This window comes from Perca flavescens, chromosome 15 (genome assembly GCF_004354835.1).
Source record: "Perca flavescens isolate YP-PL-M2 chromosome 15, PFLA_1.0, whole genome shotgun sequence".
NCBI classification, from domain to species: Eukaryota; Metazoa; Chordata; class Actinopteri; order Perciformes; family Percidae; genus Perca; species Perca flavescens.
The window spans coordinates 5,157,386-5,229,474 of record NC_041345.1 but is presented as its reverse complement, the minus strand read 5'-3'; the positions used below and the strand labels follow the sequence as shown (position 1 = coordinate 5,229,474).

The window sequence follows — 72,089 nt, the reverse complement described above, 5'->3', positions numbered from 1 at the left end:
AATTTAATCAATTATATATTTTTTTCTTCATGGACCCTTGTGTCCACTTTCTGGGCGTGTTAGATTAGATAGATCACTCTATCATTGTAGTAATTTCCATTTAAGGCTTCCTTTTTTTTAAATGGGGAAGTGCCAAGAATAAGAGGCCTGCAAAAGCATAAATCGATTAATTGCTTAATTGAATAAAACCGGTCTAACAATGAATTCGGATCGTGACAACTTTCACATGACAAGAGTAATGTTAGAAAGGCTGATTGCGAAATGACAAATCATCCACCCTTAGAAAAGGTGTGGCTTTCAGGAAATTGAGCATCAGTCAGGAGCTTGTGACCCATTCATGAGTCAACATAGGAGTTAATTATGGAACTTAATTATATTTACCGCTAGTGTTTTTTTTTTTTTTTAAAAGGTTGCCAGTTTATGAAAAATGTTAACTTGATAGTAATGACGTATGCAGTCCTAGCCATATGCAATGAATGAAGCTGCGGAGTATGACGCAGTGATATTGAAGGGAGATTTTTTTTGGTAGTTATTAAACTACGATTGAGCAACAATGGGAGGGGACAGCGGGTAAAGTAATTGTAATGAAGGGGGGGGTGGGGGGAGGAGAGTGGTCGCGCGGCCCGGGTCTGATGGCGAATGTTCCCTTATTTTTTTTTCTTGCTGTGTCGCTCTGGCCGCGCGCCATGGCGCTGGTAGCTGCAAAGCTGCTCAAAACCGAGCCATGTCCTTATATGGTAATAACAGAATGCAGCGCCACTTCCTTTTTGTCTGGCGTGGTCGGAATGTGGGGCACGAGCTCCCCCCAGCGACTCAGCTAGTGAACTGCAGCAAGTTGTTTAACAGGAAGTGAGGTTTTTAGATTGGCGGTTTGGGGATGTGGAGCTTTGCGTTTTTAACGTAGTTTCTTTACTCCGCAGTTCAGCCATGGAAGATGAAATTGCCGCACTGGTTGTTGACAACGGATCCGGTATGTGCAAAGCCGGTTTCGCCGGAGATGACGCCCCTCGTGCTGTCTTCCCCTCCATCGTCGGTCGCCCCAGACATCAGGTGAGTGATTGACAACCGAATAAAGCCAAATTCCTGATTTAAATAATATTTTGCCAAATATAAAATGCATTTATAAATTTTATTGCGCATGTTCAACGTCCCAGTTGAGTTAATTTTGAAATTCTAAGCCATTAATTTCTTGGAAAGCCAGCTGAAAATGGGTCCAGTTTAGCTTAAATGCAATGCACTCTAATGGGATTTTACACCATCTAGACAACCTTTTATACAGTAATTATGAAATTGGTGAAAGTAGTGTACCATTTTACACTTTTATATTTCTTACCAAAAAGTACAGAGTCAAGAAGTTTGCCTGTAACTAGACTTTGAAGGCCCTACGTGTATTGGTGCAGATTTATGAATGTTAACAATCGGTCTTATCTCTTGTTCAGGGAGTGATGGTTGGTATGGGCCAGAAGGACAGCTACGTTGGTGACGAAGCCCAGAGCAAGAGGGGTATCCTGACCCTGAAGTACCCCATTGAGCACGGTATTGTGACCAACTGGGATGACATGGAGAAGATCTGGCATCACACCTTCTACAACGAGCTGAGAGTTGCCCCTGAGGAGCACCCCGTCCTGCTCACAGAGGCCCCCCTGAACCCCAAAGCCAACAGGGAGAAGATGACCCAGGTACACACCCTGAACTTCTACAAATGTAGATTAGCCTGACAGTACAGTTGCCTCATTTCCTCCTCAGTTTCCCCCTCTATTCCATTCTCATTTGCTCCTTCGTCCCCCTCTCCTCCAGGACTTCTCTCCTATAAGATGATCTATCATCAACAGGTCTCTCTTGACTGTGTGCCTTATCTGCACTTCTGTCTGTTTAGCTGTCAGTAGATCAGCACCTAATAGACATCTGACATGCACAAGTGTGAAGGAATGTTGACTTTCTGCACCTTTTTTCTCTACTAACTTCAATCTTAGCCTCACACTAATGCATGTAGTGAGTGCAGTGGCCACAGAAGCTTAAGACTTCACTGTGATTTGAAAGGTTAAAACGTTTGTTTCTCATCTTACAGATCATGTTCGAGACCTTCAACACCCCTGCCATGTACGTTGCCATCCAGGCCGTGCTGTCCCTGTATGCCTCTGGTCGTACCACTGGTATCGTCATGGACTCCGGTGATGGTGTGACCCACACAGTGCCCATCTATGAGGGCTATGCCCTGCCCCACGCCATCCTGCGTCTGGACTTGGCTGGCCGTGACCTCACAGACTACCTCATGAAGATCCTGACAGAGCGTGGGTACTCATTCACCACCACAGCTGAGAGGGAAATCGTGCGTGACATCAAGGAGAAGCTGTGCTATGTCGCCCTGGACTTCGAGCAGGAGATGGGCACTGCTGCCTCCTCTTCCTCCCTGGAGAAGAGCTACGAGCTGCCCGACGGACAGGTCATCACCATCGGCAATGAGAGGTTCCGTTGCCCAGAGGCCCTCTTCCAGCCTTCCTTCCTCGGTAGGTTTCCCACTTGAGCCTAACCTGCACTATGTACTGAACATAACCTAACTAAACCTGTATGGTTACCCTGCACTTCAACTTGCTGACAAGTGTTTTGTATCTGCTCTCAGGTATGGAGTCCTGCGGAATCCATGAGACCACCTACAACAGCATTATGAAGTGTGATGTCGACATCCGTAAGGACCTGTACGCCAACACCGTGCTGTCTGGAGGTACCACCATGTACCCCGGCATTGCCGACAGGATGCAGAAGGAGATCACAGCCCTGGCCCCATCCACCATGAAAATCAAGGTGAGCTGACTTGCTACAGAGCCAGCAGGGTGACATTTTGTTGCTGCTTGCATGGGGTCTCATTAATGCAGAAAAATGCTTTGGTATCCTAAAGGTTTTTTGGGTCTGTCTCCCTGCAGATTATTGCCCCACCAGAGCGTAAATACTCTGTCTGGATCGGAGGCTCCATCCTGGCCTCTCTGTCCACCTTCCAGCAGATGTGGATCAGCAAGCAGGAGTACGATGAGTCCGGCCCCTCCATCGTCCACCGTAAATGCTTCTAAACAGACTGTTCCTCCTCTCCCCCCCCTCCCCAACCAACGCCCAACAACTTCAGCTCTGTGCAAAACAACCACACACACCACATTTCTCATACACACTCAGGCGCAGAGCCTAGACAACCAACTCATTGGCATGGCTTCAGTTATTTTTGGCGCTTGACTCAGGATTTAAAAAAAACTGGAACGATGAAGGAGAACGTAATGTTTTGGCTAGGTTATAAAAACAAAAGCACCCCAGCATTTTGCAGTTGCATCTGGGGACCTAAAAATGTACATTTTGTTTTCTTTTGAGTCATTCCAAATGTTTGTTAACTGCATTGTTCAGACACATGATTCCAAATGTTAACTGCATTGTTCAGACACGTATTCGCCTCTATGAAGGCTGCCCAGTGGTTGGCGCATACTTAAACATGGTTGTAGTATCGCTTGTATGTAAATTATGTCTGGGTTTTTTGTACTTTCAGCCTTAAAAATATCTTGGTCCTGTTTAATTTTTTTGTTTTTGTTATGCAAAACCCAATCGTGACCTCTTCTTCCCCCTATTGGAGGTTTCCATCCCCTGGGTGGTGGGGCAAGGGGTCTCAAAGTGATGGGGTAACATGGGGTGCCAGACCGGTGGGGCCAACCTGTACACTGACTAAACAATCCCAATAAAGTGCACATGTGTTCCGACATGATGTCTGCCTCTGTCTTCAATTTTGAGTTTATGTATTTGAATGCCACTTACACTGTTAAGCAATTCAAAAGCTGACAACTCTTTATGCCAAAACACTACCAGAATGTAGATAACATGGTTTATGTAGGACAATAGGTTTCCTTCAGATACATGCACCATATCTGTAGATTACATGAGTTTAAATCCTAGGATTTATTATAGCATTTATGCATGTTAATTTACACTGGAGCTTTGTGCTTCTGTATTGAAACCTGGATTTAGTATTTATATGTAATCTAATTTAATATCTTAAGTCTTGAGGAAATCTGAACTCAAGATGTCAATGGTACTGCAATTTAAATACCTGGTCCTAAACTACTTTCAATTTTATAAACCAATTCATTCTGGCATTTCTCAGCTCCTATGTGAGCCCTAGAGGCTTTCCTGCCTCTGTAATGTTAGCCAATCGCCAGCATTATTAGCTCTTGGTAGAACCATGCTTATTGGCTCACTGAGATTTACTCCTTAGGTATTTAAATTATGAACTGAATAAGGTGTCTTTCGATACTTTTAGACAACTCTGTCAGTGCTTAAGTAGTGACTTTAGTACCCAGTCCTCTGATGTCAAGTCTCTTTGGGATCTGAGCTGTGGTGGTCTACTTTACCTTCTTGACATACAAACATGAATTTCACAGCCCATTAGTTACTTCATATTGCAGAGTGCTAAAAAATGTAATCTTTTACAAGTGTGAACCCAGTGTCTGAGAAATGTCTCACAATAGAACTAGAATCAGGAGTATGTTTTCTAAACCAATGTAGACCCTATTCAAGCAATAATCTGGGTTGATTTGACAAACCTGCAGTAAACAAGACAGCTGAGTCTGAGCCTGCAGCGCTTGTCTCGAGTCCTGTTACAGTCCCGGCAGTGAAGGGATGTTGGATTTTTACCAGAAATAGACATGACATAACCTCCAGTTTTAAGTTGAGTTTAGTTTGTAAGAAGTCATAACTTAAAGGTGTTCTTGCTAAACCTGGGACAACTTTAAACATCCTGTATTTAGTAACCAATTCAACTGTTCTTACTAATGGCAGCAGTATCCAACTCCTGGATGATATGAGCTCAAATGTAGGCTTTTCAGAAATGTGTAGCAAGATGCAAAAGTTTACTGATGGACAAATGCCTTTTGACTGACCAGGATCTGTTTTTTATTCCTTGGGTGTGACGATGCCACATTCAGGACTATTAAAACACCATGATTAGTATCTCACAATATAATAAATACACTGTGTGTGTGTGTGTGTGTGTGGCTCAATCCCATTAGAACAGTTCATTATTGTCATCAATGCACGTCGTTATCACCCAGTAGTGCTACAGATAATGCTACAGCTTTTCTCATTTACTTGTACAATAGTGCATTTTATGAAGATCTCATTTAGTCATTTCAATAAATATGTGAACATATATAAAATACAGGCAGCGGAAACTTTAAAAGGACAGTACACATTCCATCACTAGGTCTTATTTGATTAGATGTATCAGTACCGCTGTATTCTATGCTTCTGGGTTCATGCTGACCTTATTGCAGCAGTGTTACCTGGCTCAGCTGACCGGATGTGGAATTGTGAATTCAAAGGTCAGGGCAGGCTCAAAGATCACGCCCCGCATGATGAGTCACTTATAGTCACACAGAAGGTTTTTTTCCTCTGTCCTCAGGCATCTCGTCATTACATCATTTGCGATCATGCTCTCCTTCATGGGATCATGAGTTTGGTTATTAGCCATAAATTCTACGAGGATGAGTACCTGAGGATGTTGGCAAACTAGAAAATGTGTTTGCTCACTTAAGGATCACAGAGACTTTGATAGCAATGTATCTCCACTTTCCATTATTTTATGTGGCTTAGGCTCTTTATAGCCACATTAGAGAACATTTACCAAATGATTGACTTTTGTTCAGACTCTCCCCTGTAATCGTAACCTGATTGTGAATTTACAGCAGTTGCACAGTTTAGACAGCAGATGGCAGCCAAGGTCCATTTTTATTTGTATCCAAAAAAAAGTGAGGCGTGACTGTGCTGTATGTTGCTGCATGATCCGAAACACTGTAACTCATATTAAAGCTTATGCACAGAGCTGCATCTGAACCCGTGTGGTTTTTTTTGCAGCTGGTTTATGTAATGGGTGTGAATATCCATCTTTAATAATTTAGTTACATTTGATGTGATTTAATGGGAGGTGAGGTATTATTGGGCTGCTGTTATGCAGAGAATGGCACTGAATATGGAAATGGGGGAGTGCAAGAGACAGAGTGTGTGTTCAATACAGCAGTAAAAAAAAAAAAAAAAAAGAAAAAGGGTGGATAAAAGATGTGTACCATAAAAGTAATTGAGCTTGTATATGTTTTAAACCAGCTTTCCTAGAACCCAGTGCTGACACGGGCACATTTCCTGTCCACATCTAAAAATGGATTTGCATATTGCAGAGAGGAAAGGAGGATAAGATGGATGGTGGATGGTGCGGCCCCACCCTCATGTTCTATGCATCATATATATATATATATATATATATATATATATATATATATATATATATATATATATATCCTGTTTCTGTGTATGACTCCACAAATCCAGCACTATAGCCACATTAGTCAGGCTGTCCCAGTTCCATACAGTCTTCTGGGCTGCTGGAGGAACCTGAGGATATATGATGGGCCTGGAGGGCTGCTTGAGGGAACATGGATGGCCTGTGCACGTGCACATAGAAAGTGTTTGCATTGATATATGCATACATTAAGTCAGGGTGCATACAGACTGCCTGCTGCATGCTCATACACATTGAAGATCAAGTGGGTTTGGTATTGGAAATGTATTCCATCTCGCTGCGGCCCACCCGCATGGGATTCTGCTGAGACTGCTTCCCTCTGATATCCTTTTATTGCCACGCCAGCAAAACACTCACTGGCAGGGAAGCAGTGCTTTGCTTGTGTGTCTGTGTGTGTGTGTTGTGTGTGTGTATGTGCAACCATACTCCATTTTTCTGTGCTTGTTGAGGTTATTGTGTGTTGCCTGCACAGGTGTCAGCACTGCAGCTGTGTGTGAATAAGGCACTCCAGAGACGACACATAGGGGGCTCAATTTGTCAGAAAACGAGGCTTGCTGTGTTCCTCCATTTACTACAGCTGTGCAGCTTTACAGAAACTCCATTGGTCGGGTCACTGATCCACCACGCATGCAGTTCTCATCCTCCTCCAACAGATGGGGGCGCTGAGCTGCATGGGCCTGTCTGGCACAAAAACTGGGTGAAAGGCAAACTAGAAGGCTACTACTGCTGACAGAAGGAGGCCAGCAGAGAATAATTGATCGTATTCAAATACAGTAGCCCCTGTTTTTGTGTGCCTCAGAGCGGTTTGCATTTTACCGAGGGTGACATGACCGCTGAAGGTAACGCAGCCCCCCTCTGCACTGTTCTGGTGAAGTTTGATTGACTGACAGCAGTAGTGTTTCTGTCAGTGAGCTGCTGACTAACAGCAGGCTCTAAAATCTGGTCAACTTGGCTCATTTTTAATCAGTTGTTTTCTCTCTGTGTTTTTCATACCTCAGTCACATCAAATACTGTATATCCTGTTCCCTCCTTCCACAATCCTGAATAGGAATAAAGGCTTTGTAATTGGAGCAGACACAAGAGACGAGAGAGAAATACAGCGTCAGGGTTGAAAAGATGCGTCGAGGCCCTCGCAGGCATTTTCTGTTTTTTTTCTTGAGCTTTCGGCGGCCCTGACGCATCACCAGTGTACATTTACTCAGCAGGATATTTGTGTGTTGCATCAATGTTTCCTTACAGATGTGGCGAAGGCTGGGTGTTTTTTCTCGAGAATAAAACCCCACGATTTCTCAGAGCTCTGACCGCACAACTGCAGGCACAGGAACAGGCACCAAAAATACACAACCCCTGTGCAATGCAGGCTTGCTCAAGCACCCTGCATGCACACTTGACAACTCCCCCCTCCACCCCCACCCCTCACACAACCCCCCTTACCCCACCCCCAAGCTTGGTTTGAAGCAGTGGCAGCTGGGAATCACATTGCTGTGACTCCCATGCGTGTCCTTGTCTTGGTACCATTTTCCAGAAATGAGGGCGTTTATTTTGATTTGATTCAAACAGAATTCAAACTGCAGGCTCTTGGCTGTGTTTTAATGACTTCTTGGACAGCACACAGCAATTTGCACAAACATAGTAGATGTTGTGCATTCTAAATTCAGGTCTCGAACTTGGCTTTTTAACTTGTACGTGTTCTATTTGCAGTGCTGCATGTGTGGACTGTGGGTGGCTTAGTCCTGCTTAATTGATAAACTGCTACACGTTATGGGGAAGTACACACATGACCACGCGTCTACCTATTTTTGCACACCTCTTTTCGCATCGTCTAAAATACGGCAAACTTTATTGAACATCCAATTACAAAATCATGAAAATTATATTTGTGGCGACAGATAATCATGTGAGAGCCAATAGCGTGTATATTTCTTTGGGCATCCATGTCATCTGACTACCTCAACACATTGAGTTAGTTGTGTGTAGGGCTGTGTGCATGTGGCCAGCTGTTTGTCCTCCAGCAGAGAAGCAGGGAGCTCCTCAAACACACACACACACACACACACACACACACACACACACCCCCCAAGAGCTTTGCAAACCCTGCAAGGCCCTGTCTGATGATTGGCAGGTGCCCCATGAGAGCTGTATGTGTGATCTTCAAGTGGGGGTCGTGTGTAGTGATGTCAGTCATCGCAGACTCTCTCATCGGCATATTTATTGCACACATCCCGTCTCTGTATGTTTGTTTCATTCCATCAGAAAACATGACACTGCAATTAGCCTTCCCCCCCATCCTATAGCGGATTTGTGTTGCTGCAGTGCAGCTGCAGTCGCTTCAATAACAATACAGTACTTGTGTAGAGCACGAGACAAGGCATGATGAATGATTTAGCACTTTGGACATGCAGGCGCTCTGTGTGTGTGTGTGTGTGTGTGTGTGTGTGTACTGGTGTGTGAGAGTGGATTAGGAGGGGTCCCATCAAAATATATGAACTGTTGTTTATTTATTCCTGATTCTTATTTTCTTCCATTTACAGAATGTTGTATGAAATATGTTTAATTTAGAATTGATCATAAATAAAGACTTTATTAGCACCTCCAGTCCAGTCCAAGTTAGATTCGCTTACTGAAGTGCTGTCATTGAAAGGTGGATGCTTATGCAGGGGGGACATCTTTCTGTGTTCATTTATTTATGTATTTCTTTTCCAGAGAGGACTGAGCCCCCCCAGCTGAATTAATCAATGCTGTCTCTGTGCTGCGTCCCCTGTGGGTTAATGCAGCCACACGCCTGGAGGAAAATCTGATAAAATAAAATCATTTACCTGATCCTTCAATTGATATGACAGAATTAACCCAAACCCCAACAATGGTCTTTGGACAGCCACACGGCTGGAGGTGGATGTCAGAGATGGTGCTCAGGGAAAGATAAGAGTCAAACAACAAAGGGAAGAAAGAAAAACACAATAAGCCTAAAACAAGGGATAAGGGATAACAAATGTTGTCGTTCTGTAATCTTGGGTCAGCAAAATAGCACGTTACTGGAATGAAAAACTCAGTTGTGGTATTATATTGACTCAGCAGCGTTTCAGGCCATAAATCATGGTGTTCAGTACTTTTCCACTGCAGCCCCACATAAAGGACAATATTGAAGTTTTAATCTGTACCATCCTCAAAGAACTCAGTTGGTGTATAGGCTATAAAAAGACATAATCTACCCAAATGGTCCCATCTGCTCCTGCAGCAAGCATCCCTGGGATAAGCCTAACCTAGAAATAAAGATGTGTTATAATGAGGAAGGTGAGAAGCTGCACATAAACCACACATTGTTCTACTATAGGTGGAGAGGGCAATAAAGAATAATGAATAGGCCTACATTTTTCATACTTTTTTTTTTATTGGATTTTCTGGCTAATTAATGGACTAATTTCAGCACCATGCCAGGCTATAATAATTTAGGGCGGACACTGTGTCATAAAAGATATCAGCCTGCAGTTAATTAAGATAAATTAAGAGTAGGCTATATCTTTAAATTGGAGTTATTGTTGAATACTGTTGAATTAAACCCGTGCGTAAAAATGTGGACAGGAAACATAGCCTAGTGTGCTTCTTTTTTTTTATCTGAAGGAAACATAACTAAGCTGTTTGATTAAAAAAAAGATGTATGAATAGGTTACCACCACGACGCTTCAAAGCCCATACAGCAGCCAAACCCAACTCAGTGGAGATAACCCCCCGCCCCACGAACGCCGCGGCATTTGACAAGAAAAACAACAAGGAGATGATGAAACCTGCCTCCTGCTTGCGGGGCTGAAAAGACAGCAACAATAGGGTCCTAATCTAAAGCCATTGTCTGCGTTCCCAGTCGGAGCGATTTGGAGAACAAAGGCTGGCTCGGTCCCCTCGGACAGCCCGGGACGGGACATCGCTCTGATCTCCGCCTGGTAATTCCCTCTCCGGGTCCCGTCAGTGGAGGGGCGGGGACAAGCTATAGGCGCTGCGGCGATCAAGACGGGTCCGGCCTGTCGCTGAGCGGCCTCTTCCAGTGCTCAGCTCGGCGGTAGCCTAGGCTACGGCTGTTTTGCGACTGGCCAAAACAAGAAAAAAAAACTCGAGGTGTGACCATGCACCGAAGGCGTCGCGAGTTCAGTTCACTGGAACACCGGACAACTATAGGCCTACACAGCGGGCTCATTGATCCGCCGCCGCCGTTAGCATGAGCCCGTAAGCTGTTGTTCCGATGCGCCTCCGCTGACCTCTTTCTCTCCTCTCCCTCGGTGGTTTAGTGTCTGCTGTAGCGCTGCCTTTCCCCCTACCGGAGGGTCGCCTTGAAACCGGCACACTGCGAGGAGGAGGGGCTGGAGAAGTGTGTGTGTGTGTGTGTGTGTGGGGGGGTGATATGGGCAGCTTGAAACCGCCTCAGATTTTTTAAATCAACATTTTTTGCAACTATGTAACGCGGAGCGGTTTACCTCAAAGGAAATGTATTGATGATCGAAGAAAAAAAAAATCCCCGCGATTGTAAGACTGTGCACGAGGGTGGGGGGGTGGATAGGTCATATATTTAGAGCCCGACTTCACACCAGAGGTCTGAATTCTAGCATAGCAACTTAATGGGTACACCACTTGTTCTCCTCTTCTAATGCAAATCCCCCCCGCTAAGACTCGACTATACACCGGTTACACACAAGGAGACATCAAGCGTTGCTTCAACTATGGCCTGTTATGCGCATTTGCGTATCCAAAGCCGGACATTATTCCTGGGTGAGAAATGGTGTAGGGTATCACAAATATAGTGGCCACGAAGGCGACATGTGGACCAACACTAATCAATACATAAAATAGCATCTGATGGAATAAAGATGTGGCATTAAGTACAATACCTCTTCATCCCACCTCTCTCCTAGTCCATAGTCTCCATTTGTGCGTAACGAACTTTGTGGTTTTTTGGTGCATTTCTTTTTTAAATTATTGTTATTGTATGGACTTTTTTTTCAGCCTTCATGGGAGTCTCGGACGTGCCACAACAGGCCTAATGTTTGTGTCTCATCTATGTTATTACTAGCTCATAACACGTTCACTTTCCTTTTCCACATAACCATATATGCAAAATGACTGGCCTTTTATGAGTTGTCTCGGGTTTGCCAATGGGGAAAACAACGCCCAAATTGTGGTCGCCCGGATTAAATTAAATAATTCAATTAGACTGAATGAAGGAGCTTTACTTGAGATTGTTTGTTGTGTTTGATGATTCCATTCAGACACATTTATTTTAGAGCAGGGGTAATGGAAAAGTAATTTACTGACTAAGGTAATTATCCACTGCTTCTTAGTGAGAAAAAGTAAACTAGGGACCACACTTTATTAAAAACGAGTGCAATAGTTATAAGACCAACAACGCCCCCATACTTTCCGCTTCCCAATCTTTGAGCGTCTATTATAATTAGCGTGGAAATGGGTGGAGGGGGGTGGGTCGCCTTAAAACTGGCCCCCACCACTGAAGAAAAAGTAACCCACTGCTTGTTTTTGATCACTGAAGGGAGAGGGGACCTTGAAACGGCTCAACCTCTTTGCTCCATAATTGGTTTTATAGTGCTGGCGAGAGGCCAGGATGTTTTTTTTTTTCAGTGGGGACTTTGATTGGCATCTTGTGCAACCAATAAGGCAGTAGCTGTGTAAAACGTACTGGGCTGGTCGGGGGTTGGGTGGTGGCGAGGGAGATGGGCGGGGCTTGTAAAAACAATGCTGTGTTTCATTGCTGAGGAGTTTACGGACGCGTCAGGGGCTCTCTCTCCCCCCCTAGTTTACCTTCGGACTAGCCTGTTATGGACTACTCCAGTTCTCCCAGCAACCTGGACGGATTTTGAGAAACATTTGCATTTTTAGCTCCTTTCCCCAAAATTTTCCACATACAAGTAAGCGGTCGGCATGCTTTTTTTCCTTGTTTGTTTTTTCTTTTTCCAGCTAGTGTCCGAGTTCTCGGTGTTTTAAAAGCTAATTCGGGCTGTAAATGCGAGTAAAAAAGGGCGCGGAGGTTTTTATATACGACATTTTGGATTTTAAGAAACTGTTGTCGGTGTGAAAATCCCACTTTCTAGACGTTTCCGCCGAGAAAGTTTTGTTTCGTAAATGGAACCGTGAAAAGTTTGAAACGTGGCTGAAATGCCGTGCTCCTCCGTACGGCAGACGTACCGCATGGATAACAAGGACAAGGATACAAACTAACTCCCGTGTGTCTTCCAGAGGGCTTAAAGGCAACGTTTGTGGTTGTTGGTGTATTTCTCTCAAGGAAAAAAAGGTTTATTGTGATTTCTGAACGAGCCATTCTTCAGATCCCTCCCGCCTGGATATCACGAGTCGTTGCTGTAATGTTTGCTTGCAGCCTTTGAAGGTTAACTCGACTTTCGCCTTGTTTTTCACTTAAATTCACACAACTCTCAGTGTTTGACTAGTGTTTATTTTCGTCTATTAAAAAAAAATATTTCACAAGCCACACATTTTTTTTTTTATCTCCCTTGTTGCCTTCGGATAAAGTCGCAGTTGGTGGTGGTTGTTCTCCGTGAAGTAACTTTTATTATATTTTAGTCTTTTTAATATCACACGTAGCCTACATATGTCTGCGAAGATTGTGTTGTCGGCCTATCTTCTGTTTTGCAAAAAATATTAAAATCGACGTTTTAACAGATACAAGACGCATTGCTCTGGTCAATGCTGATTAAACGGAATATCCGTGGATTTATCATTTAAATCACAGTAGTTTATCTTAATACTATTTTAAACTAAGGTCCGGAAGGTGAACCGCGTCGATAAGGTGGATATAAAATGAGGTTTTTAGTTTTTTTTAAACAGCGGGACCGAAGTGTTTACGGGTTGGGTTTTGAGGTCTTTCGTCGGCCAGCACCCATGTCCAAATGCGAAGTAGCCCGGACTAAATTCGCATCTCTGGGCAACAAAACACCACTAACCCTGCTGATTAATGATGCAGGCTTTTGCAACCCTATTTATTTTTAACCCGTTTGAAATTTATATTTGATGCGCCTCCAGTATTTATGGTGTAGGCTAGCCTATTGGTTTACAGGGCGACTCGGCCCATAGCCTACGTTGCTGGTTTACGGTTTAGGAAACAGCTGGGTAATCGGAAAAGGTTGAATAGGTTGTTAAAATTTGACCGTACGCGTTTCCATCGCATAATCGCTTGAGTGTTTTCATGGCCGGGGCAGAGCAGCTGGCCGCCCCTCTCCTGGTTGTTTCCCTGGGAAGCGGAGCCCCGGAGCGGCTGCCTGCTCGCTGTGTAGTGGGGGCGGAGTGCTGCTAGTCCGCTCAAATAGATCATAATATTGTCGATATAAGTTAAATCTGCATTAAGACTTGCAGTTGAGATACACCAGGAGCAACTCATGCGGTCACAGCCTACTGTCGACCAGCTTAATCAACGTTTAGTTTTTGAAGTGGATTTCCAAACTGCGTCATTGCACATATGGACCGCCTGTTCGCTGGAAAGAGGATAAATCATAAACTCTCAATTCTCAACAGTTTGTTCAGTGTGCCCACAGATTATATATCAAGCGAATGTTCTTCTTGTTGTATTTTATAGGTCAGCAGCATGGCTGAAAAGGAGCCCGAATCGCCTGGAAAACTAAAGGCATTATTATAGCCAGAATTGGCTTTTTCGGAATAGGGGGCCTATCCGAACGGACTATTTCTTTTCACAACTTTCCCCTCTGTGGATAATGGATGGCAGAGATTTTGGACCTCCCCGATCCGTCCACGTACCACCTCCGTTGTTGGCGGGGCTCGCAATGGAGTCTCACCGACTCGGAGCAGCAGCAGCAGCCAGGAGGATCCCTCCCTCGCCCGGTCACTTGGGTGCGAGTCATCCGCCGCCTCTCCACTCCGGGAAATTCTTGCCATCGGCCATTAACCTACATCCACACCACAGTAAGTACATGTTGTTAACACTGCTTGAATTCTGTAATGTGACTGCCCCAAAAATGCACAACCCTCAAATGTTTAAATAGCTTATTAACTTGAAATAACGCTGCGCATAAATGCGCACAGCTTGTGGCTGCCCGTGGCATCATGTGCGGTCATCACTTGAATATCGCTTCGGTGTTCCGTGGGAAATGTACCTATATGTTGATTTCATAAGGAGGTGTGGCTGTGGCAAGTTTCAAATGTGAAAGTCTGGGATCGTGTCAAAGATTCGGCCCTTGCGATGTGCAGCGTATTAGCGGAAAATTACTTTGCAGTTTGCAACACACAGCGGTAGATGGTAAGGCACAAACAGGGTTCACTGTTGAGGGTGGTGGTGTGGGTGTTGTTGCAGCAGTATGCAGGTCAGGGTGCAGTGGTCTTGGATTGCATGTGGACCATTACCATCATTGCTGTGAAAGCAGATTGTGTGTGAGTGTGAGAGAGAGAGAGAGAGAGAGAGAGATTTAGGAATGGCTGTGGGTTAGTGTCCTGTATTTGGTGTAAAAGCCACTCTCCTAGAAGACTTGGCAAATGTCTGATGCTGCTTTTACATGCATTTGTACCATTGTGTTGGACATCCCTGCCGCTGCCCTAAGGTACTTTGGGGTGTGTGTGTGTGTGTGTGTGTGTGTGTGTTCGAAATCGGGTTGAGTCATTTTTGTTATGGAAAAAAAGTAAAAATAATCTGAGTCCAGCTTCTTAAATGTGAATATTTTCTAGTTTCTTAAGTCCTTTTTATGGCGGTGAACTGAATATATTTGAGTTGTGGACAGAACCAAAACTTTTCAGGACGTCATTTTGGGCTTTGGGAAACAGACATTTTCCCCCCCATTTTTATAAACTCAATGTATGGATTGATCATCGATAATCGTTAGTTGTGTGTGTGAGTGAGTGTTAAGGCTGCACAATTTTATCGAAATCGCAATATGGATTATAGTGCAATATCCAAATCAGGGTGGGCGCAATATTTGTCAAACCATTCCGAATTAAGTATTGTGCTGCGGAGACGTCTCAGTCTACAAATCGTGTCTAACAGACTAAATCCCCGCAAAAATCAATATAATCATTTTAATTTTAATATTTTTCAATGAGAATAATGATACAAAAATGATCATTCCCTACAATATCGTTAATCATATCACAATATCAGTCAACATAATCACAATTAAATATTTGTGTGTGTGTGTTTTTTTTAATGAGCACATGTTGGGTGCAAACTGGATGGCTTTAATGTAATTGGCCATTAAAGTGTGGTATGAACCAGGCAGATGCTCTTTTAAAAGCAAACCTCCATATGTTTGTTTACATCATGTAGGGGTGTGTGTGTGTGTGTGTGTGTGTGTGTGTGTGTGTGTGTGTGTGTGTGTGTGTGTGTGTGTGTGTGTGTGTGTGTGGTATTACCTGCCTTTAGTCACTGGATTATCTGCAGTATATGTTATTCCCTGCTGCGCTGGTGATTTTAATTTCACTGCCCACACAGAGATGTCTGCTCCTGCTATTAGTAGTAGAAGCCTTGAAAAAGACAAGAAAGATTGTGGTCAGTCAAAGGGAAAGTCCAAGCGCTGTCATCTAGGTTCAAACCATATGTTGTGTGTGGGGGGAGCGATTGGTCTGCTGTGCCTTTTTTTAGAAAATGGAAAGGCTGAAAAATGCTCTCATTGAGTTACTTACATCCCCATGAAGTTATGTAGTTTCAGACAGATACAGTTTCTCTGGTTTCTTTTCAGAGGTAAACTCTGGAGATAATAATATTCCAGTTTTTAGTTGGGTTCCTCCTGTACTGATCGTTGAGCGTGGGGTTCAATGCAGTACTTGTCACATGGAGTGCGAGGTACTAGAGGTCTGGTAAAGTGCGGCAGTGCTCCCAGGGCAGGGCTCTGATGAATCTTTAATTTGACACACCGACAGAGCCCACACACTCAACTCGCACAAGCACATGAAACGCTGTCAGAGATGAAATCAACTCGCAGCAGGGAGCGTTAGGATGATTGATGGGTGTACCGTGGCAAAGAGATGTGCCAGAGCGCAGTTTATTGCAGCTAGTAGAGCCGATTTTTGTGGCTGTGGAATAGCACGGAAATATTTGCAGATGAAATGATCAGATGTGTCGATTTGCAGTAAACCGTGCAAATACCATTACTGGTTAAGATGTGTCTTTGGAGCAGAGGTGTGTTTCATTTGGGATGATGTTCCTCTATTTCCCCTCCTGTGGCTCCGAAACAAGCTGAAAATTGCTCGCGGTGAGTGTGCAGACTTGCTTGTGTGGAACGACTTGATGTGTAGCCACAGGAGGGGGGTTGTGAAGTGGAATTGACCCAACCACTGTTTCCAGCCCCGATTGGCAGTTTAAATGCTCCTTTTAAAACGGGATACATTTTATTCTGCCCACACACTGACCTTCCCACTCTCTGACTCTCATCTCCCCTACGCACACTCGCAGCCTCCACCCACTAAAACACACCACTGTACGATGCAGGTCATTTAGCTTTATGGCACTCCTTAATATCAAATCCCCACACATTACATTAACCAAACCTCAATTGAGATCTCAGTCCCATGCTTGTAATAACGCCATACAGACTTGTTACATGATAATTACCCGGTAATTGTAAATGTTCATAATGTTCCTGTTTAATTGCAATAAGCAGCGTGAATGCAGCGCTCAAGGACCTGGCGTGCAATCAGAAGGATCCAAGGTCGGCCCGCTGCTGTTTTTGTTTACACGTGTTTCGTGGAATTCAAGACATTTGTTTTGCATCGTTGTTTTTGGCTGACCTCTCGATAGCAGGGTTGACTTTTTATAGCTGCCAACACACCCCTATTTCCCAGGAGTCTCCCTTATTTTCTGTTTTAGTTCAGTTTTTAACAGGATTTCCACCTGACTTAACGGAGTAGAGTGTCTCCTTTATTTCGTGTGTGTGTGGGGGGGGGTGTGTGTGTGTGTGGCAGTGTGCTCCTCGTACAATCTGTAAAGAAGAAGAATATTCATTAGACAACCTACAGAAATACCTATTCATTCACACCGATTTCTATCTAAACACGATAAGGTGTGTTTCACTGTTTATAGATGTCAAATGGCTGTAAAGGGTCCTCTTGTCTAGAGGAGGTCTGCCGGAGCCTCCATCACCAGATTGAGGCCATCTGTCCTCTTTCCTCCCTCTGGCAGCAGACGGTAGGACCTGCTGAAATGTGACTGCACTGTGGAAACGCTGCCGCAGAGACTTTGCAATTACGGTTATCGCGTGCAGATTGTTTTATTGTGAAGGGCGTGTATAACATCATATGCTGCGTCCCAGACACAATTTTTGGCACTTCAAGTCACGACTTTGTTAGCGTTCCAGGCAAAGTCACGACAAAGTTAGCGTAGCGGCTACCTAAAGTTGACGTTAGCTAGCGCTAGCTGATACTAGCGATATCTAGTCTGCGATCTATTTTGGGCTTCATTTAATAAACGCAACCTGTAGTAGTACACAATCGTATGTGTATTGTTTTGATTATAATGTGCGGGATTACTTTACGTTGCCTAGTTATGTCCATTTATTTCTATTTCTCACCGGTAATCACCGGCGTCTGTACAGCATCAACAGGGGTCGCCATTGTTGTTTATGTGTGTGTGACGTCAAAAACTGTAACTGGGAGTACAACCATGTGGTACCAGTTCATGGGGAGTAAGTTAGGGGTTTGACTGCCGTTCCAGGATGCTTTCACGGGTAGAAGGTTGTGAAAACACGGGTTAGGGGTTGTCTGGAACTAGGGCCAATAGGGCACCGGTGCCGACTTAAACGGTAGTAACGAGACCGAATAATAACGAAAATTTCGGTGCCTGACTTTACACTACACTCGTCAGCAGGTAACGTTAGCCTACCTTTAGCTAGCAGCTGGATTAACAGACGTAACCGTCCGCAGTTGTCGGAATTTAACAACACAGACGGTGCGTTCACTTAAAACAGGTAGCCTCGTGGTGCATTCAAAGTTATTGAACTTTTCCCATCTGGTGGTTGTTTTTGTCGTTCAACAGCAATTTACTGGTGAAATAAGTTATTGTTATAAGTTATAGTTAGGGCTGGGTACCGAACGTCGATACTTTTATGATATCGAAAAAAATACTCCAATCCTACGAGTATCAAAAAATTCTTTATCTTTCGGTGCCAAATTTCGGTTCTAAAAGCATCTGAGCGCGTAAGCGCAAGCTTATCTGTCCTGAGCAGTTTTACCAGAATTTTTTAATTTTGATAACTGTTTTGATTCACATTTAAGGTGGAAAATAAAAGCTTTGTGTTTTTGTTGATGTTGAAATGAATTTTAAAACATTTGGTATCGAAAAAAGTATCGTTAGGAATCTGTATCGAAACTGGGGTATCGAAATTGGCAGATCGAAAGATTCTGAACGATACCAGCCCTAGTTATAGTTATTACATTATTATTAAATCTTTAATTTTGACCATATGGCCTAAGCAATAAACAAGCCGTTCTTTAATGCCGCCGCCTGTTTAGTACCCTTCTTTTTTTACTTTATTAAAAATTATCGGTTCAGGCACCGTTTAGTCACCAGCACAGTTTTAAAAGTATCGCTTTAGTACCGGTATCGAAAAAAACCCAAACGATACCCAACCCTACCTGGAACGCAGCAAAAGGTTTTGCACGTGATTGTGCTTTTGCACTTTCTATTTGTGCAACTTTTTTAATGCTAAGCGTTCTTTTGCACCGCATTTACCAGAGATAACTTGACAATCAAGCAACATGTGACCTCTTTTTTTTCTTGTTTTTTGACCAGTTTATTACTCAGTTCTTCTTCTAAATCAACAACACATTGTTGCTGCAGCTGTGGGAAACTTAAAACGCATCACTCTCTGTGCACCAGTTGCTTTTTTTTTCTTCCCTCTGGGTGTTGAGAGCGGTCAAAATTGTAGAAGCATGCAGAAACTGGGTGTAGGTTGATTCTCTGTTGTGTCACATCAACTAGCCATTGTTGTACATGATTACTTTAACAGTATGGAATGATCTTACACATGTAAGAGAACCGTCTGGAACAAGTGCATGTTTAATGAGGCAAAAATAGTGTTCAGGGCGGCGGCCCTCACCGGTTAGACTTAAGGGATAAGACATCTAAACCAGCAACTTCTCTGCTCTATTGTCTCACACACACATATATACTCACACACACACCCACAGTCATTTTTAGTGTTCACTAAAGAGTAGCAGAAGAGTGGAGTGAGACGCAGAGGCAAATGTAGGTGTTACAGTGAGTGCAGAGAAGGGAAGTCAATAGGTGAAAGATGAAAACAGCTCAAGACAAATGGAGAAGGAGAACTAAGTGGGAACAATCCCTAAGGTAGAAAGCTGTGTTTTGTTTTCAAGGGATAAGAGCTGAGGTTGTTGTTTGTGTGTGTGTGTGTGTGTGTGTGTGTGAGGGGAACAGTGAAGATGGGAGGATTGAGGTCTTGTGTATGGGAATGAGAGCATGTGATTGTGCTTAGTGCTGTTAGAGCTGGTGTTTCCCCTGGGACTCTCTGCAGAGAGAAAGGAAGAGATTTATCCTGACCACAACACATTCATACACGGTTAGATAAATGTGGTAGCCCTTCAAATGTTCTCCCTTTCAGACACACACACACACACACACACACACACACACACACACACACACACGAGTGTAAGCATAATTCATGCAGCTTGCGGGGCAGCGTGTCTCGGCCAATACCAATTTGTCTTCCACCTCGCTTGGTTAGTGTGTCTGTTTACGTTAAAATTAATGTGGTGAGTGTGTGTTTATATGTATTCAAGACACAGACCCCTACGTGTGGGTGCGTGCGTGCATGCTTGTGTGCGTGTGTGAGAAGATGTGGCTCGGACACGTCCCCCCCCCCCCTCAGATTAATTGAATCCTTCAGGAGAGAAAACGGGCCCCTTAAGAGAAAGCACAAGGCCCCGCTGCCCTGCTACAATAAACCTGTCGGAGGCAGACAAACGACATGCACGCACACACACACACACACGCACGTGACGCACACACACACACACACACATGTGACGCACACACACAGCTGTCAAACATAAGAGCGATAGGCTGGGGTGTGTGTGTGAGAAAACGAGCGTGCCCTGGCATGTCGAAATACCCAAAGCATTAGCTAAAGTCATACACTCCGCCTGAACCCTCCCTCTAACTCAAACAACAGCCTCCAACACACAAAGGTCACACACTGCGTTATGTCTGTCTGTTTGGCGTTTGGTGCGTTGAGTCTCTACGTGTCCCATTACATAAGGTTTATCATATTTCCCGCGCCAGCATACGCAGCTACGACACACACAGAGCAGGTTCGACGTTTGAGGAGAAGTCTAATTTGACTGTTTAACTGTGGTATGTGCTCTAGCCAGTTGAGCAACCAAGACAACCTGCACAATTTGACACCTGACTTTTGAAATTGGATGACTCGTTAGCCTCGAAAATTGAAGGAATGGCACACTCGCTCTGTCGTCGCTGTAGTTGTTACTCTGCACCAACATCACAGGAACAGTCACGAGTAACCTTATTTTTATCCAACACTGAGAAATGTCATTCAGCACCTCAGTAGTTCTGTGTTGATTTCACTTTAGTTTATGATAAATGTTAATCCAAAAGTCGACCAGTCCTGTGCTACAAGTGTACGTGGAGCTGGAATTTGTTCTTGAATGTATGTGTGTTTTTATTGCAACACGTGCATGCCACTCTGTCTGTGTGTGACACTTGCATGATTGTGTGCGTTTGTGTGTGTGCGCGGCTGTTGCGAGCGTGTTTCCATTTGTTGGTATCGAGGAGTGTGTCAAAATAACACCTGTCGTCTTTACAGGAGATTGCAACAGCGCGGCGCAGCGACACTCAAACGCACACGTGGTGTGTTTCCATCCGACTGTCAGAGCAACTTTTGCATGAAAAAAAACAACACTAACTTTGTGCCTTTTCTGGCAGACTGCTCTTGTTTTGGCTGGATATTCATTGAAATTGTTCCATTTAGCTGCTTCAGTTTCAGGGTCCCTGTATCGTGCATGCTGTCTCACTGTCATGGCTTACTGGGACATTTGATTAGAACAAAGCTACTGTTGATGTTATCAGTAAAACTTGTGCTTTTTCCTACTGTGACATGTCAAAATGTCTGCTGGGATAAAGGCTTATTGTAATTTCAGTCCATCAGTTTTTGAAAAGATTGTTATGCTAGCAGCTGGTTTACCATAGTTAGTCATACCCAATGATTTCTTAGCCGGACCATTATTGACTCAATGCTCTATTCTAGAGCTGCAAAGATTACTCAATTACTTGTCAACTTTTGAATTAATTGCAAACTCTTTTGATAATCGGTTTGAGTATTTTTGTTATGAAGAAAAAAAAGAAATTCAGGTTCTTAAATGTAAATATTTTCTAGTTTCTTCACTCCTCTTATATAATAGTCTTATATACCCTGATGTCGATTAGTGCAACGATATTGTAGGGTTGCCAACTGGTGCTTTCATAAAATATTTTCCCATTTAGATTTTAGATAACTAATCATCAATAATGTGGATATAATGGTAAGTCCAGAAAATGACAACACTTTACTTTTAATGCAGCTTTTAAAACCAGGAAAAGACAACCCTTTTTGAGGACGTCATCTTGGGCGTTGGGGATCCGTTTTCTGACATCAACTAATCAAAAAAATAATTGTCAGATTTATCTACTATGAAAATAATTGTTATGTTGCAGCCCTACTCTATTCCTATTTACACAATATGACACCATATAACAGACTATAGTTGTGTTTCCATCAACTTATTTTTATGCACATTTTGAAGTATCGCCTTAGAAAATGTTGATGGAAATGGCAAAATTCAAAAGATCTTCCTCATATTTGCAAAAGAAGTTTTTACGCTCGCTTGAGGTGGTTTTTGCCTTTTTCCCAAAAAAGTTCATGCTTAAAATGCTTGATGGAAACAGCTTTGCCGAATAAGTTGTGACGTAGCGCACGTGTAACTCGCACGACTATGATCCCGGTATCCATCGGACGGGGGAAGGATCGGGATACGGGTCCCATCCAGGGCGCCGTAGCCTGCGTAGTGGAGTTGCGGAGCGCTGTAGCCTGGGCCTCAGCCACGTCGGGTAAATTGACGAATTGGTTCAACAGCTTGAATCGTACGGCCCTGCACTCTCTCCAGTTAGCCAAAGAACTTAGCTTCTAAACTCTTTGATTTAGCAAGCCGGTTTGCAATCTACAACCATCGTGAAGAAACTACGCTTTGCCTAGTCTAGTTTATTCGCTTTAAACCAGTTGATGGAAACTCTTCTAATTCACATTTTCGGCAATTACATTTTACGAAAATATCTAATTGTGATTATTTTTGACTGATATTGCGATTTGTGATATGATTCACGATATTGGAGGGAATGATTGTTTTTGTATCATTTTCATTGGAAATTATTAACATTGAAAGAAATAAATGATTATAGTGTGATTTTTGCAAGGATCTGTTCCAAACAAAGATTTTTTTCTTTAGTCTGTAGGATACGATTTGTCGGCCGGCACGTCTCTGCAGCACCACAAGAATGGTTTGACACATATTTTTCCATTAACAAATATTGCGCCCCCTGTGATTTGGATATTGCACTAGTCCATATTGCGATTTCGATACAAATGCGATTAATTGTGCAGCCCTAACCCGTACCCTGGCGAGTTAAAACATAACCTTACCATAGTCCAGTGTCCAGCTTTAATACTGGATCAAAAATACACAAACATTTTAACGTCAGTAACTAAAGCACATATAGAACATACAATAACAACATAGGCAAGTTACCAAACTATGTGGTTTACTGTCTTTTACAATTACAAATGGTGAAATCTGCAAACACTGAAGACATTTGCTGATTTCACCATTTGTTATTGTGAAAACAAACTTTTGGATCGTTTTGGCTTAAGTTGGCACATTTCATATTTTTGTTCCAAGAAAAAAAATTGTTCTGCAACACTTACGTCATTACAGCAGTGATTTGCAGCTTGTTGTGCGACTTAAATATTTATTGCTAAGATATTTGCAACATTGGATCACAACAGTAACAAAAGACTGTTTGTTTGTGAAATTCAGTCCCATTTTTCTATTATTCATGAAGTCCTGTTGTTGTCTTGTGTAATGTCCACTTTTGTTTCAGTTGTGCTTCTTGTTTTCTCAAGATTTCAAGTCGCAAGTCTTGCATTATTAATCGCACTCTATTTTGTATGTTCTCATTTTAGTGTTGTCGTGACCTGGCTCGGGTGGTCATAACAAAGAGGGAGACAACACCATGTTGAATGTTTAGACAATACTTTATTGAGCCAAATTAGACCAAATTAACAATATACAGAATAGGACGTAGAAGGCAGTCGTGCAGGGTGTGCATGAGTGTGTGTGTTGGTGTCGTAAAGTGTAAACTCAGCAAAAGGCAAACCTAGGATAACATAACCTAACCAAGCCAAGTGTGCACGTGGAGACAGCAGGGAGGGAGGATGGGGGGGGGGGGAGACAGAGGATACTGCAGCTTAAGAGGCCTCAGCACACCAGACCCAGGTGAGCAAGTTCAAACACACCTCGTCAATGTAGACGGCAAAAACACTCAAATGACACCGAAGGGCATCACACTGTTGTATACCTCCTTTTATTATTTATTCTTTCACTTTCCATCTGTATTTCTGTCCTTCTCTGGACTTCTGCTGGGCATTAATAAAGGTTTATCTTATGATATGTCAGTTTTTCCTTGAACATTTCTTAAATAATTTCTAGTCGTTGGTCCTGTGTCAGGGGCACTACCTTCACCCAATTCCTCGTAACAGCTTTTTAACTTTGTATTAATATTATTATCAACCAGATATCTGTGGCTTCCCAGTCAGTCCTTCCAGAAAAAAAGGAGTTTATTTGTGATAGTTGCGGGCAAAAATCCTTGATTATGCGGCACGTTTTCTTAAAAAATGTGATGGAATATGTGGGATATTTATGCGATGAAATTGCGGGAACTTTCAAAAACTGCGGTTTGATGAAAAAGAGAAAAAAAGTGATTTCATAACGTTCCCATGGTAACAGGGCAAAATGGCTGTTCTTGTGTGAAGTAAACGCAACATTTTTCAACTTTCTGCTAAGATATAGGCTTTTGTGACTTTTTTTGCAACGAAAATGCGGGCATCATGAAATCATGCAACCCCGCATATTTTGCATGGAAATCAGCAATTTATGCGGCGAAAGTGCGGTGTATTGGAAAAATGATGGCTGATTATGAGTTGAATTGATTGAATGCGATCGCATAATTGCGTTTTTCTGGAGGGACTACCCAGTACACTTTCTTTAGAGACTTGACGGAGTACTATCTGACATCTGTGTAACTGAAACAGCAGTTGGTAATATACATTTGTACCAGATATGGTTTCGGTTTGTTTTGCAGATTGTTGAAAATGTATTGTGTAATTTCTTTGTCAAACAATAACGCATAAAGTATGACCACATCAGCTTTTAACACATTGTAGCGTGGCGTAACGTGAACTCTCCACCCAGCAGGGACAGTTTTGAGTGAAGTTGAGAAACTTTGTGTTCAGCTTGAGCTGAGAAACCACAAAAAATAGTTTCCTCTAAACAACTCCGAAGGCAAAATAAGCAGACTTGTACATTTTGAAATCATTAACAGACACTTTGTAGACCACATGCTCACAGCCTGGACACACACACACACACACACACACACACACACACACACACACACACACACACACACACACACACACACACAAATCAAACTTGAGAACAAGAGACTTGTTCACAAATCGGTCGAAGATGGAATCACAACAGAATCCAAAAACGACAATGCTGGATCGTGTACTACAGCCCAAAAAAATACGAGAGAAAATTCTCTGGTATAAATGTTCGCCACAAACAGACACACACACACACACACACACAAACAGACACACACAAACAGACACACACACACAAACAGACACACACAAACGGACACACACACACTGTGAACCCATCTGTTATCCATCAGTGGTACTCAGAGCAGGGTTAGCTGGGGGGGGAATCTCTATTGATCTCGGTTTTTTTATTCCCTGCAAGAAAAACATTAAAACGGTAAAATTCTGCTCGGCTGTCTGCCTCAGCTAACTGGCACACTGACACTGGTTACCATTAATCCTGACAGTAAGGCAGAGAAAGGTGCTACACACACACACACACACAATTAAGTTTTGGTAACACATATCTGTGTGTGTGTGTGTTTATAAGGAATGTGAAATGTCTGACATCCTACCAGAATGTGTTCATTGAGGTGGTGCATTTGGTTTTTTTCTTCCTTACACACACCAGGTAACAATTAGAAAATGGGTTATAGGTGAGAATCATTTGTTAGAACAACACTGTTGGCACGTATCCTGACACGCACTAGTGGGGATGGGGGGGAAAGGTGGCGGTGAAAATGGGTTTCTTAGCATTTTAAATGGTTGATTATAACTTGCATTATCAAATTACAGAGAAAAGTCATGAGTCGCTGGGGCTCGATAATTTTCTTTATCGCACGTTACGCTAGTAACAAATAGCAAATCACTTTTTACAGTCCCACTGAAAACTATGAGGATACTTAAAAAAACAGGACACATAATGTTCAGTTTAATAGTCAGTTAATGTCATGAGATATATGATTCTGGTATCAGACTTCCATTAAAAAAACACCCACACACACACAACACAGATTTTAATATAAACATGTTGGCACTGTCCTGTAAAAACCATATCACTTAAAGCTACTAAAAGATTTCATGAGCTAAGCTGAACGTCAGCTTTGCGACAATGATTTCTAGTTTTTTTTTTTTTTTTTTTTTTTTTTTTTAAATTAAAGCACATTTTTAATACTATTTATAATTTTTCTGCAATAGCCATTCAATATATAATTACCTCTCTATAGTCATTTTTATCGTTAATGGTGAAATCCATCATTCTCGCACTGGATTCAAATTAGATTGCGGATCGGCTGCATTTTTCTGTCTGAGCCCGGCCCACGTCTGACAGGGCAGTAACCGAACCTGACCCGAGCCCGACAGGCATTAAGATATTTGTGTCCGAGCCAGACACCATTAAAATCTTGTTTTTTTTTTTCTCTTAGTAATGACACATGTACGTTTGTTTGTGTGGAAAGGCCGTTTTGATTAAGCAACTGTAGGAAGGCCTTCGGAAATGCCAACCGATGAGCGCATCAGCACACATAGAGCAACCAGCGCACGTTAACACAGGCACGCACCTACATAATAAGCTGTTTTAAATTTAAAATCTTCATTGCCTTATCGCGAGCCCGACACAAACCCCAACATCATTTTTAAATATCCGTCCAAACCGGGTCCCGACGGCTCGGTTCAGGTATCCATGACAGGAAACTTTACATATATGTAACCCATTGTTATTGTTTTTATTTTTATGTCCTTAATAACCGCCTCAGTTTGCTCTCCTACAGCTATATCGGAGCTATAACCAAAGTTATTGCTGATGCAAACCAAACGCCTTCCGCTGCTTTTTGTGTTAAAAGCATGCCGCGAAATGCAGGGGGGACTTTATTATGAAGCAGTTGCAGGAAGCACAGGAGGTGTATGGCTGACTGCAATCAATAATCAGAAATGCATTTACAAAGCAAGATAACAGTCACTTTTGGCATGTTTTTGGCAGCAAATCTGTTTTGCAGAGAGTAACAGCGTCCCCCTATCCATTATCCAGGTCCCTAACACCTCCCCATCAAATATTATGTATGATAATTGCCCCGAATATTAATGATTATGCCCTAATATAGGCCTATTATTGTTGTTACTATTGTTATCAAAAATAATAAAAAAATCAAATAGAATGACAAAACAACACATGTATTAGTTTTCCAGGTATCAAAAAAGCCATTTGAATAGAAATTATATATTTACAGGTTTTTAAAAAAAATGCAACCATTTGACATTCAAATTAAATAACAGCAGCCAATCTAGCCAAGACTAGATAACATTCAAACTATAATCAGCTATTATCAAAAGGCCTGCTGCATGGTGTGAACCTCAGCACCTTTAGAAGATGACTATAATTTGAATGTCCTGTAATGAAATGCGCTTTAAATAAAATGTGTTGTTATTATTATTACAAACACTAACCGTAGCCAATCAGAAACAGCTAGCAATTTAACATTCAAATCTAGTTTTCATTCAAATCTTAAATTAAATTGTTCCAACGGAAAACAAGCTGGCACTTATCAAAGGGTAAAAGCAGAAGACGCACGCACACACGCACGCACACAGAAAAGTATTTTGGTGATGACAAACGACTTGAAGAACGACACCTACTGCCGAATGGAAATAAGTTTAAAACCTTGAAAGTGAGTGAGAGCCGTTTTTATAGGGTTAGAAGAGTCTAGGTTTGCTATCGCCTGTCTTGCGAGTAAATAGCAGAATTTTCTTTTGGAGAAAACGCAACCCCACATCGCGCTGTGTTTTGTGGAGGTGTGAGAGAGTTCCGTACAGTAAACGGTGACATCACTTCCTCTATCGCTTCCATAAGAAAGTTTTAAAACCCCAAACACAAGCCCTGAACTGCCCGGGAGTTTATGGAACAGCTAAATGTTTACCAAACAACAAAGCACAGTCGATCTCTCTCGCACGTCTCTTTTCTTTCTCTCTTTCTCCTTCAAATGAAGCTGCATTCAGGTACAGTAGGAAACATTGTGTTCTATAAACCATCTGACAAAAAACTGTTACTGTGAAATATAGTCACCTCGTGCTACATTGGGAAAGAATACAACAGGACGTCGCGCAATTGCTTTTTTCTTTTCTTATCTGAACGCAGCTTCACTAGTAGCTATCGAGCTCATTTAAGATGATGCTCTTACGTCCTGTTTCCATGAAGGCAGCACGAGCTGCGCCAAACAAAGCTGACAGAAGCACAGAAAAGTTAGGATACCCGTCCAGTCGCAGTGCTGTAAACTGGCAGCTTTTAATGTTGCAGACCACTTATTTTTTTAGTAGTTTAAGTGTAAACATGTATTATTGTGAATCTTTGGTTTAAACTAGCTTTCAAACAAACGCCCCCCCAAGTGCACCTCAACCCTCAACCCTTTACAAAATATTGCTTCCAACGCCCCCCATCATCTTCTGAACGCCCCCTGGGGGGGCGATACCGCCCCCGTTGAAAAACACTGTGTTAGATAAAGAGTGAAAGACTACTTTCACCTGGCGCTGCGTGAGTCGGATCCAATTGCTCAATAACATGAAAAAGATATGGAAAAAGAATAAATTATTGACTGACTTCTTTGTTAAAACAACCGTTTGGCTGCACCATAAATGGATGCACCGAGTAGCTGCTCAACGAGTGTTTGCTGTAGTATCCCGTAGTTATTTTATCACCAGTGACCCCCGGGTGTTGAATATTCTCAATGCATAAAAAGACACTTAATTCTTAGTTTTCAAAAACGTTAAATGTGGAGAGGCATGGTTTTCTTTGGACAACGACGATGTGAAGTACAGATGAACAGGAAAAAGTAATATAATCACTTCTGTGTATAAATAGGTCTCTGCTATGATGAATAATAGATTGTATTATTAAACTAATGTGTGTGTGTGTGTGTGTGTGTGTGTGTGAGAGAGATTGTGATTGTGTGTGTTGTGATTGCGTGGATGGTACGTGCATGCCTGTGTTAGATATGTATTTGTTCCTGTATGTGTGTTTGTAGCTCCTGCAGTGTCTCTGACTCCAAGGGCATTCACTGCAAACCCACACCAAACTGTTTGCACATGTCAGTGATCATACAGTGATGCAGTGCAGCCACTTAAGCTATGCACACATGCAAACATTGAGAGAAATGAATAAATCTGTTTCTTTTAAAGCTGGGTGTGGAAGGATCCACCTCCACTGTATAATTCAGAGGCACACTGCATAACTCGTGTGTGTGTACGCCTCTTTGTGATTAATTGGAAAGCTGCATTTGCTATTGATTTTTGTGTGTGTGTGTGTGTACATGCGCTGACGGACTGCTGTTTTAATGTACTGATTTAGATGCAGGGGAAACTCTGAGCACAGCATGTCTCTTCACAGATTCCCACAGGACTAATACAGAAACACACACACACACAGAGTCCCTTCCCCCTTGTCCATATACAGACGGCACCCTTTCCCCTACACACATGGTTAGTTTTATCAGGGTAATGGCTGTGCAGTGCGTTCAGTAATGTGGGTGGGTTGGGGGGGGGACCTCGGCTAAACATAAACCCTTTTCCAGCTCTCAGGAGTTTGTGATTGGTAGAGGCTGTAATGGTTCAAAGTTTCCTGATGCTCACACATGCGGGGGAGTTTAAGAAAAACGACCGATAAAGGTATCCTGCTGAGATATGCCATGTTCTACGAGGATTTACTCTGTCCATGTTGCAGTGATGGAGTTGGTTTTAATGGGGAAGTGAGTGACGTCAACACACTTTGAACAGAGTGTATGTATACACACATCAGTGACTACGTTTACATGCACATAATATTCAGGTGTTTGCCATTATTCCGAAAAAGGCATGGCTAATAAAAGTGATTATTCCACTAATATTCCCATTTACATGTAGGCATGCGAAACAAGATTTGTTCGAAGTTTACCAGCAACGGCGGACTTGTTGGACCGTGCGAACGCAGCTTCCCTATTTCGTTCCTTAAACCAGCTTCTTGAAGAGGTCGGCATAGCGATGTGTGCACATATCCAAAAACCTGTTATTGTAGGGAATATAGAAATATTTCTGCAATATCCAAGTCTTTGATAATGTTTAAAAGTAGCTGTGTTTCTCCTTCTTATCGGGTCTCCAGCCCTGCAAACTGTTGGCTGGTTGGTTTGTGTACAGCAGCCATAGCAACGCACAGAGCTGACCAGAAGCATGCAGTAAAACCCCCGATTGAGACACATATTCCGAATGCGCTGTTTGTCCAAAGAATGCCTCTAAAACCCAAACAATACCGGAGTATCCCACATGTCTAAATTGGAAAATGCTATATTCGGAATAAGGCCTTATTCGGAATATCCAACCGGAATATGCTGTTTACATGACCTGTATCAAATTCCGAATAATAATAGTGGAATATTGGTGTGCATATAAACATAAGTCGTCGTTAAGGAGTGGTGGTTGGTCGGCTTGCGTTAAAGCCAGGTTTGTACATTTTCAGGGTCAGAATGATACTTTGGCTGGTAATGTATTTTACATCCTAATGAAAAGTGAATGCCAAAATCCCTCTGCCCCGAATACTAGTGTTACAAGCTAATCAGTGATTCACGCTAGCTTGTTTCAAGCTAGAGACACATTCGATTAGCACGAAAACCTATCCCAGAGAAGGTTCGACTCGGTACACATATGTTATTAACCCCTAGGTTAATTTTGCGCCGGAATTGTCCTCTTTTAAAATGAAATGCACAGTACCAGTCTGTGGAAGTATTGGATTTAAATGTTGGTTTTGTGCTAGGTAAATATTTTACTGTTCTGGGCAGAGAGTAGGTACAGTATCTCACAAAAGTGAGTACACCCCTCACATTTTAGTAAATATTTCATATCTTTTAATGGAACAACACTGAAGAAATTACACTTTGCTACAGTGTAAAGTATTAAGTGTACAGCTTGTATAACTGTAAATGTGCAGTCCCCTCAAAATAACTCAACACACAGCCATTAATGTCTAAGCCGCTGGCAACAAAAGTGAGTACCCTATGTTAGATTCCCATAGAGGCAGGCAGATTTTTCTTTTATTTTTTTTTTAACTTTTTATTTATATTTTTCAGATTTTTATTTTTAAAGGCCAGTTATTTAGTGGATCCAGGATACTATGCATCCTGATACAGTTCCCTTTGCCTTTGGAATTAAAATAGCCCCACATCATCACATACCCTTCACCATACCTAGAGACTAGCCTAATAGCTGGTTTGATTTGCATTGAGAGATGATTTTATGGGAAGTACCCCAAAGTTGAACATTACAACTATGTGATTTTGTTGGTTAGGAAAGTAATGTTTAGTTAGGAAGGTCTGGTGCCTTTAGTCTCTTCTACATGGTGGAAGGAAGGTATAAGGTGGAAGGTATACAGTGTATTATTAATTCAACAACGGTATCTGATCGGTATCGACAGATACACAAAGCCCAAGCATCGCTATCGGGACTGAAAAAGTCGGATCGTTACGTCCCTACACACAATGCTACCAGGTAGAGTGCACTTTGGGCGTTTTAGTTAATATAGAGATGTATGCTAGAGATTAAAACGTTAAGATATTTTTTGTTGAGTTTAAAAGTTGTCTCGCATATCGGTACACAACTGCAGAATTACGTCCATACTACTCAGGACCAATTCACATTAAATCAATCTGTGCTCAATTTCGGTACCTGAGAGAGCTTCTCTGTCCTCTCTGCGTGTTTCACAGAGGGTGGGGCTCAGCACCGACCTATTTATTTATTTATTATTATTTTTTTACTGTCTATGGCTCCGACACACATAAACGCACACCCACGCCGAGGTTCGGTGCAGACGGACAGAACGTTCGCCACCTCTGCAGGTGAGACACGGCGATGTCGGTAAAACGGACACAAGTGTGGTTACACTTCTCAAAACTTACCGCAGACAGCGTTTGCTGCAATATAATATAATAGAGAGATCGCCGGGCAGTTAATGTAGGCCTACCCTGCCGAGATAGACAGGTGTTCTCTATTGCCCTGGTGACTGACTGACTGACTGGAGGTTGTAGGGCATGACGAGGCAACTTGATTTCTTCGGCACCTTTTTAGCAACAAGGCAATTTAAAGTGCTATGAATAAAACATTAAAGAGCAATTAAAAACGGTCATAAAATTAAAATGGGCTAAAAAATGATGAGATACAAGAAAAAATAGTTATAGTGCAGTGTAAGAAATGAATAATTATTTGATTAATGGGTTGTAGGGACAGGTTTGGGAGAAGAGAGGGGAGCCACAGTTATTAAGACTAAAGAGGTTAGTAATACGGGAGAGAAGCCTTTTGAGTTTGTGGCAGAACTTTTCACAGTGCTCACTTATCATTTTGTGACTATTTTTCCACTCATATTTCATCATTCCATTTCCTCAGAGTGCAGTCTGTCTGTGGTCTGTCCTGTGGAAGCCGAGTGCATGGTGGCTCAGTAATAATGGGATTACAACAGACTGCTTCGGCATGGAACCGTCCGCATGCATCGATTCTGTACACACGCACAAAAACCAAGTGTACAGTATAAATCGATTGCCATTTATTAGTTTGGTTGCAAGGGTGACTGACAGTCTTGGTTCTTTTTCCTAGGCGATGCCTACGCAACAGGCTCCAGTCCCTTCCTGTCAGGTTATCCTGGCCACTCCCCCTTGACCTCTGAACCTGCGTACAGATCGGCCAATCCCAGCGGTCTGCAGATGGCTCAGCTCTGGGCATCACACGCTCACGAAGGTAAATCACCATTCTCTCTCTTCTGTTTCCGTACAGACGTCAGATTCTTAAAGACGCATCGTCATTTTTGTGACATTTCTCACCGTCTGCTCCCGTCCGAAGCCCAGGAGGCTCTTGGTTCCGTTTCTCATTGCTTACACCAGTGGGATCCTGCTCCATTTCTGTCTCTCTGCTGCTAGCTGGCTCTGTCCTATATGTGTCTCGTTTTCCTCCGTCCTCCACCTGTCTCTTACTTCTTCCTGCCGTGCGTTAGTGTAATCTATCTTCCTCTCTCTTGTTCTTTTTTGGAGCTTCCTGTCCAATATGAACTTTGTCTCTGTCTGTCTCTCCTGCCCCACTTTTCCACATCTCTCTCCTGACCTAGCTTAGGAACACAGTTTTAGACAGTTAGGTTTTTTTTTGTCCTCTCCATGGACCTGTCTTAAGGCCTGTTCAGTAAGTGATTGGATCTCTGCTCCCTCCTCATTCCCGCCTGTCCTTCTGTGTGTCCTTATCGAATCTTGCTGGAGTAGAAGCTCATATAGGAGGGAATGTATCCCGCAGTGCATTTTGCAAGGTAAAGGGAGAAGGACGAATGGATTCTATTTAGGGTCAATTTTAAAACTGATTACATCGCCTGTGTGGCACAGATCTCATCAAGTGCTTCCCAACACAGCAAATCAGATTATGTGTGATTAGTTTTTTAAGATTTAGTTTCAATCTTACTCGCTTCAATTTAGGGACGGTTCATGAGGGCGACACTATGATTGTAGGCAAAAGTCTGAGCAGTAACTTCTCGACTCTTAGCTAGTTACCTGGCAACTGCTCAGAGCCAAGAATAGTCCGCAGGCACATATAACACACCTTAAAATGGCAAATTTGTGTTTTTACACTTCAGTTTCTGTGCAGATTAAACAATCAAGATATAATGTGTGAAGAAGTGAGCTTTTGAGCTGCTAGTAGGTGCATTTTGTTACCTTCAGACAGAGCCAGGCTAGCAGTTTCCCTCTGTGTCCAGTCTTTATGCTAATATATGTCTTTATGAGCTAATAGTTATATCTATATGTCAAGCTAATTATTTAACGCTGGATTACACGCATGCCATGTTTCCTGTGATTTTAAAACTGAATCCAGCGCGGGAATGGCAGACTCCGCCACTGACAATGAAAACTACAACACTGAGAGGTAATTACAGAATGTAAAGACATTGCATGGCTGTGGCAGAAGAAATGACGACCATAAATGTATCAAAAAACAGGGCTGGATCTTAAGACAATCTAAAGGATTATACCTTTTTGAAATTGTACTTCTAAATACACAAGTCGATCACTGGGCCATCTGCTCTGCTCACACCCTGTTAGACTTTACAATCAGCCAAAGGAGGAGGGATTAAGGATGGAAGGACTTTTTTATGTTCGACTTAAAGTTTAGCCTGAATTGAGGCTGAAGTATCTGAAGAAGCTAAAAGCTCCTGCTGGCTAGAGAAGCCTTGCTATCGACTTGCTCTGATATGAATATAATCTTCCACGGCCTAAGAGAGATTCTTATTACCTTGTGGATGGCTTTAATAGCAGCTAAAGTTACTAAAAGCTGGAGACGTTTCCGGGCGGCGGCTAAGAGGCGGACTTTGGATATGCCTGGGATGCACCGTAGCTGCACAGGAACCCCGTATCAAAGCTGTTGGAGATCAAGGTTAGCCGTTAGCTGTGGTTAAAGGAAGCCTTGCACGAAACGTATTCTGCATGCCTTTGGTCCCGTCCCATCATTCCTCTTATATTTCTGTCTCCCTATGCCTTCCTCCTAACCGCTGACAACCTCACCACCCGCCTCCTCCTGCTTCTCCATTTCTGCCTCCCAGAACGGAGAGGAGACAGATTTATACTCCAGCTCTGCTGCCTGGCGCTTCGTGCTGGAACGACAGCGGCCTCTTTTGATATTTCTTGAAGTGGCCGGAGTGTGGGAACAGGGAATGTCTCGCCCTCTCTGGGTGGCTGTGGTGACATCTCAGGGTTGCAGCCGGCTCACTCCTAACCCAGAAATCTAAAACATTACACCACGCGAGGCTTTGTCTATATTAAGAGCTGGTCTCTGAGAGCAGCAGCTGTCGGGCAGAGTCTTGCCTCACATCAACCTCAAGCTGAACTCATGAACAAAACAAAATAGTGGGTTATGGAGGTGACGTAGGGCCTGTAAGCAAAGTTTGATAGGACTTAAATGTGCTCAAATCGGTTGACTAGTCTGAAATCGAACCGCAACATCCAAAACTACGTAAAGTTGAATCAACACCTTTCTAAAACAATTTCATTTGAACCTTTTTATGAAGGCAGGATTTATTGCAGGATCATCCACTGTTTATAGTCCGGTTAAAGTCACTCATTAATTTCCAGTGGCTGTAAAAAAAAAAAAAAAAAAAAAAAAAAAAAGGGCTGCAATGAAAGATTATTGTAATTATTGATTAACCTACCGATTCTTTTTGAAATGTAAAACCATAGCGGGAAAAAGTTGAAGTCTTCAGGTGTTTTGTTTAGGGTACAGTCTAAAAAGATATATATTTTTTTTTCACAGTGATATAAAATAGGCAAAAGCAAAGATCCTCTCATTTGAGAAGCTGAAATCAGAAAAATGTTTGGCATTTCTGCTTGGAAAAATTACCGAAGTAAATAATCGATTTTCCAATTAGTTGCCAGTTACTTTGCTGCAGGTCGACTCAGCCGCTCCAGATGTAGGAACTAATATTCATTTTGTTACATAACCACAGAAGATGCTTTTAAATCCTCGTGCGTCACATCTCCAGGGGTTGTCCATTAGCTCCAAATAGTCCTCGTGATAAGTTCAAGGAAGCCATAATATTTACACGACTGAGCCGGAGAATAAGTTATTGTCAAGTCTCTGTTTTTGTGTAAACTGCATTGTATAATGACGTGTTGTCCGTGTCTTCAGGCTACCCTCCTCTGCCAAGCAGCCTGTACTCCAGCCCCTACCTGTCCCTGGGGCACCTGGACTCTCCCTCGCTCTCCCAGCACCCTCTCTACGACTCGCATAAAGGTCAGTCGCTGTCTCACTAACCACATTCATGGAGACAAGTAGCTGAATTTGGTCTACATATTCTCTCTCTCTCTCTCATCCTGTGATACATGAATGGAAGTAGGTTTCATTCAGTGAGGAGACTTGTAGTTTGTTGTGGAACGGAGCCAGATACGGGCGACATTCAGCTGCTTTGATTCTTATTTTATTTTCGTGTTAAAATGTATAGTACATCTCCTTTTCCACTATATAACTGTTGTGGATCTACCGTAGGTTTGTGTTACATTTCCTTGGCAAGTCGACAGTTAAATATTCCTCATGCTCACCTCTGCGTCTGCGCTGCTCTGAATCTTCAACTGTTTGAACAGTCTGTGTTTATGTAGTGGGTGTGTGTTTGTAGACTCATGTTTCTCATGTTTTTGTTCATTTTTAGAGGGCTTTTACCTGCCAGCCTCCTTGAGCCAATTACCTCTCCACCCTCCGTCTGCTCCTCCTCCTCCGACCGTCCCGTCCAGCTCCACACCCCCCCAGAGAACGTCCCGAGATGGGGGTAGGGACCGGCCCTACCGGGGGGAGAGGGAGAGAGACCGGTCAAGAGAGGAGCAGAGGCCGCACAGTGTGGTGGACCTGACGCAGGAGGACCGCAGGGCGAGGAGCGTTGACCGGGAACGAGAGAAAGAAAGGGACCGGGACACGGAGAGGGACCGAGATAGTTGGCCCTTCCACCCTCACCACCACCAGCAGAAGTCACACTCCCAGCCTTCCGCAGTGGAGCCCAGATCCAGGCGGTCACCTCCACAGCACTCCTTCCCTTCGGGCGGGGGTGGGAGGTTTCATGGACCAGAGATGGACGAAGAGGGGGCCTCTCGACCCCACCATAACCATAACTCTAACGCTAACTCGAATAACTCAAACTCCCACTCAGACAGACAAAGGAGGAATGACTCTGTAGCCACGTCAGCTGGGACGCTCCACATCTCCTACGCCCTTCCTCCAGCGTTTCAGCCCTCCGGCGCTGGCCCGCCCCAACCCTCCACACCCAGAGAGTCCACGAGAGAGCAGCGAGTCAGCGCACCGACATATGTGCCTTCTGTGGAGGTTTACGATGAGCGGGTCGGGCCCATCCAGATCGCCTCGCAGGCCCGCGACAACAAACACAGTGACAAACACAGAGACAGAGAAAGGGAACGAGACAGAGAACGAGAGCGCGACCGAGACCGAGAGCGTGAGCGGGAGAGAAACCTCGAGAGGGAGAGCTACAGGTTTCCTGAGAGGAGCCCGATGGAGCATCCTCGACTCTCCCAGTCTGGCGATTCAGGCAATCAGAGAGAGGAAGGTTCGGTCATTTGTTCAAACGGTTCCATCGGTAAACGGGGTCAGGACGTGTCTTACTCCTCCAGTCAATCAAGGTTCAGCCCGGAAACCAGGGACCTCTCTAAACACTCGATCCAATTGGGCATAGAGCGGGCAGGGGCGGAGCCTAAGTGGAATACCATCAGCCCTTTAGCCAACTATGCCACGAGTCACATGGCTGCCCTAGCAGCCCAACACGGACACGCGCTCTCCTCCCCCCACAGCCAGCCGACACATGCACAAATGCCCCCTTCCCCTCACACAACTCATCGGCCCAGCAACAACCCACACTCCGCCCACAGCCATTCCCCGCAGAATCACCCCTCCCAACACGGACACGGGCGTGCAGTTGAGGAGGGGAGTCAGAGACGCTACCTGGACCCATCGGCGCTCTACCGACCTGGGGGGTCATTGGCAGGAGAGCGGGGTGGGTCATCAGGGTCGGATCCCACCGAGGTTTCAGCCATGCAGAGTCTGATTAAATACAGTGGGAACTTTGCTGCTGAGGGTCCGGGGTCCTCCAGGCACGCTGCGGATGGCAGAGGGCCCTTTGGGGGTCTGGCTCACGTTGGTATGGAAGCCGAGAGGGAGAGGGAGAGGGAGAAAGAAAGAGAGAGGGAAAAAGAGAGAGAAAGGGAAAGAGAGAGGGAGAGAGACAGGGAAAGGGTATCGGTTGGATCGGGTGGTTCAGGGGCGTTGAGAATGCCTCCCCAGCTGAAGAGAGAGCAGGAGCGGCCGGACAGCGCCCGCTCGTTTGGCCGGGAGGCAGAGGGGGAGGTGCGCCACCCTCCGGTTGGCATCGCTGTGGCTGTGGCCCGGCAAAGAGACAGTGGAAGCACCAGTAAACAGACCAGTGGACCCTCAGACACACAGAGAACCCTGCTGCAAACAGCTATTAAAGGTAATTAAAGGTGCCTTTAATGTAAGACTGCTAAACTTCTGCTAAACACAGTTTTTAACACCTCCTAACATACTATTGCTGGGGGCTAACTCTCTAGTAAAGTCCTGTTTTAGTAGTAGGGCTGGGCGATTTGGAGAAAATCAAATATCACGATATTTTTGATCAAATACCTCGATATCGATACTGCAACGATATTGTAGTGTTGACTATTGGTGCTTTCACAAAATATTTACACAATGAGATTTTTGATAAATAAATAGAAGTAAATAGCTCTACGTACAAGAGGAACCAAAAAATGAATATTTTCTGTGATCATTTGCTCATGCATTTTCATTGGATATAAGTTTTGAAATGCTTGCAGGAGTCATGTGGTGACGTTCACTCAATCACACAAGTTATTGTATGTTTGATAGTTTCTGGCAAGTTAAATCAAGTATACTTAATTCATTAGAGACCTTTTCCCCCTGCGTTTGCTTTCAACTCTCTCTGTGCTGTGGCTGCTCTCAGAACGGCACTTCAGGGAACATGGATCCCCTTAGTTAAATGAACCAAGAGCAAATGATTCCTCATTTTGGTTTGCATGAATAATTGCGCATTCGCTTTCTTTCGGATCAAAGTTGTTTCCTCAGCCCCTGTTTGACTTTGAGGTTCTCGTGCACGTAACATGATTAGAATTGTAGAAACAACTTCCCCCCCCCACCCAAAGAAAATGACTAATTATGTCTTGGGTTGTATTTTAGTTGGAAGGCCCCATTTTGGCAAGTTCTTCAGCTCTCTGTGCTGCATAGCAATTCCTGCCATACAGCGCTCTATTCTTGTCTGCCAAGGTCATTCAGCTACTGTGCTCCCTCTCCATCTCTCGGTCGGTCTCCTTGTTTCTGTTTCTCTCTCTTCTTTCTCTCTCGGCTCCATACTCTTTCTGTCCTCCCACAGCTCAGCCTCTCTCTCTCTGTCTCTTACTCTTTTCATTTCGTTGAATGTCTCTCTCTCCTTCCCCACCCTTCCTTCCTCTCTGAGAAGGTCTTTTGTAGCGGCACTCCCTCCTTGTCCCACCTCAGGGCCCCTGCTCTTTCTCCACTCTTTTCTCCACCTCCCAACCACCACCCTCTTTGCATTAAACATGTCATTATGGAGTGCTGCTAAAAGCTACAAACAAGCCTTGAATTACAATAAGACCATGGGTTCGTTGCTAAGCAATGGATCAGTCTTGTGTGTGTGTGTGTGTGTGTGTGTGTGTGTGTGTGTGTGTGTGTGTTGGGGGCGTTCATCCGTTTCCTTGCTTGAGCAGAGTGATTGGACTAATAGCACCGGTCTCTTATGCTGAGAAGAGCTCCAAATAAACAGCAGAGAATTTACACAGAAAACGCAAATGGCTGGATGGATGAATGAATGAATGATGCAGGAAGGATATATAGGCTAATCATGAGAGATGGACGTGCACTGTAGATCGATAGGTTGATATACGGGAAGCAAGAGGTTCGTCGGGAAGTAAAGAAGTAAACAGAGTGTGAGATGGAGTGAGGACCAGCAATGGAGGAATGGGCAGAAAGAGGGGGCGTGCAGTGCTAATCGCTGGCCTTCTGATACAGAGGGGATAGCATGCAGGACAGGCTCCCTGTAACCTTGGTAACAGTATTGAAACCTTTCCCGCGGAGCATGTCAAGGATTGTTAAAGTCCCTTGTCCCTTCACGGGCTACACACACACACACATACACACACACACACACACACTTTCAGAGCAGAACTGAAGGGTTCAGCACACTTGTATAAAACCTCTCTGCTGCCCGGGGACCTTCAGTCAGCGGCGATGAGATGGAAGAGGGTTAACGGAAAAGAGTGCAAGGAGGAGAGCCTCATTTTTATTCTGGACTGCTTGGTTGAGTGCTGCTGCTTCCCTTTTTTATTTATTTTTTGCTCTTTTACTTCTGGCCCTAGTAGTAAGCATGATGGGTTTAAGGCTCTGTGTGTGTGTGTATAGTGAGGCAGAAGTGGTATGTTCACACGTCTCCTGTGGCACTAGACTAATAACTGATAAGTGCTGACACTCAGAGTGAGAGCTGTCAGTCCGTGTGTGTGTGCTTGTGTGTTCAGTATGTGTGCACATGCTCTGTGTGTTGAGGCTGTGGCCCTACATTGTATTTTTAGCTTCTCTCGGTTTTGACACGTTGTGTCGTGTCACCATTACATAGCCAGTGTCACCTTGTCTTCTTCCCCTCTCTCCACTGCTACAGTATCACCCACTTTCCTCTTTCACTTCTCACCACATTATTGCTTCCTCTTACCTCTCAACCTTCCTGTATCTTCTTTCACAGCTCCTATTCTTTTCTTTAATATATACTCAGTTTTTTTTTAAAGGGTAACTTTGGTATTTTTCAACCTCAGCCCTATCTCCCCTTGTCTATTTCCTTTTTGTTCCTTTTTATTTCTTGTCATTTTATTCTCGTAAAACACACTTCATTCAAAATAACTATCAAACTGTCAAAAGCCGTCTTGGTTCGTCTTCCCACTGTTCCAACAATCACCACGCTGGTTTGATTGACGTGTGGAAATATGCTGGCTCTGTACACGCTAAAGGTACTGCTTATTTAATTGGAGTCTGGTGAGTTTGGTGATTTCGGGGCCGTTTCTGGTTAAACAAAAAGGATGTTGTCCGACACTTATAATTACATCCAGGGCCTGTCAGTGGCAGAAATGGCACTATTAGTGGACAGAAATTGACGATGCGCATTTGCCTTATATGATTACATTGCAGCCCGGTTCGCGGCTGCCTGTTACAGTGTTCTCGCGCAATACTGGACCAATTTCAAAGATATTTGTTCACATTAGTTACCAATGCATGGGGAAATAGGGTCCAGGTTTAAAACTACGGAAATGACCCATTAACCCCCAAGGAGCCTTAGTGATGCAGCTACTAAACCTCTTTATGTGTGCCTGAACCCATCGTAGATGAGGAGCGAGGGGAGGAGCGGGGTCGTCACCATGACGACCGACTGCTAGCTGGCCGGCTGGAGCGCGAGCAGGAGAAAGTGCTCAGGTAAGGGGGTGTGGCTGATGCAGTAATATTTTCCTTCTTTAGCCAAACTTGAGCGGTGGCCAATTGAAATAGCGTAAAGAAATGTAGTGAGTTAGACGTTAACCGGTGGCAAAACATTTTGCACTCACTTTTCAATTACATATCTTAAACCTGCACTTTCATGTCTCTTTGTAGCATTGCTTATTTAAAGCTAATGTACTTGCACTTACTACTTGTTGTCTCGAGTTTGTACCTTCAAAGTTGAAAGCACTTAATTGTAAGTCGCTTTGGATAAAAGCGTCAGCTAAATGACATGTAATGTAATGTAATATCTTTTTGTTCATTAAATGTACTTCCAAACACACCGTCTTAAATAAAACTGTCTTGTCTCCTTCCAGAGAGTCCAAGGAGCTGGCAGAGTTTACGCAGATGCACCCTACCCCGCTGTCTAGCAGCTTGACACCCAGCCTCATGACCCCCAACCTTATGGTGACGGGAGGGGCGGGACGATGGCCTCCCGACCCCTCAACTCTGACCTCTCACCCCTGGATGCCCCGACCTGGAGCTCCCCCAGTTTGGCTCTCCAGCTCCCCATACAGTACGTGGATCTACATGAGACTGTTGACACTTGCTTACTGCTACCAGCACACCAGTTTGGATGTTCCCAAAACTGCACTTAACATTCCTTGTCACATCTTTGTATAATGGATGAAGTTAGGCATATATTTAGTGATTTTAAAATAAATATATAAAAATTTTAAGAATTTTACAGCTTATACCAGGAGAAAAGTGATTAGATGTACTTCAAAAAATTACACCGATTTTGATAAACAATTAATGTTTAAACTTAAGTAATTCCTAAGCTTAATGCCAAGTTCTGACTTCTCAGTTGGGAAGATTTTTCTTTTTCTCTTTTGTATGTGATAGTAATCTGGTTATCTGTGGGTTTTCGTCTAGTTATTCGACATAACATGCATCCAAATACATGTCAAATCAATCTCTTTGTTGGAGATGAATGACCTTCCATGTCTTCATGTTGAGCTGCCACTTCATATGTCCACTATGGTAGACTGACCGATGTGGGCAAGTACAGCGGCACGCCACTCAAAGCATTAGCAGGCCTAGTACAGTAGTACCAGCATCTCTTGTCCTTTTCAGTGAGCATCTATGTCTTACTCTCTGTAGGCAGAGTTATCCAACCTGCTGCTAAAGACTAAAGAGTCTAACTCAGTTGAACACAAGCACCGTGGCATGCACGGTGCTTGTGTAGCCTTTTGTGATTGGTTTAGCAGAAAGAGGATTGTCTGTCTGTCCAGTGGCTGGTCAGCAGCAGCCTCCAGGGGTCAAGTTCCACAGACATTCCTGATCTTTGCAGGAAATTCCTGCTCCTCCAACGCCCGCTGTCCAGAAATAACAGCATCAAGACACACACGCACATACTTATGAGTTTACACATAACTGTACACACATCATCTGAAAATATAGAACCCCGCACATGCAGAGCTCCCCAAGGGCCAGCTCTGTCTAGACAGAGGGCGAAAAAAAAAGAAAAAAATAACTCAAAAAGCAGCTAAATTCAGTGTGTGATCACTGATGTAACTCTATTATGGCTTGAACATGGGTATACATACTGGGTAAAGAATGATGCTGAGTTAATGTTGGTTTTAGCTAAGCTGGGAAAAAGTTTTTTTTTTTCCTCTGTCTCTAACTTTTTTCACACTTTTTCTTCCCTGCCCCTCTCATTCAGGCCTGGGTCCTTCCTCACTCCACCAGACCCTCCCCCCAGGCTACCCACCCTCTCTGCCAGGCTCCATACCCCATCCATACCAGTTTGCCAGAGACCCACAGTCTGGACAGCTAATAGTCATCCCCACTGAACACCTGCCACACTACGGTATGAAAGTGTATGCATGCGTGCGTGTGCATATGAAACATAAAGTATAGCTGCATGATGTTGGTTTGCTGATTTTATTGCTTTTTGAAATGAATGCATTTTAGCAAAAAGAAAATGATTGCAATGTTCATTTTGAAACAGATGTTAGTGTTTGTAATTACTGTAAACAAATGAGACCATACCCAACAACATTGACAGCCTCCATATGTTATTGTGGACTGTGTGCCAGTAGTTGTTGCTTTCTGCTGCTTTACAACACCAAAAAAAAAGGGAGCTATGATGCACTTATCCTCCTCTCTAGTCAAAGAGAAAAAAACTAACATAAAGCATTAAAACAAAGCCGTGATTCCCAACCAGGGGTACTTGTACTTAGGCGGTACTTCCACAGTTGGAAAGATTAGCTAAACTAGTTTTAAAATTTTTTTATAAATTAAGCTTTGATTAAACATATATCCGCATATTGAGTCAGCTGTAACAATAATCTTGTGATTAACAGAGAAGAAAAGTCTGAACAATTAGCTAAAGGTATTGGATAAATGGTTCATGTAGTTGGCTAAACGTAATAGGTAAACCCGGCTCCGCAGGAGGTGACGTGCTGGAGCGTGGAGCCCCGGTGTGGTCGGGGGTATACGGTACAGGCAGCTCGCTGCAGCACGCAGCCCAGCTCCAGCTCCTCTCCCAGCAGCAGATGCTCCGGCAACAGGAGCTGCTCATGATCCAGCAGCACACAGCGCAGGTCCTGGAGCTGCAGAGGAACGCACAGCTCGTCGTAAGTTGTTGTGAAATGCACACGTATTAATAACTACACATAATTCCAAGATATTTTTCTACCTATGCGTGTAAATGGTGTATATAGCCACCTAGATATACAAACATAAAACACAGACAGTCCTGCAGCTGTAGGAGACTTTTATGTGCATAATATTAATGTCCTTACAAACATCACATCCACAATAAACACATGGATCATGGCTCTGTAGAGGAACGGAGAGCTAGAAGTGAGACAGATCCCATTGCATACACACATGAACTCACATTCTGAGACTGGGTAAAGAGTAACGGCAATACTTATAAGGATAAGGCGGATATTCTGTATTCTACTTATTGTCAACAATACGATAAAAAGACCAAAACCAACAATATGACCATATCTCAATACTTCCCTACCCTGTCTGTAGCACTCAGCCCCAAACCCACTGATCCCTGCTGAAGACTTTTAATCTTTAAAAATGGGTCACAAATATATTTTATTCATTTGGAAAAAAACAAAAACTCCTCCAGTAATGTGACATAATGACCAGGCGTGTCAAACTCATTTTCACTAAGGGCCACACTAGATAGAGAATCACACCAAGGGCCAGACATGGAGAGTTTATTGATGTGCTTTTGTTACTGCATCTCACTGTTTTTTTTTTTTTTTTACATTTTTGTAGTATTTTTTTTCTCATTTTTGTTTTTGTTCCAACTTTTTTGTGGCTTTCTCAAACATTTGTCACTTTTCTGTAAATTTGTTGCTTTTTCTGAATTTTTTTTACACTTTTTGTCACATTTTTGTTGACCTGAAGCCCTACAAAACAACAACAACCTGTTTCACAGTCTGAATATGAAAACTCTCTGCTTCTGGGGGAATGTCTGAGACTCAGAGTTGGCAAATCTGCCATATTCTGCTTTGAATGTCAGGTTATTGCAGTTTAAAAAAAACACTTTCCTGTGTTTTTGGTTTGGCGCACAACTAGGCGGGCCAAAATTTATTGTGGACCAAAATATATATATATATACGGGCCGGATCTAAATATGCAACGGGCCGGATTTGGCCCGCGGGCCTTGAGTTTGACACGTGATGTACACCCTTCACACATTTTATGTTATAGTAAAGTTGTTTAACACATTCAGTACACAGCCACTGCAGCTGCAGGATAATACAGTGGAGGAAGTCTAAACAATGCAACCTCGCACTAATATTGATACCCTGAAGCGAAGCGTGTCCCATTGTACGTACACACTCACAAAGCTGCCTCCTCTCCTGTGTTTCAGGAGCGTTTAAAGGCCAGCGAACACCGGCCGGAGATGCAAGACAAAGCAGACAAGCGGAACGCCCACCCCAAACCCCGCCCCTCCTCAGTATCTTCTCCGTCTCCCTCACCCATCCTGCACCCCCGCAAACCTCCCCCTCCCTCCCGCACGCCAACACCGTGTACTTCCTCCCTCACCCCGCTGCCTCCGCTCCCCTCCCCGGTGACCACCCTCAAGTCAGAGGAAGGTGGGCAGAGAGTGTTGTCTCACCCGCCCACGCCCCTGCCTCACCCGCCTTCCCCCTGCTCAGCCTATCTGCCCCCGTCTTCACCGCGGCGGCCTAAACTAGAGGCGGCCGAGGAGGGGGAGGTGGGACGGAGGGGGCAGGGAGAAGGACAGAAGCCGACCTCTGCACCCTTTCAAGGCATCTACTCGGGTGAGTGGGTGTGTTCTTCATGGGTTGTTGTACCTGTACCTATACCAACTGCCACTTTGCTCGTTTGAAAGCCATGATGTCTCTCTCGCTCTCTCTCTCTCTCTCTCTCATGGGTGGGCCAAATTCTCTGGGCGGGCAAAGCAGAGAAAGGGGAGGTAACCTTGCTCTTTATGACCTCATAAGGAGAAGATTCCAGATCGGCCCATCTGAGCTTTCATTTTCTCAAAGGCAGAGCAGGATACCCAGGGCTCGGTTTACACCTATCACCATTTCTAGCCACTGGGGGACCATAGGCAGACTGGGGGAACTCATATTAATGTTAAAAAACCTCATAAAGTGACATTTTGATGCCATGGGACCTTTAAGACCACCTGTACTATACCGGGTGTTAAGCGCTACAAAGATGAATGGATTAGTTGTCAACTATTAATTTAATTAAGTATTTTGATAAACTATTATTAATAATAATAATAATAATAATAATAATAATAATAATTCCTTTTTTTATTTTTTTATGAAAAGTACAAATTCTCTGTTTTGAGCTTCTTAAATGTGAATAATTTACTAGTTTCTTCACTCCTCTCTGACAGTAAACTAAATATCTTTGAGTTGTGGAAATAAAGACATTTGAGGTCATCTTGGGCTTTGAAAAAAAAACTGATTGACATTTTGGACCAGTTTTCTACATTTTATAGACCAAACAAGTAATCGATTAATTGAGAAAATAATCGAATATGAAAATGATCATCCGTTTCAGCCCTACATGTGTTAATGAGATGTTGGGGATCATCTACTGTGTGTTTGATTCTTTTTGAAGAATGTGGCAATGGATACATCGGGCCTGTGCATGATATTGGATGAATCTATTAGTGACTCTAATTTCTGTATTTCTGTTTTACTGTTATGACAGATCTCCCTCCTGGTTACCCTTACCAGTCCATCACTGCCCCATTTGGCTCACCTTTCCCCCCTTATCACATCCCAGCACCCACAGGGGCAAACACAGAAGTAGTCCCACCCCACCGCTCCCGCTCTCCTGCCTCTCCTGCCCCTTCGCCCTCAGCACACCTCCATTCAAGGCTGCTGGAAGCCAGCATCAAGCCACAGAAACTAGAGCCGTCAAAGACGGGATCTTTTCTCAAGCAGGAACCAGGTCTGGAGCAGCCTGCGCTTGACATGACGCCAGAACCTCTGGGTCCCGTTCGCCGGAGCTGCAGCCCTGTGCTTGCCAGCCGGGACCGAGAGGAGGACGGGGAAGTCCCAAAGCCCCAGCCTCGACCGCTACCTCTGCTTGTCCCCAGCCCTCCACCGCTACAGGGTGAAAGACGGGAAGAAGTCAGGGAGGAAGACAAGGAAGGGGGGCAAATCAAAATGGAGGTGTCATCTTACTCCTGTCAGGCAGCATATGCCCTGCCTCCTCCACTCACAGAGACTGAGCCTAAACCCGAGGTCACGAAGGATCCCAAATGGTATCCCCCGTGCATCGTTGCAGATTCAGACAGCCAGGAGTCGGCTCCGATGCGCGCGTCACTAGAACAAATCACCGGCGCGGCGTGTGAACAAGAACAGCCGGGCACTCCGATCAACTCGCACAGTCCCAGTCAGAAAGAAAGTGTCACTGAAGCTCCTGCTTTTCCTCCTCCCACCTCCAACTCGCCCCTGCCACTGGTCATTGGTCCTGAGGATCCCATGGCAGGGATGTTCGCTCTGCTGGCAGCCAGTGAGATGGCCCAGGCCCGCCCCAGCACCCCACCCACCCCAACACTTACGCTGCATATAGAAAACCCTCCCGTGGGTGCAGACTGCAGCAGCGCCGGGGCTCTGGAGATGGTGGCGCTGGAGGGGATGGCCCTACTTAGCCAAATGGCCCAGCGAGAGATGGAGCACATCGGCCTGGAGCAAGGTGAGTAGATATGAGGGGGTGGCAGAATGAGAGATGAGAGGGTAGAGGAATGAAGGAAAGAATATATGAGGAGTTGTAATTAAATGAAAATAAGAATAAAGTCTAATTCTCTGATCACCTCTGTTATACAAGAGGTTTTAATATTTCTCTCATGTTTTAATACCCTCTGCACCCCATTCAGATCTGACATTAGAGGGTCTGGACTGTCTTCTTGAAGCAAGCAGACAGATTTTGTTGGAAGCCATCGAGAAACAGTCCCACATCGATCTGCCCAGAACGCTGGACCCCACCAAGAAGTACAGCTGGAGGCAGAGAAAAGAAGAGCCGGTGAGATGTAGACCCAAATGTCACGGCCACCCAGAGATGAAAAAGATTTAGTCTGAAATGTTTTGACACCTTTTCCGCTCTTCTCTGCAGCTGTACAGTAAAATGTCCCTGGACGTGTTGGACGCGGTGGAAGTGGAGTACCGTGTCCACCTGGCCGAGCTGCAGAAGACGTATAAGGAGAAGCAGAGAGATCTGAGCAAGCTGCAGAGACGCAGAGACAAGCGGTGAGTAGGCCTGGAATACTTATTACGTAATTGTACATTTTTTAACATAATCGCGTTTTTTTGTTTAACCGCATTTAATTGCTAACATCAGCTAAGGTCTTAAAGCGTATAACTGGTAATTGTTGAAATTTTCTTTTTTAAGGTTATTTTTTTGGGCTTTTCCGCCTTTTTATTTGATAGGACAGCTAGGTGACAAAGGGGAGAGGGGGAGGGGATTGGGGGAAGACATGCAGGAAATCGTCACAGTTCGGATTCGAACCCTGGACCTCTGCGTCAAGGCATAAACCTCTAAATATATGTGCACCTGCTCTACCCACTGAACCAACTCGGCCACGTAATTGTTGATTTTGTTTAGATATGCCAAATTGTAAATATATAAGTGATTATTTGGCAGACAATAAAATATATATATATATTTTATTGTCTGCCAAATAATCACTTATATATTTACAATTTATAATATTTATTTATTTATATTTATTTATATATATATATATATATATATATATATATATATATATATATATATATATATATATATTTTTTTTTTTTTTTTTTTTTTTATTTCAATTGTAAGTTGTTGGCATTTGACCCTAAACACGTTAGCAACAACAATGACTTAGAAAAAAATGTTTTTATGATAATGAGGCTTTGTTTACTTTGTAGGCTGTGTACTTGTGTTATTACATTATCTGGGTCACATGACCGTGATATAACCAAAGATGTTTGAAAAAGTGATAAATACGTCAATGTTTTTTTTTATTTGACTGAAAGACAATTATATTGTTAAACATTACTTGTACAGCAAAATTTGGAATTGTTACAGCTCTGGTGGTGAGCTCACACACTTCACTTAACTGCAGGAACCAAATACAAGATGAATTAATCCCACTGCTGCTGTTATTATTACGCACGTCTCCACCCCAGACAAACACATGCCTATAACGCTTTTATTCATATGTCAGTGAGCGGCAGCAGCAGGAGGAGGAGAGGCGGAGTCTGACCAGACGGGGCAGAGGACGACCCAGGAAGAGGAAACACTTTGCTACACCTCCCAAACTGGACAGCAGGCCTGGAAAGTGAGTGAGATCTCCACTGTAATTTTAATAATGTTTTTTTGGGGGGGTTTGCTTGTTCAGCTTTTGGTATAAAACACTGCAAATGTCTCGATGTCTCAGGGTGGGTAGGACAGTGCAATACTCTGAGGACTCTGAAGCTGGGGAGGGACAGAGGAAGAGGTTTCGGGTGTCCAGAGAAGACGAGGAGACTGAGGCAGGAAGTGGAGGAGGAAAGGTGAAAAAGAAGAAGAAGAGCTGGAATGACCAGGAGCCGTCCACCAGTCATGCTCTGGAGGTAAGCCACTGGGAAGTGCGTGTTTCGTTTTGGCTGCAAATTTACCGCTGGTGTTCTGATTAATTAATGTGTGTGTGTGTGTGTGTGTGTGTGTGTGTGTGTGTGTGTGTGTGTGTGTGTGTGTGTGTGTGTGTGTGTGTGGTAAGGTGCTGAAGGCGAAGCGCGGCCATGTGTGCGAGCAGGAGCAGCTGGCGTCAGACCTCGACAGAGCGCTTTCGCTCACGCAGCTCGGCTCACTCGGCGCATCGCGCAAACTCGCCTCCAACTCCAAATCAGACAAGTCGAAGGGCAAGTCTGCGGAAAGTCGGATGAAGGAGCGCAGCGTCCACCCGTCCGCCAAAACGGGGAAACACAAGACGCCCGCCAAGGCTTCTGCTTCGGAGACCGTCCGTAAAGTGAAAGGTCAGAAGAAGACAGCTTTGTTCTCTACCATGAGATCAGAGCTCAGCAGCGGCTCCAACAGTGAGTAGACATCAACAGAACTGCCTTTTATATGACTGAGTCCAAGTCATATATATCTATCTATCCACAGTCTTACTAGTGGTAAAACATATTCTACCTTACACTTGCTGCTTTTTAGGGCTGTCCTCGACTAAAGAAATTCTTAGTCGACTAACACTTATAGGATTTTGTCGACTAATCGATTAGTTGATTTAATTGACAGAGCTCTGCGCTTTTGAGAGGTGGTTAAGACTAGAAAAGCACAATATAAATGTAGTTAATTAACCATCTGTAAAACTGAGTTTCTCCACAATTAATCCTGCAAAAGCACCACTTTAAATCTTGTGTTTACCATAAATGTGCTCAGAAGTTTCTTGGAAATTAGTAATTAAGCATGAATAAGCATAAAAAATGACTAATCGACTAAAGAAATCTTAGTCGACTAAGACCAAAACGACCGATTAGTCGACTTATCGACTAAGAGGTGGCAGCCCTACTGCTTTTATCTCGTTGTATGGAGAATACTCCTCCACTAACCTGAGGTTGAGCAGTAGACTAAAAGACTTTTCCAATCCCACCCCTGCATGTGCCTCATCCTCTTGAAACCAGCATGCTGCATGGGCATGGTGGCGTTCTGCAACTACTTCACGGTAGTGGCTAGGGTTTGTAAATCACAAGTTTCATCACGATACGATATTATTATTTTTTCGATTCTTTGGACAACGATACAATATTTGCTGATATTACAAAGTCTGCCACGATACAATTCAAATCGTTTAGATTCAACCTGCACCCGGCGATCGATTTGAGGGCAATATGATGCCCATTTAACACAATCAGTTACATTTGCCACTGTTCATCACACCCCCAACCAGCACCGTCACACACCGCCTACCAAGAGTCTGGGTCTGCCGAGGTCTCTTCCTAAAAGGGAGTTTTTCCTTGCCACTGTCGCAACAGCCATTTCTAATGCTTGCTCTTGGGCGAATTACTGTAATTGTTGGGGCTTTGTAAGGTGAGTGTGGTCTAGACCTACTCTATCTGTAAAGTGTCTTAAGATAACTCTTGTTATGATTTGATACTATAAATAAAATTGAATTTATATCAACTCAACCAAAAGCAACTGAAATATGATTTGATAATTTTATTATCAAGTTCTTCCAGCCATTTTAATTAAAAAACAAATAAATATAAAGTGTGACTTTCAGAATAAAGGCACATCTTAAAGATGATGGTATTGGATCGTTGTGTCAATGTACCGTTAACACCCCTAGTAGTCGTGGAACATTAGGTCGTGTAGTTATGTTGAGTCGAATCAATGATTAAAAAAATAAATATATATATATATATATATATATATATAGCTTCAGGTTTAGTTTGAAGAGTCCTTGCGGAGTCGTGATGATGTTGAGGTCAAGCATCGTTTCATGTTTATTTCACGAGTCATTGACCTTACTTTCTCTGCACCAGACTCCGATTCAGAGGAGCACAATTCTGCTCGAGGGGGCTGGCCCTCTCTCTCAGGGACGCGTTCCCACGGCGACCTGGCCACAAAGGGGCGGTCCGCATCCTCGCCGACGTCCCTGCTGTCTAGCGAGAAGCCTCCGAAGAAGAAACACAAGCACTTATCCCTGCTGCTGGAGGAAGCGGGCCTCAGCTCCTCCGACGACTCCTTTGACCAAGGTTACTGACCCGATCTCACAGCTCCTCGCTGTACAGTCAGACAGAATGTGTCTCTGGGCCTCGTCGCAGCTTGTGTCTTTGTTTGCGTTTCCCTAAGGCAGCTGTTTACATAGTGTGCTTTAGCTTGACGATCCCTACCTCTCTCGCTGCTGGCTTTTCTATAAAGTTGCCTTTTTTTTAAAAAAAAGAAAAAAAAAAAGTTTACTTATTTCTATGGTGTTTTTTTTATTATTGCCTGGATTGCAAAACCGTTTTTTGTAGCATTTGTACATTGAAAAATTGTGTGAATTGTGAGATTCTTTCATAAAGTTGTATTGCAGTTTTGGTACCTATAAGCTTTATTAAAGGTGTTGATTTGATTGGCACAGAAAGCGAAGCGCTGTGGTCCTTGTGTCTGCTTCATCTGTCTGTCCGTCTCCGTCAGTCTGTCCAGCCGCACCTCACACATCCTTTTAGACTGCTCTTTTCGTCAAATATCCCTTCAGTTCCTCCTGGCAAAGGTTGGAAACGCAGTGTTCAGCTTGAGGTTTACATTTGGGAAACTTAAAACATATATGTAGAATATTAGTTCAGAGCCCACAGAGCTGAATCAGATAGGACAGATAACGAGACATTTATGTCCCGTTCAGTTTAAATGTCATAAAATAAAGAGAAGTGTAGTAGTAGTTGGATCTTTTTTTCTTCTAATATTGGGGATTTCTTTAGTTAAATTGACATCAGGCTAAATGTTTATTGATGATGTGGTCTAATTGTTGATGATGTGGGGGAAATAAATGCATCACTATTCTAAACTTCTTGACGGCACCAATCCTATCACTGGGGATATTTGGACAATAGAGCCCCTCCTCTGTGTCTACTAAACTTTCAAATAACCCTTCTCCCTTTTACGTTGCTCTCTCTCAGTCCACCTTGCTCTGTCCTCTCACCTTTGCCCCTCCCCCCTACCTGTCCTACCCATGATGCTTTAAGTGTCTCTCAGCCTGTTCCATGTGCTTGTGCTGCTGCAACATTACAGACGCTTGGCAAGGACTAGCGCAGCCTTGAGCTTATGCTACGGCTAGTGGCTAAAGCTTTGCTTAAGCTTGACTGTGCTAAGGCCAGGCTACGCTACAGCTAGGCTGCGCTCTCGCCGCCGCACTGCCCTGCCCTGCCTGAGGCCACACCCCTGTCACCTGCTCTGTAAGTAGGAAGTGCCCCTCCCTCTATTCTTCATTGACCGCTAACATGGGCCATGCTGAAATTTAACTACATTACACAGAACATTAACTTTTACCTTTTCTTTTTTCTTTTTTTATCGTTTGCACAAATTAAAGCTCTTTAATGAGAGCCAGGGTTACCTCCGCTTACCCAACTTTGTGTCTCCTGATGGCTCGTAAGAGTTTATAGGAAGACTTTTGATGCTCTGCTGGGAAAGAGGATGTAACCACGGTTACTCAAACCTGGTACCAACATTATACCAAGGGGCCTCACAGGGCTGTCCTCAGTGCTGCCTGTCGTGTCGTCTGCCTGCTTCAGTTAACACATAGTGGATTCACAGTACAACATATGCTCCAAATTTGGCTTCTAAAACAAGTCCTGACAACGAAGGGAAATTAGTTCTTGAAATATTTATTTTATGTTTGTCTTGACCCACAACAAAAGTAAAAAGTTTTGTTTAATTCAAAATAAGCCTCATAAATCAAATCAAGCATTAGTGTTTTTGGTTAAAGAGTAATTTAATACCTTGTTTTTGCCAACCTCCATTGGTGTAGCTTCTTAACAGGTGTAACAGACTTAAAACTTTCAACCAGGGATGCACCGATTTAGACTTTTTTTTTTTTTTTTTTTTTTTTTTTATCCCAATACCCATACTTGGGATTTGGGTATTGGCCGATACGGAGTACCGGTCTGATACAGTGTTTCATTAATAAGCTTCACTGTGCTATGCCTCACTGCGTGGACGTGACTGGGATCATGTGTAAGGCAACATCCGATTCGACTTAAACATTGCTTTCCCAATTTTGTATGACAAAATGTAAGAAATAAATACACATTTAAATTAGCTGAATTTTTAAAAAAATTAATTGTGCACTAGCAAATTTGGTAAAAAAAAGAAAATAAATTAACCAGGAATAACCATTCAAGTGTAAATCTTTGAAATGCAGCAACAAATTGGTCAAAACTTAAATGGGAATTAAAATCCCAGTGTATAATGTATGTGTTATATAAACATAGAACTGAATCGAATAGATCGGCCACATTGTCACGATTCCTTATCCAGCTTTCTGAGTCAGTATTGGCCCGATGTAAGCTATCAATATCGTATCGGTGCATCCCTACTCTCAACCAGAGAGGGCAGAAAAACTCTGACTTTCAGCCAGGTTTTACTTAGTAATAAAAATCTTTTGTAAACACAAATTATAGTTAATTTGGGGAATTGTATGACTGCTATTGTACGCTTTAATGTCAGTAAGACAACAACAAAAATGTATATATATATATAAAGATATGTTATTGGACTGTGCATCCACTCGCAATGTTAACACTCTAACCCCTGAGGAGACGCTCCTCCTGCTCATCTGTTTCTATGGACCTAACTGCTAACTACATGCAACGCACAGCTAACTGTGTGTGTGTGTGTGTGTGTGTGTGGGAGAGAGAGAGACTTGCATGCATGTATGTGGTAAATCCCAATTTCTCCTGCTGTATCTTGCTTGGTGGTTTGGACAGTCTGTATGTTCTCTCTACTGTTGTCTCTGATCACTCTACATATTATGGTGTGTGTGATAGTCGGTTAATGTAATGTTCTAGCTGCTGTATCCTACACAGGGCTTAATTAAGTCTATGTATGTAGTTTGTAAGTATGTAAGTTATCATTTTTCTTTCGCTAAGTCATCTTCTCAATGGTGCAGTCTGAGTCAGTAGGAAGTGGAAGTAGGAAGTGCTTTGACCTTTGGCCCAGAGGCTGCAGCCACTTTCATCTCTGAGCTGAAAATATTTTCTCTGAAACAGAAACCTCCGAGGACGACTACGAGGATGAGTCCGATTCGGACGACGACGGCGCCTGTGAGGAGAGCGGATTGGGTCTGCTGGCCAGGTTTGCGGCGAGCGCGCTCCCCGTCAGCTCCACCCCATTGAGCCTTGTCCATGATGAACGCCGCAGCAGGCAAAGCACTCTGGGTAAAAACAAAAAAAAAATATGGATTACCTTTTTTTGTGGAGAAGTCAGCAACAAAAAGAAAAGTAGAGAAAACCATGGCTTACCTTATATCCCATATTTAAGTAACATGCAGAAAAGCCTGTTCTCCTGCTTTTACTAATTTCACAGATCGCTTTCCGGTCCATAATTGTGATATTTTTTTTCTTGTGGTTGAGCAGGTTCTGCGCCTGAGCGTTTGTGCAGGATTATGTTATTGATTTATGGTTAAATATTCATTAATTTCTAATTGTCACATCAGGGTGCGTGTAATGATTTAGTCTTGAATTATTTATTTGTTTCAAATTGATCAATAGACCTATTCACAGGGTTATTGATTTCAGATCTAACACCTGAGTTTATTACAGGCTGTGTGTGTGTGTGTGTGTGTGTGTGTGTGTGTGTGTGTGTGTGTGTGTGAGAGAGAGAGAGAGAGTTAGGAAGAGTTTTTACACCATATAACCCTCTCTCCTCCCCTCCAGGGTCATCAGAGTGCGAGTGGTCAGACTCTGGCTCGGACGTACGACTCAGGAAGTTCCCCTCTCTGTTGCACGGCAAACGCTCCGCCCCAGAGCTCCCCCTGTTGCCCCCGGCAACCCGCCGCATCGACCAGACCAGCCCCTCAAAGCGAGATGACTCTCTGCCGGTCAAACGCAAGCCTCTGCCCCTGCCCAAGCAGGGGCAGGGGCAGAGATCGTTCAGCTTCGACCTGCCCTCCGCCTGCGGGTTCGGAGGCTTCAGCGAGGACGAGGGCTGGACGCGCCGACGCAGCGAGAGGATCTTCCTCCACGACGCCACCACCTCAGCCAGTCCCATGCCCGCGTCGGCCTCCGCTTCCACCAGTCAGAGCTCCTCCTCCAGCTCAGCCCCACCTCTCACCCCGAAGCCAGCCTCCAGACCCAAAGCCTCTGCGCCCAGCAGAGAGGGGAAAGATGTGGTCAAAGTACGTCAATAATTCATCGGGTTGTTATTCACCAAACTGAGACGAGCCTGTAAAACAAAGAGGCCCGAGTCTTTTTTTTTTTCCCGCCTTTGTTTGCTCCTCTTTCTTTTCCTTCTCTGTTACTGTTTCACTACTCTCCTCCTCCCTCAAACTCTGGTTCCCTTTCATCCTTTTGTCTCCCTTGACACTTCTGTGTGTGAGAGTGTGTGTGTGTGTGTGTGTGTGTGTGTGTGAGAGTGTGTGTGTGTGTGTCAGAGTGCCAGCAGCAGGGTTTCCCAGTACTTCAGTCACTGCTGCACTCCCCTGTTGTCAGTGCCGTATTGCTGACAAGAAAGGACAACTGCAGGCAGCCTGGCAGCATCCCAACCCTGTGTGTGTGTGTGTGTGTGTGTGTGTGTGTGTGTGTGAGAAGATGTAAATCTGTCCAGTACATCCTCAGTGCCGTCCTTCATATGCATGTTTTTAACTGAGTGTTGTGCCTTTCTAAATCCAGAAAAAGAAGCTGAAGGACTCTCCTCTGCCCGTGAGCCCGTCCACTCTGTGCAGTCCAATCACAGGCACCCCTGCGCCCCTGAGCCTCAGCCCGGCTCGCAAGAGCCAACAAAAAGCCAAGACCAAGGCCAGAGAGGTCAGTGGGATGGCTCAGATGCAAAAGTCATTATGGATGTGAACTTAATTAACTCGGCAAGGACAAAAAAAGAACGTTAAAGTTGTTAGACCTCAATGTGCACGCTCCCACTTCACTTTACAGCTCGCCGTGTCGCATGAACACATTGCACACACAGCGACAACAAGTCTCATGATAATTAGTGCTGGGAAATTAAAACGCCCTTGTGTTTGTGTTTTTTTTGCAGCCTTCCAGAGGAGCGGTGAGTCGGCTGATGGAGAGCATGGCGGCAGATGAAGACTTTGAGCCCAACCAGGACAGCAGCTTCAGCGAAGACGAACTCGTCCCAACGCGCAGCAACAGCATATCGGAGAGGTCCTCCACACCTGGTCAGTACGCAAAGACGCCATCCGGTACTGCTTCCAGATGTAGCTTACACAGGAAATAACAATGAGCTCATTTATTGCATTGTGTTGTTGTGTCCAGCTCCAGTGCAGTGTGTGTTGGACAAGGATTCTCTGGTGGACGGACTCAGAGTTTTGATCCCGATGGACGACCAGCTATTGTACGCGGGACATGTGAACACTGTACACTCCCCTGACATGTGAGTACACATTTGAACTTTGGAGGGCAAAAAAAGCAAGACTGGAGCACAGTGATTTATTTGTAGTCTTTAAAAGTGGAAAAATCTGTTTGCACTATTAAAAGCGGCAAATCAATCAGCGTGCTCCAATTTTTGTCCCCGCTGAAGTTTGCTGTCCTTGATTCAGTTTTTCTGTGCGGAGAAACCCAAGAGACTTAAAGCTATAGAAGAAAATATTGTTATGCAACGTCTGCAGGTGCAAACCACAGTGACCTTGTTGTAAAGCCACGTCGATTTTTCATATGCACAACACAGAGAGGATTTGAACTTGTGATATAATTATTTGTTTAGAAAGCTAAAGCCTGCTGGTGGTTAGCTTAGCAGAAAGACTGCAAGCAGGGGCATACAGCTAGCCTAACTCCATTGTTTTTACGTTTTAGGTTTCTGTACTGATTGAACAAAGGAGATGTAATGTGTTAATTAGTGAGCTTTAGAGGTGCTGATAGACCAATGTAAACTTTGCACAGAGCCAGGCTATTTGTGTTACATTATTTACCAAGTCGTTTATTAAGGACGCCATCTTGTCCCGTCCCCCAGCTGATGGGACTCTTGAAACTGTCAGACAGCGTCGTTAAAAGCTGTGGCCCTTTCTCACTGACCCTAAACGTTTGGTTCCCACATTTCCTCTGTGCAGATACAGCGTGGTGGTGGAGGGGGAGAGAGGGAACCGACCACACATCTACTGCTTAGAACAACTGCTGCAGGAGGCTGTGAGTGAACTCGCCCATATGGATCCTCTGCATTTATTGTAGACTCAAGGCTCCGCGTCTCTCTGTTTCTGGTGATACATGAGATGGGAGACTCTTTGCGGGGTTAAAAAAGTGAAAGCGTTCCATGCATGTGCAAAGTCTGCCCTGTGAAATAATGTATATACACTGTGTGCGTGCAGATCATCGATGTGAAGCCTCCGTCCGTGCGCTACCTCCCAGAGGGCACCCGCATCGCTGCCTACTGGAGCCAGCAGTACCGCTGCCTGTACCCCGGCACTGTTGTCAACGGTACAGCACCAGCACGCAAAAACACCCAGCACTTACATGACAGGATTCATAATCCACTTACACGGACGATTTAATTGTAGCTTGCAGCACAAACAAATATAAAACATATTTACAGAGCATAACGCAGCAGAGTTTATTACTTTGAAGAGCCGGATGGTAATGGGAACATAGCTGGTCTGCGTTCTGTTCTTATTGAACACTTACCATTCGGTGAGCTTTACTGCAATTAAACCCTAAGAAGCAATACTGCTTGAGTGACTGGGTGTCACACAGTTACATTACAACAGCTTTTTAATCTCTAAAAAGTGTCAAAATGAAATGTTCTCTGCTTACTTTCTCCTCCCCTAAACAGGAAGTTCAGATATTGACGAGAATGATGATCTTATCACCGTGGAGTTTGACGATGGCGACACAGGCCGCATCCCCCTCTCCCACATTAGACTGCTGCCGCCAGACTACAAGATCCACTGTGAGAACAAACACACACAGACATAGTCATAGTGTGCCTGCATGTACTAGGGCTGCTCCCTCTTAGTCGATTAGTCAACTAATCGGTCGTTTTGGTCTTAGTCAACTTAGATTTCTTTAGTCCATTAGACATGTTTGATGCTTTTCTTCATGCTGAATGACTTCTTTCCAAGAAACGTACGAGCACATCTCTGGTAAACACAAGAATTAAAGTGGTGCTTTTGCATGACTCTTTGCGGAGAAACTCAGATTTACAGATCTGTCGATTAAATCAACTAATCGATTAGTCGATACAATTGAATGAGTGTTAGTCGACTAAGAATTTCTTCAATCGAGCACAGTCCTAGCATGTATGTGTGTGCACGTGTGGGTCTAGGATCACGCATGTCTGCATTTGCATGAATGCGTGGTGCATGTATGTTGATGGTTTTAGTCAAGTATTTTCCCAGTAGAGTGCTGCTAACTTAGAGCTATTCCGGTACATCGCTACTCTTTTTTAAATTAAATATATATCCGTATATAAAGTAGTTATTTGATGTTTTTTGTTCCAAAGCCTGGTTCGGCTGTGATCAAATACCGGGAAGAGACAACATGAAACACTTTGCTTTCAAAAAATGAAAATATTAATTGAGCATGGTGCTCAAAACACCATGTAACATTACAGTGTTTATCCCTGTGGGCACTTTTGTTGATATCTGCACATCAGAAGCTGGTGTAAATATTTTCCTTTTTGCAGACCGGGTGCTTGCAACATGTTGACGTTTTACGAGGGAGTGAACACTGCAGAGTCCACACGTATTATTAAAAAATACACAATGTTGTTCAAAATAGCTGGTAATCTTGGCTCAATGAGAGGTTTGAAGGAAACCGACAACAGCATGCCTCTATTTGGATGTTGGAGTTTTTTCTTGTTAAGAAACCTGAATAGCTATAATTCCCCGCAGTTATGATGAAAGCATGAGGAGCATATAGGTCCCATATTTCAGATAGGCCCTAAAACCTGCTGGCTCTCTGCTTCTGTCCAGGCGCTGAGCCGTCCCCTGCGCTGCTCGTGGCCAGCTGCTCCAGGAGGCGAGTCCGCAAATGCAGCAAAGAGGGCAAAGACGCGGGACCTAAGCCAGAGGAGACCGCTCCCAAGATCAAAGGAAAACCTGGTCGCAAACCCAAACCCAAACCAGGTGAGATAATTGATTGATCCTCAGGAAATGATGGATGGATAAAATAATACAAGTCTTTTTTTCTTTTTTTTGGTTCATTGAGGCTTTAAGCTGGACTTTTAGTATCACCTATCACCATTATTTCATCTAATGATTGTTATTACCAACCCCCCTTCTTATCCTACTAAAAGATAATATCCTCTGAGTCTAATTCTACTTAACTCTAATGTATCAGTGAAAACGCTGGTAGATACAATGAGTCTCACAAGAAATGATTGAAATTTCTCAAAAAGAAAAGGTTACGTGTCCCATGGGAGGTAAAAATAAGATATAACTAGGGCACTGTACATTAAGTACTGCCATCACATTTGTCATTGAGTTGAACGCTGCCATTTCTCTTCTTTGAGTAATTCCATGGGACCAGTAAAGGACATCTCCTCCCGCACTGGAGCTGAATGTGTCAGCATAACATCATGAAATAAGAAATGGATTTCACGTTATTTGTGCTCATCACTGACGAGCAGCGTGCTTCTCTCCTGAGTACCTTAATTATCCATTTGAGACAGCTGGAAATGGACTTCATTTATGTTGATTATTGGGAATAATAATAGAAATGACTTACATGCAGTTTGTTTCTTATTTTAACATATTTATCATTAGACCATTAAAGAGGTAACATCAAGACTTTTGTCAACTTTGTCTTTTGATTCATCTTTTCAAAACAAGAGACCCAACAAAAATAGTTAAAAGCTCAGAAAGATCTTTCATCAAACAGCTCATGTTTGACCATGGCTGTCTCTGATATCACTTTTAATAAATTTGCAGCTTTGTGGTTGTTCTGTTAAAGCTCAGAGTCTGTTACTCTAGCTGTAATAAATGGCATGTTGCACGTGTTTGCTGACGCTGGCCTTGGTTCTGCTAGGTAAGCAGTTCTGAAACACAATGTTTTCATTTTAGAATGGTTTCCTTTGCCCATTTGTATGCTGTTCTCAGCATGTGAGGCTGCAGACCGCAAAAAACATGGAGCCACACGATGAATGCGTCAGCGTCTCCAATGTAAACCCATTTACAGTTGTAAAAAAATAAAATAATTCTTTAACCTTTTTTGTTGTTTTTTCTTTCTTTCTAATTTTTCAGAGACTTCTATGAACCCAGATGGCCGAGAGAAAACTGATCTTCCAACCTCCTCCACCCAGCCTGCAGAGAGACCCTCGGCTCCAGCCAAGCCCTCCCAGGACAGGACCTCGTCTGTCCAGAAAGCAGCTCAGGAGAAGCCTCGGCCTGCTTCCCGGCCAACAATGGGAACCCAGGCCAAACCAGGCCGCAAGAGCTCCGCCACGTCTCCCGCAAGTAGCCCTACCCTTCCCAACCCAATCCCCAGGAAGGCCAGCTCAGGCCAGCCTCCTCCTAAACCCCCTCGCGCTCTCCCTCCCTCCCTCTACCCCTCCACCTATGGAAAAGTCCTGACTGTGGATCTGTACAGCGAGCCCAACCTCAGCTCATACAACAACCAGCGCAGAGACCGAGAGATTAGCAGCAGTGTCAGTCCCACCACCAGCAGACCCAATATGGCGACATCATCCGCTGCACCCAAGCCGAGTGCTTCGTCCACACCCAGACCATCCTCTGCCTCCTCATCCAAAACCAAACCCTGCTCGGAGCATCACAGACCCAGCCACAGTGCTGGACTCATCCCCAGCCCCCTCTCCAGGCTGTCAACCGGCAAACCCGGCTCTTCGCTGACTTCCAGACCGTCCTCATCTTCGTTGTCATCATCGTCTGCCCCTAGACCCAAACTGAAGATGCCGTCTGACCAGCTTTCCTCCAGACCCAGCACCGTCTCCAGGCCCAAGCCCAGCCCGGGGCAAAGTGACGTGGGCTCGGTGGTGAGACGCAAGCCCCTGTCTGCGGAGCCCCTCGTGAAGCTCGACCATGAAGGCGTCACCTCCCCCAAGACCAAGAAGACCAAGGCACTGATGTTACTAGAGGGTCGGGGCGTCAGAGGAGATCACACCCCCATCACCACAGCCACAGCCAATCAGAAACTGCTAAAGGCTAAACCGCTGAGAGCTCTGGATAGAGAGTCCGGCCTGCCCGAGAAAGACTACAAAGCACCGATGCTGGCTAAGGAGAGGGCAGAAGGTCGCGGCAGTGCCGCCAGAGGACAGGGGATGGACACAAGAGAGGAGAAAGGTAAAAGAGAGGAGAGGAAGGAGGTGGAGAAAAGAGAGGAGAGGAAGATGAAAGAGGAATCTCAGAGTAGCAGCAGCTCAGAGTCGGAGGAAGAACGGGAGAAAGGGAAGATGAAGAAAAAGAAGAAATGCACCTCAAGTTGCTCGTCCTCCTCTTCATCCTGCTCCGGTTCCTCCTCGTCTTCTTCGTCCTCGTCCTCTTCGTCGTCCTCTTCGTCCACTGATGACTCTTCCTGCAGCTCAGATGAAGAGAGGACCCCTACTTCTCCACAAGGCCCCGTCACCCCACCTCCAGTACAGGACAAACCCAAAGAAGAAGATAAAGAAGAAGACGGAGAGGAGGAAGAGGGGAAGGGTGAGGTGGAGGTAAAAGTGGAAGAAGAAGAAGAAGAGCTGTCTCCTCTCTCACCATCTTCCTCTCCTTCAACCTCTCCGACTCCGTCTGCTCCCGCTAAACCAGCCACGGGGAAGGGCTCCGGGCAAAGGGGCCGTCCTCCGAAACCAAAGCCCAGCGGAGGAGAGGGGAAGGTGGGGAGACCGAAGCGGAGAGAGGGGGTCCACCTCCCCACGACCAAGGAGCTGGCTAAACGTCAGAGGCTTCCCAGTGTGGAGAACAGGCCCAAAATCTCTGCTTTCCTTCCGGCCAGACAGCTCTGGAAGTGGTTTGGAAAACCCACTCAGGTGAGGAGAAAAAAAAATCACTCATGGTAAAATTTTGAAAAACACCTGCTAAGGGTTGGGCGGTAATATGGTATACCGCAGGGTCTTAAAAATAGCAACGGTATCATTTTCAATACAGTCATAAAAAAAAATGCAATGCACTTATTTAGGAGACAAGGATTAAATATAATTTATGTAATTATGTGTGGTTGTCATCACGTGACAGTGTGGAGGAGAAAGTAGTTTTTTGTAAGTTGTTATAGATAGATAGATAGATAGATAGATAGATAGATAGATAGATAGATAGATAGATAGATAGATTTATTTTATTGATCCCACAAAAATGGGAAATAATGGTGTTGCAGCAGCAAAAATATCAGACACAGAGCACACATACAGAGTATACATTAAATAATAGGAAACAATATACATAAAATAATAATTGAATACTACACAAGCAATATTTAAAATATATACAGATATAAAGATAAAAAGTTGGGAGTAAAAATGTACAACTGTTTCCCTAGTAAAGATAGTTTTTTTTTTTTTTTTATGTCATTATTGTTTCAGTATTAGCGTTTGGTATTCAACAGTTTGGTGACACCGTCTGAGTCTTACGTCATCATTTTTAATTAGTCACGGTAATACTAGTCGCGGTAATAATAGTCGCGGTAAAATAGGGAGGAGGTTTGACGGTATCAAAATTTGGATACCACCCAACCCTACCACCTACTATATTCGTCCAAATGTTCCTCCTTTCACTGTGTGACCAGTCTGTCCTCCTCTGCCCCCCCCCCCCCCCAGAGACGTGGTATGAAGGGCAAGGCCAAGAAGCTCTTCTATAAGGCTATTGTGCGTGGCCGAGAGATGATCCGCATCGGTGACTGCGCTGTGTTCTTGTCTGCCGGTCGGCCCAACTTGCCGTTCATCGGCCGCATCCAGAGCATGTGGGAGTCGTGGGGCAGCAACATGGTGGTCAGGGTCAACTGGTTCTATCATCCAGAGGAGACAAACCCCGGCAAGAAACTTACCGACAAGAAGGTAGGAGCCTGGCGTTTTGGAAAAAAAAAAAAAGTTAGAGTGAATCTGCCCCCTCAAGCAGGACTGCTGCTCCTTAAACATCCGTTGGAATTGTTAAGCCACAAAACTTGATAAATCACTGTCTGAGAATTGTGATTTGTCACTCAGGAAAAGATCATTTTGTCTCTTGAAACATTTAGTCTGACTAACAGAAGGTCTTATTCACGGGTGAGAGTGTTTTGACACCTCTTTCATTTCAGGAAATGTAATTCATGAAAGGAGAATTATTTAGTTAAATCTCATAATAGAACCTTCCGCCTTCATTTTTCTCTCTTATTTCCTCATTGTAATACATCATGCTACCGTATCATTAAAAAGCCATGAGATAATCATAAAAGGTTCATCATGACTTTTTTAGCCTGATTCATTCATAGCTGTTAAAGTGCTCATATTATGCTTTTTGGCGTTTTCCCTATCCTTTATTGTGTTATACACTACCGGTCAAAAGTTTGGGGTCACTTAGAAATTCCCATTCCACTCCATCATAGACAGAATACCAGCTGAGATCAGTTGCATTGTTTTTTTTTAACCAGGGCAGCAGTTTTCAGATGACTGCTTACATAATTGTAAAAAGGGTTCTCCAATGTTTTCTCAGTCAGCCTTTTAAAATGCTATCAGATTAGTAAATAGAACGTTCCTTTGGAACATTGGATGAATGGTTGCTGATAATGGGCAATGTAGATATTGCATTACAGATCAGCCACTTCTTTCTACAACAGTCGATAACCCTTTTGTAATTATGTAAGCACATAATGTCATCGGAAAACTGCTGCCCTGATAAAAAAAAACAACAATACAACTGATCTCATCTGGTATTCTGTCTATAATGGAGTGGAATGGGAATTTCTAAGTGACCCCAAACTTTTGACCGGTAGTGCATATATTTTTATGTAATAGGCTTCCAAAGTGAAGAAGCCCAAAGTCCCCCCCCAAAGGGACTTACCGTCTCCAACAGAAAACACTGTTCACCAACTGCTCCAAACAGCTCTATTGTAGTCCAGCCTTTACTTCAGAGACCAACGTGGTCACTTTGGAACACACGTTATAATGCTCGCCTAGCTGCTAGCATGGCCCGCCCTCATACTCTGCTTCTGACTGGCTAGTAGTCCTTACCTAGGTACTGTCAGGGCACGCCCTCATACTCTGCTTCTGACTGGCTAGTAGTCCTTACCTAGGTACTGTCAGGGCACGCCCTCATACTTTGCTTCTGACTGGCTAGTAGTCCTTACCTAGGTACTGTCAGGGCACGTCCTCATACTCTGCTTCTGACTGGCTAGTAGTCCTTACCTAGGTACTGAGCATGTGCGACTCCCAACAAAGATAGAACAGAAGTGAAATGTCTCACTCTGTAGCTAAAACAGAGAGCTCAACACACAGGGTGAAAAGAGGAGCTGCAGCAATGTGCAGTACGACAAAAAATATTAAAACCATGTAAACCTATTCTGGTACAACCTCTAAATACAAGTATGAACCTGGAAATTATCATAATATGAGCACTTATGTAAAAGAAATGCACGTCAGTCTGAATACATCATTGTGTATGATTAGTTTGAAGTTTTTTGCTAAGTCTCCTGTCCTCTCCAGAACTGGGACCAGATGTGTGGTCAGTCTTTACCAGCAGCTCTGCACTCTTCTATCCAGAGGAAAGATTTCATGGAGGTGAGAAAGAAATGAAGCATTTAACTTGTGTTTTTCAACTCAGGCTTCAAATCCCCTATTGATTATATCATAAACATAAATCAGACTAAAGGGATGCTTGGACAATATGGAGCCCCAAAACTGCATAAATGTAATTAAAGGCTATCCGTAAAAGTAATAAAAAAAAACACATAACTGAATTATCAATAAACAATGCTATTAGTTAAATAATAAAAATAGAAGAACATAGAAAGCTTTATACTTTTCCTCCAATAAGTTGGCTAAAAAAAGCAGGTGTTAACTTCTTTTTTTTTATTATTGTTTTTTTTTTTTTATCTATTTTCTTCTACTCTCCCCAAGCAACATTTTTCTCACCACATTCCCAGTTTCCATGAGGACTGTGTGGCTAGCTAATGTTGGCTTAATTGAAATCACCGGTAGCTAAACACACCATTTCATGCAGCGTGTTAGATTCAGGGAGAGGTACTGAGACGACGAAATGAGTGTGTTTAAACACCAGTTGTCTAAATTATTCACACGGTCCTCTCATCACTGATGTTTTGATTTATTTTATCAAGTGGTTGTGGTTCAAGAAGAAAGAACATAAAGCTTTATATTTCTTTTAATCTTTTTTTTTTTAGATTAGATTAAACTTTATTGTCATTGTGCAGAGTACAAGTACAAAGACAGCAAAATGCAGTTTGCGTCCAATCTGAAGTGCAAAAAAAATGTAATGTAATATATACAGGTATAGACAGGTGGTGCATAGGCAGGACAAGAAATATATTGCAGTGTAATAAGCGCAGAATAAATATGGCTATGTACTATTAACAATGTATGAACAACATGTACAGATATGTGCAATGTAGTAGCAGTGACATTATAATAGTAATAAGAATAATATAGATATAGATATATGCAGTGTATTAACAGAATATATAATATATAATAAGAAAAACAATAAATATGGATAAACTGAATGAACCATATAGACAGATATGTACAGCTATCTGCAGTGTGGTAACATTATGAGAGTAGTAAGAATAAGTGTATGTGCAGGATTATTATGAAGAGCAGTAGAATATGGCTATGTATAGGTGTAATTACAGTATGTACATCTGTAAATAAATACATTTTGGGCCTCACATACGACAGGTGAATGCAGTTAGTTGTCTAGTTGGGTAGAAAAGAAGTAGGCGTGTCATCCACAGCCTACATACTGTAGTAGGGCTGTGCACTTAATCAAAATTCTAATCCCAATTGCGATTTCACCCAATTGCGATTTCGGCTCCTAATGTTCACAAAAACTTTGATTATTTTTGCACATTTTTACACAATCGTGTTAAATAATCGTGATTATGATATTTTTCCATCATTGAGCAGCCTTAATATCCACTAGATTTGGAATAAAAACCTCTGTGTTGTGTCGCAGCGCGCCCTCTACCAGTCGTCTCACAGCGACGAGAACGACGTGCAGACGGTCAGTCACAAGTGCCTGGTGGTCAGCGTGGAGGAGTACGAGCAGATGACCCACACGCGGCGCTACGCCGACAGCGAGGACCTCTACTACCTGGCCGGCACCTACGAACCCACCACCGGCATGATCTTCAACACCGACGGAGTCCCGGTCATCTGCTGAACAAACGCGCACACAAAAAACAACTCACTACGAGTTGCTGAAACCAGATCACGGCCCGACTCGCCGCTGAGTCTTTTCCAAGTCTAATCACTGATCTTCACGATGGATCTTTCAATGGACTCAACCGCTCCGACACAATAATACACTTCAGACTGGACTGTCTTGAGCAGCTTCTACTACAGAGACGGGAGACACTATAGAGACAGTATTACACGGAATACGTCTCCTGGAAAACCTTTTGCACACACAGACTCCCATCAAACTATTTCACTTGTTGGTGTTCATGGGAAAAGCTTCTGAACACACACAAGCACTTCAGTCCCCTTTTACATGTAAATATCTGCATAAACACACACACACATGCACAGACATGTAAATACGCCCCTCCATGTAATACACACATACAGTTATATAGAGGAAAATATGAGTGTTTTATTTTCATGTAATAGATTTATGTCAGAGTACTTTTTTCTAAAGAGGTAAACAGCCGAGAAGCTTTAATGAACTGTGAATGATGATACAGGAGAGAGGACAGAGTCCATCCGTCCGTCTGTCCTCCCTCTGCACTGGCAGGACGGACGGACGGACGGACACAGGCGGCGGTGATGTGACGTTGTGATTATGATGTTGCAGTGGTGATGTTACAGGTCATGTTACAGTCATGTAAATGTATCTACAGAACAGCAGGAGCGACAGACCGAGAAAGAGACGCACAGTCCCAACAGAGAGCACTTAAATAAATAAAAAAAAAAACACTTAAAGTCTATCCTCCTTTTAATTTAACCCCTTTGAGTCACCGAGACAATCCTAATTCGGGCAGGCAGACTGTCCCGTGTGCTACTAAAACTTCTTGACTCCCCCAGAGACTCAGGCTTAAAGAGAGAGGAAGGAATCTTGTACTATTAAAAGCACTTCCCATTTTCATCTTTGAGTTTCTTATCTTAAAGGAAAAATCCACCCAGAGAACACGTAAACACTATGAAACCAGTTCATGTCGATGTATCTCTTATGTAGTCGCTCGCCCATTTTTGCACTGAGGTTGAGCAACAACAACAACAGTGCGAAATGGATCCTAGAGGATGTAGAGACACCAGATTTAGTTCATTCAGTGACTGGTTGATGTTGAAAAGCATACTGGGAAACGTAGGACAAAAATGGGTAACCAAGAAAAGTAAACTATAACACTTGATCACAAAGTGACTCCGTGAATGCACTGAACAAGTTGATGTATTGACAGTGTTGGGGTCCTAAAGGGTGGATTTGTCCTTTTTTTTTTAAGGTGTTTTCAGGGTTGTAAACATTGCAGTCGGTCGAAGATGCATTATGGTCTATGCACTGATTACATCATGAACATAATTTCACTTTGACTATCTTCCACAGATTTGCTTTTGTTCATTCGTCTTGGCTGCATTGTTTTCAACCTCTTTGTTAGATTTTATTTTGATTTTGCTTCTGCTGTTTTATGGACCTCTAGCTTACCCCCGTTCGATCAGCCCCTCTGAGCAATCATCTTAGACGTGAGTGCACTTTGAATGAGCTCCGCTTCAGAGGAGACTCTGACTGGGAGTCAATGTATGTCTTCCTAGAGTATTTACCTAACCCCTCCCACCTGCCTCTTCTCTGTATGCCGGTGTGGCCCCTTCGCCCTTAGACACGGATAAACTAACACACGTCCCCTTTACATGTTCTTCTTTTCGTCTCTCATAGCTTTAACCGTTTTTAGGGTGAGACTGTTGAATGTCGTGCTCAGGGTTGTGAGCGTTTGGGCGGCCTTACTCTCCCAGGCCTTATGATAATGATTCGCCAAATTTGCTTAGGTCCCGCCCCCTTGCTCCCACCATCATCAAAGTAATCAGATTGGTGTTTTCCCCAGTAATGCCTTTCTTCTTTGTGATTCAAAGTTGAAACAACCCTCCGTTCCTGAGCTTTTAGCCCACTTTGTTACACTATTGTGTATAGAGTTTGTATCAGATCTATCAGTATCTATATACAGTATATAGTATACTGTATATATAGTATATATCTGTGATTATCATGTTCATTTTCTTGTATGTTTCTTACCACGTTGCCCTCTGTCTGCTTTGCTGCAGAGACTGAAGATTGTCTTGTTGATATTCAATAGTTTTAATATTTTCTACTCTTTTGAGATCTTTTGGTTATGTCTGATTTTATTATAGGCTATATCATATTTTTACTCGCTCTGAGATGGCTGCGTGACGTCTCGAGGACAGCCCGCAAGGTGTTAATGTTGTTAATGTGACGTATTCCCGATTTAAAATGACAAAAGACGTCTGCCAGTATGGTGGCATTTCAGTACGGGAGAGGTAAAATGAAAAGTTTGATAATGTGCTGCTAGTGGTTTAAACCGGTACCAAGTGACTATATGTGCTGTTTTCTGAGATTACTCCATCGATTGATGTCAGAATATCTTATCTGCTTATCGGCCCCAGCTGGCCCTTCAGGCTGAGACTCCCATTTCTGCTGACAAAAGTTCAAATGTTTTGAGTGACAGTCGGCCAAAACGGATCTCCGGCTGGTATCTCAGCCGGGGAAGAGTAATGGGTTCACAGGTCGTACCGGTGTTAGCAGAGGGAAGAAGTTCACGTGCCCGTTATGAATGTTTGTTTATCCCTGGAGCTGCTAAAGCACTTTTTTTCTGTGTGTGTGTGTGTGAGGGAGAGAGACTGATAAGACATCACACTCTTATCCTCTGGTATACACACATGCGCAAACTTACACACCTTTGTAACCCTTTAAGGTGTGTGTTATTGCCTTCCAATCTCTATTTGCCCCCTATATCCATCCAAAGCCCAGCCTAAGGCCTTCAAACAGGGTCCAACACAAAACACACACACACACACACACATATGAACACGTATTGCCCACTTCGCCTTCATTTTCATTTGGTGTCATATGTTTTGAGAGCCTGACTTTGTATAAGTTCGTTTTACCACAGTTTATGTTTTACTTTGGCTTGTCTTTAAAATGTTTTTGCTGTGATTTATTTTTTCAACTCTTTTTATTTTTATTTTTTTTTTGCATGTTTCCGTCACTTGTTTTCCTGTTGCTTCCCCTCTCTGAACAATCGTCCACGCCTCTCAAGCAATACTGCTGACAGGCACTGGGAGCTAGCTGCTAGAAAGAGAGAAGAATGGGAGAGAGAGCAAAAGAGAGAATGGAGAGAGAGAGAGAGAGAGAGAGAGAGAGAGAGAGAGAGAGAGAGAGAGGTGGACTGGAGGCTGGTTCTTCGTCTGCTGTTCCTTCAGTATAGTTGTCGTCCTGTTAAAGAAAAAAAAAGATTATTTTGAAAATAAATAGAAAAATAAGTTTTGTAAATGATCCTTCACTGTCGAGTGGAGAAAAGCTATCAGAATATACTTTGTACACATGTCTAATCTTGTAAAAATGCAAAAAGAATACATTTTAGAGATGAATCTGAAACCAGATATATTCTGCCACCCTATACTGTATGTGTAAGGTTTTTTTTCTGTTTTTTACAGACAGCAACCACGTTTATCAGTGTTTCTTTTAAATTGTTTTAGTAACTCAATATTTTATAGTTAATCAATAAACAGATGGAACTCTACTGTTCATGGTGTTCTGTGAGTCTCTGGCATGAAAATATAGCTCTTTTATTTCTTAAAGCCTTTCTCTTGATGACATTTGTGTTTAAACTGCTAAAATACTGCACTTTTTCCTTTCATCCTCACTATAAGCAGTAATACAGTTTGGATTCATTTTGAATTTTAGTTTCATCTTCACAAAGATATCTTAAAGGAAAAGTTTATCATTTCAGGAAAGAGCGCCTATTGCTTTCTTGCTAATAGTAAGATGCAAATATTCATACCACTCATATTAGTTAAATATAAGGTTAAAGCCAGCAGCGGGTTAGCTTAGCATAAAGACTGGACTTGTACAAATTGAATACACAGGATATAATGTGTGAATTAGTGAGCTTTGGAGGTGCTAGTAGGTGGTTTTGTTACTTTTGGGCAGCCCTGCTAGTTGTTTCCAGCATAGACTTCAAATAAAGATGGAGGAAGCCAAGTCCCGCCCATACACTCGCCCGACCAATCGCGAGTCAGTCTCAGCTGTCATCATCATGACATTTCACCCCATTTTTATCGCATCAATGAACTAATTAAAGCCAAACTTATCAGAAAAATGAACACTTGATCATCAGCGTGATCAGAACTACCTAAAATTAAAGAAACTATCTTTGGGGGAAATGTATTTGATGTATAGTTTGATTTTTTTGGGGGGGCAGGGTTTATGACCTATACTGCAGCCAGCCACCAGGGGCCATCCAGATGTTTTGGCTTTACTTTTGGGCAGCTGTCAAGCTGTCCTTTATATACAGCCTATGGGTTTCCAGTCATTATGCTAAGCTAACTGACATGTATACCGTACAGACATGAGAGTGGTATCAATCTTCCCATCCAACTCTCTGTTTCCCAAACTATTGGTTTGAGTAATAGATTAGTGTACAAATTCAGCTACTTCTACGTTGTTGATCTTTCTCCTCCACCACCTGGTCTCCTGCAGCATTCACCGCCACCAGAAGAAGCAGCTCCCATGTTTTTGTTTTCTCTGCTTTTGTGCCTATAGGTTCAGTTTGTGTGGACTGCCCCTTTAATCAACAGTGGACTCCATCAGGCCTCCATTTTGGCAGCCCAGTAATGAAGCTGCTGGTTGTGATAAAATGGAGGAAAGTTCAGCTTCCTCTGCTGAGCTGCAGAGCTGACCACAGGAGACACATTTTCCACCGCTGACCGTTCATGACTCTGCCCTCAATGAGCTGGTGTGAGTGTGTGTGTGTGTGTGTGTGTTTGTGAGAGAGAGAGAGAGCGAAGTGTGTGTGCCTTTTGAATTCCCGTGTGTCCACATGTAATCAAATCTTTGCTGACATGAACTGAGTGTGTGTTCCTGTTTCACGGTGAGAGCAGCAGTCAGGGGTTCGGCCGCCTCTCTGTTTCCCCCAAAGGACAAACATCAGCATAACATCAGAACCTGCTGGGAGCACACACACACACACACACACACACACACACACACACACACACACACACACACACACACACACACACACACACACACACACACACACACGCCAGCACAGAAAGGTATCCACAGGCATCCTAACATACACTGGCACACACACTCTCCATCCTCAGCAGTGCCCTACACACCCTCTTGTGGGTGTGTCAGCGTGCAGGGTTCTGATTGGCTGACATCACATGAACAGAGGCATCTATTGGCTAAGGTTTCATTGCAGCTTAGACACAGGGAGCAGAGGAAGCCGAGATGCAAGTGTGTGTGTGTGTGTGTGTATATGCTTGCGCCTGTGTGAGTGTTTGAACTCATTACTGAGTTTCGGCTCTGTGCGTGCATGTGTGTGCGCGAGAGAGAGAGTGGGTTGTACACACCGGTTTCCCAGGAGACAGGTATCTAAGTGAGTGGGCGTTCAAACGCACACTGAGCACAGTTTGAAAGGCTTGTTATTCAGACTGAAGTCTGCTCTTAGACTCTCAGAACAGTTTGTCCTTTAACTCGGTTTTGTCAAAAAGGAAGAAAAAAAATACTACATTTTTTTTCCATGCTCTACTTTCTCCTCCTT

The 72,089-nt window shown here is 43.5% G+C and overlaps 2 protein-coding genes across 2 annotated transcripts in view; both read left to right on the top strand.

The window, feature by feature from the left end:
- The window catches only part of actb2 (actin, beta 2), a 4,408-nt gene extending 669 nt beyond the window's left edge, over positions 1–3,739 (top strand). Inside the window, exons 2-6 of the mRNA XM_028598702.1 lie at positions 921–1,050; positions 1,440–1,679; positions 2,069–2,507; positions 2,621–2,802; positions 2,922–3,739. Coding sequence (XP_028454503.1) covers positions 928–1,050; positions 1,440–1,679; positions 2,069–2,507; positions 2,621–2,802; positions 2,922–3,065 — 1,128 coding nt within the window. The 5' untranslated portion in view covers positions 921–927 and the 3' untranslated portion in view covers positions 3,066–3,739. The remainder of the gene's footprint in view (positions 1–920; positions 1,051–1,439; positions 1,680–2,068; positions 2,508–2,620; positions 2,803–2,921) is intronic.
- Positions 3,740–12,054: 8,315 nt separating this feature from the next.
- On the top strand, positions 12,055–70,063 carry tnrc18 (trinucleotide repeat containing 18). Its single transcript, XM_028598507.1, has 30 exons — positions 12,055–12,228; positions 13,908–14,251; positions 32,587–32,727; positions 35,647–35,751; positions 36,164–37,984; positions 40,932–41,019; positions 41,397–41,596; positions 42,746–42,892; positions 43,477–43,661; positions 44,927–45,341; positions 46,252–47,244; positions 47,426–47,571; positions 47,662–47,795; positions 48,761–48,874; positions 48,974–49,148; positions 49,295–49,610; positions 51,060–51,272; positions 54,264–54,431; positions 54,930–55,390; positions 55,884–56,018; positions 56,245–56,386; positions 56,484–56,601; positions 57,275–57,350; positions 57,530–57,638; positions 57,991–58,107; positions 59,132–59,284; positions 60,401–62,136; positions 62,920–63,156; positions 64,780–64,854; positions 66,266–70,063. The coding sequence occupies exons 2-30, from the start codon at positions 14,044–14,046 to the stop codon at positions 66,470–66,472; spliced, it is 9,135 nt and encodes a 3,044-aa protein (XP_028454308.1). The 5' UTR covers positions 12,055–12,228; positions 13,908–14,043; the 3' UTR covers positions 66,473–70,063.
- The last annotated feature ends 2,026 nt before the right edge of the window (positions 70,064–72,089 follow it).

Bases quoted from the DNA above. Each gene is read 5' to 3' on its own strand.
- tnrc18 (XM_028598507.1), top strand. From the start codon at position 14,044: ATGGATGGCAGAGATTTTGGACCTCCCCGATCCGTCCACGTACCACCT. The intron at 57,639-57,990 runs GTACAGCACCAG...TCCCCTAAACAG, and splicing joins CCCCGGCACTGTTGTCAACG to GAAGTTCAGATATTGACGAG. The intron at 58,108-59,131 runs GTGAGAACAAAC...GCTTCTGTCCAG, and splicing joins GCCAGACTACAAGATCCACT to GCGCTGAGCCGTCCCCTGCG.